The 72,089-nt window shown below is 40.4% G+C and overlaps 1 protein-coding gene across 1 annotated transcript; it reads right to left on the bottom strand.

Annotated features, from left to right (window-relative positions):
• Positions 1-4,264: 4,264 nt before the first annotated feature.
• myg1 (myg1 exonuclease) lies at positions 4,265-48,117 on the bottom strand. Its single transcript, XM_057847159.1, has 7 exons — positions 47,778-48,117; positions 37,397-37,509; positions 27,939-28,098; positions 26,839-26,988; positions 19,168-19,290; positions 18,876-19,057; positions 4,265-10,041 (listed from the first exon to the last, which is right to left on the bottom strand). Exons 1-7 carry the CDS (start codon positions 48,057-48,059, stop codon positions 9,852-9,854), a joined length of 1,200 nt encoding a protein of 399 aa, XP_057703142.1. The 5' UTR covers positions 48,060-48,117; the 3' UTR covers positions 4,265-9,851.
• Positions 48,118-72,089: the final 23,972 nt, after the last annotated feature.

The raw sequence follows: 72,089 nt of genomic DNA on the forward strand, positions 1-72,089 counted from the left end.
TAACACCAGTTACTTTGCCAAGTAACTTTTTTACTACTGTGTGTGTATTTCAGTAGTCAGTCACTAAACTAGCCAAAGAGCTAAGGGGCATTTTACTAGTCGAACATTTTTACATCTTAAGTGTTTATTTCATTTTCTTAAACCAAAATAAAGGCAGTTAAAAAAATAAATAAATACATTAAAAAAAACAAAAAAAAAACGAAACCGAATCGAAAGTGTGATCCCAAAACAGAGGTTCAAACCGAACCGCGGGCTAACTGAACCGTTGCACCCCTAGTGCTTACCCATCCCATTCCAGTTGATGCTCTGTCCTGTGTCTGTCAGTGACACTCCACCTGAGCTATTTCACCGCTAGTCACTAGTATGGAAGTACTTCGGCTACCGAAAAGAAACAGACAACCACGGCTTAGAGGAGGAAGGACATCTGGCGTGCAAGCAACACCTCCAACATGATTTCACATTTACATGATCATCATCCGTTCTTTAAACAAAATTTAAACGCTGTCATGAACGTTTTCCACCAGCTACAAGACTTCACTCAAGCTGGCTTAGTGGTTCTAGCGAGGCTAAAACAAATACTATAACGTAAGCTTGTTAACAAGGCAGATAGCGTGACTAGTTACCATGCCAAGACAGCTAACGAGTTTCCTCTCTACCATTAGCCAACTTTTGTAAAGTCTTCCACCATTGTAGACATCTGACAATTTGCAAATATGTTGCGAAAAATAAAAAAATCCTGTTCAATGGAAAACAGTATGTTTTTTTTTTTTTTTTTTTAAACCTATACATCTCAAAATAACACATTTTAGAGCTATAATTGCAATTAGGCGATACCGTGAAACTGTGGTATTTTTGCTTAAGGTTATCATACTGTCAAAATCTCATACCGGCACATGCCTAGTTTACTTAGTTTTTCTCAATTGCTTTGGTACATTCCTCAGATCAGAATTGAAATTCTCAAAACTACTTGTTCAATTCTCAAAACATGTCGCACAAGGAGCAAAACAACATTGGATTAACTGTAAAAGCCAGTTTTTTGTGCAAAATACTATCGCTCAAAATTAAATTTCTGTGTCAATGAACATGTCAGTGCTGTCAGAATAATACGTCCTTGTTTCATTGTGTACAGACAAGACAGTCAAATTTCTTAGTCATGCTCTCAATTGAACAGTTATTCTGGTGTAAGGCTCTGATGCTGAAGATTGTGTACGTACGTTTTGATAAAAACTGCAAGTTACACCTTTTTTGTGTGGGAGATTGATTGCAAGAGACTGGACAAGATTCAGTTTACACTTTTACTGTTTCTACAACTTTTACAGACCATGTCATTGCAATACAGAAAGCAAAAGAGCACTGAGTATCACAAAGAAATATAATATAAAAGCAAAATTAGAAATGTGAACATAAGACAATCGGCACAAATAAACTTCAAATGCTGTCAGGATTATTCACCCATTCTTTGTACACATCTTGAAGTTCCTCTGTTTGGCAACAAATTTTCACACACGTCAGTGACGTCACAACGGCTGTCCTCTCTTGCTATACAGCGCGGAGAGAATCTTCTTGAATGCCTTACCCAGCCTCTGCAGGCATCTGCTGTGATTTCACTGCATGCTGCATTCATGGCATCATGACAGTTGAGTCATATGATTGTTAGGCTAGCGATCAAACACTTGTCATCTCCAGGTGGACAAAAATTCTTCTACGGGATTGAGCAATGGGGCGTATTGTGGTAGGAAAAAAACTAAGTGGACAACGCAAAATGATGTGGTTGCCACTTTTTTGGCCCCTGGGCCCCCTAACTACCTAGTTGTAGGTAGCGTTACAAGCTATATATGACTACCTTTGCTCAAGGGGCACCATGTATGGAGGGGATATGTCTAATACACAAATTTTGCAAAGGATAGGAAAACGGATAACAGATCAGATAAGGGTGTGGTGAGTGTGCAAGCCAGGGGATCAGTGTTAAGACCAGTTTTATCGGTGAGCATTATTGAGTCAGCTTTCTACTTTTTACTATGAAATGCTCATCCCAGGACCTTGTTAATCAAAGGTAATACATAGTAGTGTTGTAGGCAAAAAAATTTTTTTTGAAAAAAGGCAAGTGTTATTTCAACATTAACATTGTACTTAGATTATGTGTGTGTGTGTGTGGGGGGGGGGGGGGGGGGTAATGTACTCAAAGGTAAAGACAAGACAGTATAAATGATTTTCATATGAAAGATGGTTGCTCAAAAAATCTCTAGTACATATGCAAATCATGAACCTTCTTCTGATCGCTGCTAGCATTCAAGTCAAATTAGATTAGTCGACTAATGCCATTAATCGCTCTGAAAAATGATCATTCAATGCCAGCCATTCCAGTTAAAATGTATTTGATGTCGATCACTGTCTATGACAATGAATAGGTTAAGAACCATGGTATACCTTCAAACCCATAACCGGCTCATGCCTCGTGTAATCAGTAACGCGTTAGTGTAATCTGATCTTCTTCAATCTAACGCGTTCATTTTTCCAAGTCAGTAATCTTATTAAAGTTAGTTTCCTCAGTGCCTGTGCGTTACTATTTTGTTGTTGCCTCATACTGTATGTAGAATGAAGAATACTGTAGTCGTGTACGAAGAGAATTCGAATAGAAAATACTGCTCTTGTGTTTGGGAGTGACATTACATCTCACGTTTTCTCATCGGAAAAACTCTCTCACTGGAGATACAGCCATTACTTTACATATCCGTCCAGTAAAGATGACAAAAATATCTCCGTGCGTTTCAAACTCGACCTCTAAAAAGTCGACATCCAATTAAACAAGGAAGCACTTGGAATTACAGTACAACGAGAAAAAACTTGAAACAAAGCCGGCAGGTAACGAGACAGCCAGCACTTCTACAGTTTGTAACCAGCCTTTATAATATGTGTAATTATAGACATTTTATAGTTAGAGTGTGTAATCATAGGCAGAGTTTTACATTTGTGGGACTGGGGGAAAAGCATGTTTAAGACTCTGAAACAAAAGTCAAAAGTTTGGACACACTTCATAACCGTTACCATGTGGTAACCGTTAGCCGCTAGCGCTAATCGTTAATGCTAATCGTTGGCGCCTTTGGCTACATGGTGGAGCCTGAATTTTGTTTGTTGCCAATTCACTTATCTAAATCGTTAGTTATTTTCCTGCTTAATGTGTATGCTCATTATTGTGAATGATGAGCATTGTATGCTTTATGTAAGCAGTGTATTACATTTATATTTAATGTTGTTCCTGATAATACAGATATGTTTATAGGTTTTATATATACAGTGGTACCTCTACATACGAATTTAATTCGTTCCAGGGCCTTGTTTGTAAGTCGAAATGGTCGTATGTCGAGCAGGATTTCCCCATAGGAATACATTATAATTCCATTAATTCGTTCCAAAGCCTAAAAACATACACTAAATTCTTAATAAATACTGCTGGCACTGTTACAAATGGCAATTAAACATAGAAAAACAAATAAGTTATGAATACATAATTCAGAATAATATAATAATAATAAGAATAATTAATAATTATTCCTGTAAATAATGTAACGAAGCGGATTCTAATATGGCGGACACTTTTTACTGTCCCTGAACGCACCGCGAAGCTGACGTCTCAGTGAGATAGGTCGGTGCGGTAGAGATAATACTTTCGTTTTCTTGAGAGCAGTCAACTGCTTAAGACAATGGGCGTTTTGTGTTGGATAAGTTCTTAAATAAATGATAAAAACGTGACGAAGCTGGCGATTTCCTTGGCAATGTTACCACAATGGTAACTGTCACCTTAACTTATAAATAGTGGCGAACGGTGGTCGGAAGAGTATGGAAGAGGACCACGGAGCTGTATTGTTGAGCCAGTTCAGGGACGCGCACCCCAAGCTCATATTTTTCTTTAACTTGCATCTTCGTTTCAAAGGTAAGCATCACTTTTTTCCTTGTTTCTCCAACTGTATCAACTTTTTTTGAAAACTGTGTTGATTTCTCACACAAGAAAATCCACCGTGCGTTCGTTTCCAGTGCTGTCATGTCGTCGTATTTCGAGCAACTCGTCGGATGTAGAAACAAATGGCGGCTCAAATTTTACGTCGGATGTCGAAAAGATCGTGTGTCGAAGTGATCGTATGTAGAGGTACCACTGTATATATATATATATATATATATATATATATATATATATATATATATATATATATATATATATATATATATATATATATATATATTAGGGCTGTCAAACGATTAAAATTTTTAATCGAGTTAATTACAGCTTAAAAATTAATTAATCGTAATTAATCGCAATTAATCGCAATTCAAACCATCTATAAAGTATGCCATATTTTTCTGTAAATCATATATATATTCTGTAAAATAAATTGTTGGAATGGAAAGATAAGACACAAGATGGATATATACATTCAACATACGGTACATAAGGACTGTAGTGGGCATTTCACTCTCCTGTCATTTAAATCTGTCTATGCTGTCCTCACTCCGCAGCGTCTACTTTTTCCAAAGCTAGACAGCTAGTGAACGACGCCTTAATAATCAGACTTCTTCCTTTTTCATCTGATTTATTAATAAAATGGCCTCAAACCGTTGTCCTCTTTAGACCGTCGTAAAACTACAACAACAAAAAAGTCCACAAGCATTGCATTAGCAACAACGTTAGCTTAGCACGCTATACAGGTTCACTAAACATAAACAAAAAGCGTCTCATACAAAAAAAATATAACATTTCGCTTACTAACATAATATGTACATTCTTTACAACAACCATACTTACGGACAAATCTTGTCCAAGGATCATATAAGCACATCACAGCCCGGCTGTTGGGGATCCCTGATTTAGAGGAACAGTTGACCTAAAATTGGCCCTTTCAACCTCTTGATAGTAAATGTTTTCAGATGTACTGTATTATTTACAAAGGAAAAAAAAATATTGAATGTTCAGTTTTTATTTTTGTGCAACTTGTTATATTTTTGAATTTTTGAAAATGTTTTAAGTAAAAAAATAAATAAAGAGAAAAGAAAAAAAAGCACTAAATATTCTGTTTTCCGTAGTCCCTAAATGAAAGCAGATCATCTTTGTACTGAATCAATCGTTATTTGGAAATATCTGCTTTTGCTCTGGATAATCATGATACACTTTGCATAGTTACATACATACATGCATAGTTACAGTCCAGTGCATATTTTTGTTACTCTTAGATATAAAATGATAAACCAGTGGATAACTGTAAACTACATTATTTATATATGTGGCGTAGTCAACTAGGTAATTGCCAAAATAATCGGTGACTTGTCGATTATAAAAATAATTGGCAGTCCCACTTTGGATATGAGTTTAGTTTATTCCATGACCACAAATCGAACTCATAAAACATCTTTCCTCATCACAAACAACATAAGTGTGAATATATTCACACTGAATACAGCCCATTAATTCTAAATTTGGAGTTAGACACACGGTGATACTTTCTTTGTATTGGACAGCCAGCATAAATAAAACAGATGTGATAGAATGGTAATGGTGGGCAGCTTATTAGAGCATAATTTATTAATTAAAATCTTCCTTTAATAGGAGCTGCAGCCAATCGGACTATAACTCTGCTGCGTTCTCCCAGGCGGTGATTATCCATCCATTATTCCCATATAACAATGGCACCATAATTGCTGTGAATTACACTATGACAGCCAAATGGATCCCTGTAATAATACTTGAAAACAAATGCGAGTGAGGAACAAAGTAACCAGACAAAGGAATGAGTTCGTACCAGTGAATAACAAGTAATGCACAAGTGTGAAAGGGCCAGAGGCCAGATTCAGCCGAGTAAATGATTTTGTGAGGCCCATGAAACAAACTTCGTGTTTCTTGCCAAAATTAAAGGATGTTTTTGTAGTTCTTAAAGGTGCTCAATGTATGGTTTATGGCCAAAAATGGTACTGCAACTAGATAAAGATATTGAGATATTGAGCACAAAATGCCCTCCCCTTCTGGTTGCCAGAATAGCGCTTAACATTAGAGTGGCAAGCGACAAGTTTTCTGCAGAAGGTATACATTATTTTTCATTTTAAAGCAAGTATAATGTAATAACGCCAACATTTAGTGATGATGATTAAAATAGCTGTGATACGAGGTCCAAGTTAGTTTATGTCACCATGACCGAAGTGAGGTAGGGCTACTTTTCTCAATGTATAAGCACACTGGCAAAGAAATAAATAATTTGATAATGTATTGACAGCATCCACAAAGACTAATTAATTTCTCCATCCATTTAAAATTCAATTACTGACTAAATATACACACACTTAAAGACTATCTTCACCACGGTCAATGGATCCATATGCTGAATAACCTAGTACCAGCAGGACACCGGTCAACAGGTGGAAAAAATACTTCAAAGACCTCCTCAATTCCACTGACATGCCTTCCTTTGAGGAAGCAGAGTCTGGGGACTCAGAGGCAGGCTCTCCTATCTCTGGGGCAGAAGTCACTGAGGTGGTTGGAAAGCTCCTCAGTGGCAGGGCCCCGGGGGTGGATGAGATCTGCCCGGACTTCCTAAAGGCTCTGGATGTTGTCTGGCTGTCGTGGGTGACACGCGTCTACAACTTCAAGTGTCATCGGAGACAGTGCCTCTGGATTGACAGACCGGGGTGGTGGTCCCCTTCTTTAAGAAGGGGGATCAGAAGGTGTGTTCCAACTATAGAGGGATCACATTCCTCAGCCTTTCCGGTTAAATCCATTCAGAGGTGCTGGAGAGGAGGGTCCGTCGGGAAGTCTAATCTCGGATCCGGGAGGAGCAGTGTGGTTTTCGTCCCGGCCATGGAACAGTGGACCAGCTCTACACCCTTGGCATGGTCCTCGAGGGTGCATGGGAGTTCGCCCACTTGGTCTACATGTGTTTTGTAGATTTGGAGAAAGCGTTCAACCGTGTCCCTCGGGGAGTCCAGTGGGGGTGCTCCGGGAGTACAGAGTACCAAGCCCCTTAGTAAGGGCCGTTTGTTTCCCGTATGACTGGTGTCAAGAGTTTGGTCCGCAGTGCTGGCAGTAAGTCGAATTCATTTCTAGTGAGGGTTGGACTCCGCCAAGGTTGCCCTTTGTCACCGATTGTGTTCATAACTTTTATGGACAGAATCTTTAGGCGAAGCCAAAGCGCTGAGGGGGTCCGGTTTGACACGCTGGAGAGACTGTGTCTCTCGGCTGGCCTTGGGACACTTAGGGATCCAGCCGGACGAGTTGGTGGAAGTTGCTGGGGGGAGGGAAGTCTGAGCTTGCTCCTCCCCCCCGCGAACTGACCCCGGATTAAGCGGCAGATAATGGATGGATGGAACCACGCTAAATGAATGCATATCCTTATTTTGTTCTCTTGTTGAATCCTTTTGAGATTCGTAACTTTTTTTTTTGCTTGAGCAGTAGACATAATTTAGACTTTGTCAAAGTTGGCGCTGGCGTAGCCTTAGTTTATGGGGCATACAGAGCTGTGGCAAGCCGGACTAAGACTGGAAACTGGTTTCGTGATTGGCTGATGATGAACACGGAAGAAATACAGGAACAAATTTGTAACGCGTAAATTCTCTTTCATAAGGAAAATCTCAGCTTAAACATTGAGATCCCTTCAAGTAAATCTAAATAACTATTTAAAAAACTTATTTATACTTAATACTTTTACTTCGTTTAAAAACCATGTTTTTAAACGAATCTTATGTCATTTAATCATTGATAAGTCAATAAATTGTTGATTTATCGAAATAGCCCTATTTGACCAAAGCAAACTATAACTACGATATTGCCCCTGCCAAAAGTGAATGAAACCGCCGAAAGTAATGGATTTACGTCCTTTTTCATGCTTAACTCATTGGCAGCCATTGACGGCATCAGCCATCGATTGCTGTCAAACCTCCCAGTCGAAAATGTCAGCCAATGAGTTAAAAATGGTGTACAAATTTTTAATTATTACACATTTGCAAGTGAAGGAAGTATTATCGAGAAAATGAACACGTATCTCATTGAGCCACTGTGAACCGCGCCTCTTCGTGGCCTTTGAAAATTTAATTTCTCTGAATTAATCAAGGCACGCGTTGCGGTCGCTTTGATGGCGCAGCCTGGCAGAAATAGCCTGCGCGCCTCTTTGTAGAGCGCCGCCAATGAAAAAGACCGTCGGACGGCGTGAATTGGACTTCCTTGAAAAGGGATTTCATGTCTATTCGCAGGCTTTGATGGCCCACCTTGGCAGATGGCCGACAGCGATTATATGATCTGATTTGGCAAAGCGACGACTTCACTGTTGGACAAAGAGAACAGAGCACGAAGCATTTTGTTTCATTGGAAAGGAATGATAAACGGTGTACTAGGTTTAGCTACACTAGCCAAGAGAAACCAGTACAAGACATAATAATTCTGCCTTTAGGAAGATTGTGCCATTTTGCATTACCTCCACCAAGGTTGTTTCCTTAAGTTACTACAGTTGAAAAACACAAACCGGGAAACTCCATTTGTTTAGTTAGCTGTAACGGGTTTTTTTTTTCCCCGATCAGTTTTAGCCAATCAATTTTTGGCTGCAGAATCTAAAACTGATCTCAGTTTTCTCTGTCAGTTTTTTTTTTTTTTTAACTTTTTATCCTCGTTTTCAAAAAAGGGACAATAAAATGTTATTCACATATTCATCTATCGTATATTCATAAAATGAAGTCAAATACTTATTTACAATGAAAGAAAAATGATTGCAATTTTCATTTAACATTATTAAGGATATAACTACTGTAATTATACTTGTGTGCAAGTAAAGTAAGAACATAGTACCAGTAAGTAGGCACCTATGGAAAAACTTTACTTGCTCTTAAAAAATGAATAAAATGCCATTTTTGAATCAACAAGCCAAATTCACTTCTCATCAGCATAAGAATCTAATTCAACAAAATTTCCCCCCTAATTGTTCTCCAGTGTCGTTTCAGCATGCCCCTTAAGAAAAATGCTTGAATGAGGTCATAATATTCAGAGAAATGTGGATGCAGATTGGGATTTCTCCTCCCAATTTATTGGTAACTAAATTGATTTTATTATTAAAAAGGTAAAAAAATGAAAAGTCATGTATGTTTGTAAAATTGTAAGTTGACAAGGAATTGGATGCTCATGCATTTTTTTCTTTCAATTTTTACAGTACAGTAAGAGTTACAGTACTGTTTCAGCAAAAAAAAAAAAATCACAATTGCTTTCTATTTTGATTGCTTTAATGTGCAATTATTATTGTATAAAATCGACCTGAGGCCCTTGGCAAATACCATATGGTTGTCCAAAAGAGCGATGTATTATTGTCACTAGTAATTTACATCCCTAACAAATCGATGGAAAAATGTACCGCTTTGTCAAATGTTCAGGTCACAATACATCATTTAGGAGCTGGCTGGAGCCTGACATTAATGCCAGTAATTTCCAAGAACATACAATAAAAGAGGCGGCAGTTTTGCTTTGACTCAGATTCGCTCTATTGTGCCTTGGCGCAATGTGCCTTGGCGCAGGTTTCCAACCTATTCTACCTATTGACAGGTGCATGGGGAAATAATAGACTGATCTTGTAATGTTACCAAAACAAAGGTGAATTTACTGCATTTCCCACTTATGGATAATTCACTTTCAAAAATGTTGTAATTTGCACTTTTCTTGGTTACATGAATCATACAAAATAACACCTCTGATGGTGCCACCCAAAACATAGTATAATGTTTAGAGGCAGTACTTTATTGTGCAGATGTAACTAAACCATCAGATACTAACAAGATGAACATTATAGGAACAAACATCCTTTTGATGACATAAAAAAATGGTTATTTCAAACCAGTCAGTAGTCGCCGTTGGTGGGCAACTCGGCGGCGGCTTGCAGGGTCCTTCGGGCCATCTCCATGGCCCCTTCCCGTGTCTTGTTCCCGCCGATAAAGCCAGAGGCGTGGACAAAGATGCAGCCCTCGATGCCGCTCAGCCGGGACAACTCGTCGTCGCGGATACCGCGCCACTCCTCCAGCAGCGGCAGTCTGAAGACAAAAGGCTGGAGGTCAGATGGTGTGGGGCGGCACCTGCTTGGTCTCCTGTTGTCAGACTGTACAAAAAGTGTTGTGTCTATGCGGTTCCACATTTGTAGCTAAAGGCCGTGAGCCGTAACGCGGCCTCAATCAGACGCTGCAAACAGGCCACCAGAAGCAATCAGCCCTTATTCTTCTCCCCCAATTATGTGGAAAATCACAGTCATACAGGGCCAGCACAGTCCGCTGTCAATCAGAGAGAAATTGGCTCCAAGAGGGGCTGACCTTGCCACTTGAGTCCTCTCTTGAAGCAAATGCGAGGAGTGGCATTTAAATGTTTAAAAAAAAAAAAAAAAACTAGAACAGCTCATTTTTTTACCTCACAAATTGAGCACAATGTTCAATGTAGGTACCAATCTCATCGTGAAGCGCTATTTATCTCCATTATATTGCTATTTTCTCTCCTGATACAGATTTCACTGCCTGACTCTGCATATGATGACTTAAAAGTCAAGCATATCTCCAAGTGTAAGAAATAAACGCTAGATATAAAATAGAAATGTAGGTGTATACTTAAAAGTTGATATCAACTCGGCCTGGAAAACTTTTGCGCTTTAGGGCAACTTTTTGAGTTTTTAGGTACATTGTGCATTATGATGTCAATGGTCAAATGATATATTGTGCAGCTCTAATTGCTTTTATTGTAATAACTGGGTCCGTGCCACAGTGTAGATTAAGATGTCAATTCACCAATGCCCACAGGTGCTAGTTTTAGGTTTTCTACTGCCTACCAGTTGCCCACTCACTATGCCCAATCCTGCCCAAACCTTTCCTGTCCTCCCTCATCAGTCATATGAGGGTTGGTAATGTATCCCACAGGGTCTCCTCCGCGAATAAAATGAATTAAATTGTGATTTGTAACACTACTCCTTGTCAGGTGGCATGTACTACATAAAGAATTATATTTTTCTAAATCCCTGTTCTTCATGTTTGCCCTTTTTTTCTGTCCCCTTTAACGCACTGAAAACATAGTATGATACATATACGTAGTAGTACACTACTACCACTATAGTACATATAGTTTAAACATTAAAAATTACACCACATACGAGCACATCCGTTTTGTGTTGTCAGTGATACTAACGTATGAACATACTAATAGAGTCGAGCACAACTATGATGTCACAAGGACGGGCTAAAATAGTACTTGCATTGATAAAATGTCTGCCTCCATGTCTGGTGAAGCCTAGGCTTCCCTCTCCCCAGCCACTTCAAACACCTTCTCCGGCGGAATGCCAAGGCGTTCCCAGGCCAGTCGAGAAACAGTCTCTCCAGGGTGTCCTGGGTCGTCCCTGGGGCCTCCCGCCGGTGGGACATGCCCGGGACACCTCTCCATGGAGGCGTCCAGGAGACATCTGAACCAGATGCCTGAACCACCTCAACTGCCTCCTCTCAATGTGAAGGAGTAGGGGCTCGACACAGAGTCCCTCCCGGATGACCGAGCTTCTCACCCTATCTCTAAGGGAAAGCCCGGACACCCTGCAGAGGAAACTCATTTCGGCTGCTTGTATCCGCAATCTTGTTCTTTCGGTCATGACCCACAGCTCGTGACCATAGGTGAGGGTAGGAACATAGATCGACAGGTAAATCAAGAGCTTCGCCTTTTGGCTCAGCTCCTTATTCACCACTACAGACTGGTGCAGAGTCCGCATTACTGCAGACGCTGTATTAATCTGCCTGTCGATCTCCCGCTCCCTCCTGCCCTCACTTATGAACAAGACCCCAAGATACTTGAACTCCTCCACTTGGCACTTGGGGCAAGGTCCCATCCCAAATTTGGAGATGACACGCCACCCTTTTCCGACTGAGGACCACAGTCCAGCAAAAAGCACCGGACCCCCTTAATGTTTCGGCTGTGCCTAGAAAATAAAATGTATGAATGTTAAAAGTTATGAATGGTGACAAAGGGCAACCTTGGCAGAGTCCAACTCTCACTGGGAACGAATGCGACTTACACTGGTAATGCGGACCAAACTCTGACACCGGTCGTACAGGGACTGAACAGCCCTTACCAAGGGGCTCAGTACCCCGTACTCCCGAAGCACCCCCCAAAGGACTCCCCGAGGGACGCAATCGAATGCCTTCTCTAAAACCACATAACACTTGTAGACCGGTTTGGGCGAACTCCCCCGCACCCTCGAGGACCCTGCCGAGGATGTAGAGCTGGTCCACTGTTCCACGGCTAGGACAAAAACCACACTGCTCCTCTTGAATCAGAGATTCAACTTCCTGACGGACCCTCCTCTCCAGCACCACTGAATAGACTTTACCGGGAAGGCTGAAGAATGTGATCCCTCTATTGTTGGAACACACCTTCCGATCTCCCTTCTTAAAAAGGGGGACCACCACCCCAGTCTGCCAATCCAGAGGCACAGTCTCCGATGTCCATGCAAAATTGTAGAGGTGTGTCAGCCACAACAGCCAGACAAGATCCAGAGCCTTTAAGAACTCCAAGAAGATCTCATCCACCCCAGGGGCCTTGCCACCGAGGAGCTTTCTAAACACCTCAGGGATTTCCACCCCAGAGATAGGAGAGCCCACCTTGGAGTCACCAGATTCTGCTTCCTCAAAGGAAGATGTGTCAGTAGAATTGAGGTCTTCAAAGCATTCTCCCGAATGACTCACAACGCCCTGAGTGAAGGTCAGCAGTACCCCTCCTCCACTATACACAGTGTTAATGGTGCACTGCTTTCCTAAGACGCCGGATGGTGGACCAGAATTTCCTTGAAGCCGTCCGGTAGTCGTTTTCCACGGACTCGCCAAACTCCTCTCATATCAGAGTTTTTTCCTCAGAGACCACCGAAGCATAATTCCGCTTGGCCAGTCGATATCAGTCAGCTGGCTCAGGAGGCCCACAGGCCAAAAAAGCCCGGTAGGCCTTTTTTCAGCTTGACCACCAGCGGGTTCGGCGATTGCTGCCAAGACAGGCCACCTTACGGCTACAGCTCCGATTGGCCACCTCAACGATGGAGGTGCGGAACATGTCCCCCACCTCCCTCGGGACAAGGGAGAATTTCTGCCAGAGGTGGGTGTTGAAGCTTTTTCTGACAGACCTTCCCAGCAGACCCTCACAATACGTTTGGGTCTGCTAGGTCTGGCCAGCATATTCCCCCACCATCGGAGCCAACACACCACCAGGTGGTGATCAGTTGACAGCTCTGCCCCTCTCTTCACCCCAATGTCCAAAACATGCAGCCGCAAATCCAATGACACGACTACAAATTCAATCACTGAACTGTGGACTAGGTTGTCCTGGTGTCAAGGGCACTTATGGACACCCCTGTGTTTGAACATAGTGTTCAAATGGAATGGACGGCTATCGCTGTCAATGGAAGCCAATGAGTTAGTTAGTGAGAAAACATTAAAACTTTGAGAAAAACAGAAAGGTTGTTCTTTTTTCTTTGTTTCAATGTTGAAAAAAAAGTGTGGAGAAGCAAACTGTCTGGTCAAAAAAGAAAATTCATTCAATCACTTTTAACACAACTCTGGTTCGTCTGTCTGCATCAATGGCACCTAATGAGTTAAGTAATTGATTGCCACTGACAACGATAAGCGTGGAATTCATTCTGACCGGGACGGTCTTCCAGTTCAAATGGATCTATCGCTACTAAAGATGAAGAAACATGATTATTCACCACCTGTCCAACTATAAATAAACTGTTTCCATGGCAAAAACACAAATTCATGTCAATATATGCTCATCCCCATAAAGACTGCTAGGGGAGGCGAGCGAGGCACAGCCTTAATCCCCGTTAAATGAATCAAGTGGTCGATAGTGCGAATGTATGGCTGCGTGCGAGCAAAAGGTCAACAGGCTGGGTAATGAGGGAAGAAGTGGGAGGGTTCGTGGCGGCTGTTATGACAGGTCAGGAAGCTGGGATTCCAGATGACTGCTCTAAATATAAAGTCCACAATTAGCAAATTAGCCACGCGGTAAGAAGTACAGTGCAGTACTATAATGACATGGACACTAGCGCAGTAATATTGTGTTGTACAGCCTGTATGTTTGCTTCACCAATTCCTTCCACTTTTCTCCTACCTTACCTTTCAAATTCCCGGTAAAAATAAATCTATTCCCCGCCCTCCACCACAGGTGCAGTGGCAGTAACTCAAAGTGATAACAACATCCTGATACCCCACTTGGCAAAGAAATCACAATGTGGAATTTTTGCATTTAATTTTCTACATTCATCCAAGCTACTGGTCTCTCCAAATCGTTGACGCTCCGGTTTGTATTATATTAAAGCTTTGGAGAGCTTGAGAGTTGAACAGGCGCCGCCACCTAATGAGATTCCGCAGTGGAGTGGAAAGGAGCTCGGCAAAGGGGGCTGAGGTTACGTGTTAAAGGTGAGGCGGCGAGATAGGAAGATTGGTACATGGGGAGAGCAGAAGGGAAGGAATTAGCGCAAGGATGGAAAGAGATGGACTGTGGACAAGGCTGATAGAGGGAGCTGAGATATCACGGCTACACATAAGAAGAGATGGTGAGCCGGCAGGGGGGACAATAGGAGAGCTGATGATAGGGGGATGGTGAATGTAGGCTGTGGACTGAGGTTAAAATAGTAACATGGTCACATCATCTACCCCTTTTTCTATTCCTGTACTAGTAATTGGAGGATAAGAGCAGACAGGGAGGAAGTGTTTTGCAAGTGACAATTACACCTCACCATCTCTTGCCTCTTCTCTGTAATTTCACGAGAGATGATGAAAATGTAGTGCTTCTTCATATCTAGAAAGAATAATCAGTGTTGACAACAATGGAAGGGAGGAGCGGGAAATGTCAAATGAACGGAATGAAATTGTTTTCACCAGCAAATTGTGTGAACCAGCAGGACACAGCAGGTCACTGCATTGCCATAACACAGGCTTTAAACATTTTCTTCCACACTGTCAAAAATATATAACTTGCTGCTAGTCAAGCTAACTGAAGATTTTAAGATTTTTAACTAAATTAACATACTAGTTGCCATTGACAGTGATCAATAAATGATCGCTGCAAGCCCTTACTTGTCTAAATGGGTTGGACACTGTCAATGGCACTGAAACATGATCATTTAACGGTAGCCATCATCAGTTATCAAATTCTGTGAAGGGGATCATGTTTAAAAATGGTTGCCCCTGTTAAGTAAGGTACCCAAAATGCTACCAACTCGTTAATGATTCTATTATATGTGTGTGCTCTGGTTACAAAAAGAAAGACCAAAAAAGTTTTCCCATTTTAGAATGCGAAAGCGCTTGTTTATCGAATAAATCTCTCTGTCATGGGTTGAAATGAAATTACCCATAAGACACTGAAAGGGCTGGTGGGTATGCGTGTGTACATAGAAAATAGGAGTCATAATAATAATGCCACAAAAAGGCAATTGCATGGTGGATGATTTGAGCTCAGGGCGAGGGAACCAAGATTGAGGGCAGCAAGTTGAGATGTAATTTAATAAACAATTGAAACTTCCCAACATGCTATACACACATGGGAATGTTCTTTCACAGCCATGTGATGAGTAAGTTGAGTGTGACGGGTGAGGGTGAAAATGCACTAAATTAATGTACGTGTCAGATGACTCATTACATTATCAGTACAAAATACTATCTAGTAACTTTTGACATCGATCAAAAAAAGTGAACGGACACAAGTACTTTTCCTTTCCTTAAATTTTACAACAATTTTGGACTGACTGCAAGTAGATGCCGTCTGTACAGTTACGCCTGCGTTGCGCCAATTTGCCAAGAAAGCATTGTCAAAGGGGGTAGTGTCACTTCGCTGCTTTCATATGTTGACAGGCTCCTACTTCTCATGGAGAACAAGTAGTCTGAAGTTACTTTTGAGTGTTTTGTTACAGTTGCATTAGGATGGGAATAGATTAGACAATGAGTCTCAGGCTTTGTTGTCCTTTAATAATTAATTACACTGGGGAACGACTCGGGAGGAGAGGCGGGGGCTGTTGAGTTTGATTTTTACGCTGCTAAAAATTAAATTGTCATGCTGCTTCCAAAATTGCAATCAGTTTTTTTTTAAGCAGGAAAAGTATTCTCCACAGCTTATTTTTTCACTATTTTGTTATTACTTACAACACACTTATAATCACAGTAGCCATTAGAGGTGTGCAAAATTTCCGATTCTTAGATTATTCGCGATTTGGCCGTGAACGATTCGAGAACGATTCACAAACATCCAAATTCCGATTATTGAAATATGCCAAGTAAAGCGGAAGTACAACACTCTAAGCGCGCCGCGCCGCGCGGTCAATGAGGAACGAAGCGAGAGTAGCTACAGGTCATGCTTCTCATTACCCGGCCCCTAGGGTAATGCCACTGCTCAACTCACGGCTCTAGCTCAACTCATGCCACGAGATAAAAAAACACAACAACATACCTGACTGCTGCCGAAAAGCTGCTACAAAGTACATCCACATAATGTTACGGTAGATATCATTTATATAGGACTAGATGCAATATAGATTAGGTAGCGTTAGCAGCACACCTACAAAAAGCTAGATGTGGGCGTTAGTAAACGGCCGCCATCTTAAAGCAGTACACTTCCCTGCAAGGCTGTTGTAGCGAACCTTCCAAGCAAACCTAATTAACTTTTTATCTAAAATACTCCTAAATCGGTAAAATATTGACTTGAATCTATCTTTAAAATAGTTTTAAAACTTTCACATGTCGAAAGTAGACAAAAGGGAAATTATGGAATAACGGGAGCAATTTTAACATCTTTAACAGTTGATTCACAACATTAAATTAATTGAATGTAGTTTAAGGCTGCTGATACAGAATAGGGACTGGAGTTTTTTATTTACTGTTATTTTTGTACATTTTATTTACTACTATATGTTAACTTCAAACTGAAATAGTATTTTTGAACAATTTTGGAACTAATGTACAAAACATTTATTTAAAAAAAAAAAAAAAAAAAGGAGGGGGGTGCATCAATAATCGTTTTATAATCGAATCGGAGCCTCTGAATCGTAATCGTAATCGAATCGTTAGGTGCCCAAAGATTCCCAGCTGTAGTAGCCATACCCTCTGTAAAATAATAATAGTGTTAAATAAACATTGCAGTCATGCCTGTTGCTTTCATATTTCTTTATATGTTAAAATTGGATTTTTTATTTTAGAAATAAAACAAGCACATATGTTAACACTTTCCTAAAACCATATTTATGCTAAACATAAAAGTTTGTCTGATATCAAAAAGTTCAACACTGTTTCTACCGCACCCAAAAATTAATTAAATACTGCTGTCAGACCCAACTTGACAAAAACTGTGTTCCCAACTGTTATTTGCATGGAATTAAACTTGTAGGTCATTCATTGAGACTATTTACCATACTACTACTATATGAGAATATTTTTCTCAATTAGAATTATGTCACCAAGTAGTTAAGACTAGCTAACACTCATCAATTGGTCCTCCAGCTTGTTCCCCAAGGCATTATCTATTTGTTTGTATTGAGTAATTGCTGATCCCCACACTGCTATTCATTGCCACACCTTAGTTAAACAAAAATTGAGCCCTTACACCTGCTCCAAGCTTGTCTCCAGAGTGCAACTGGCTGAATACAAATCTTGTTACCGCCATTTTTAAAGAGCCACATTCAGGCGGGTGAGAAAAAAGGCAAAGAAAGACAGCCTGCTTTCAGGCGCTCTGCTGTGCGCCCATCTGACAGCCACTTATGTTGAAGTAAACGCACGCCAAATGTGTGTCCATTCCGCGGTAACGTATCATCGGCGTCACTATGTGTTGCCACAAATGACAGCATAGTGACCACATTTCACAGGGAAACACTAGCAGGCTGGAAAATGGAAAAACAAAAGCACTTATTTTTGCAAATGGTACAAAATAAAGCGCACGGAACATGCTGGGAATTGGCACAGAGTCAATAACAGCAACTAGGGAGCTCCGGTGGGGCTGTTGATGACGTTTATGGAGCAGCATTGTAGACAGGCTTGGCGGGTAAACATTTCCCCTCTGGGGAAACAGGTGCCATTCTTAGTAGGTGCTAACCATCCAACAAGTTCACACAGAATGATTACCTCGATTGTCACTGCCATTAATCAGCAAGACTAAAAAAATAATTTATATGGCCTGACAACAAATGATGCTATTTCAGTAACATTAATGGTGATAGACGTCTAATCCAGTTCAACTGGCTGGCCAGTCCAAATGGGTTAGACATCTATCCCCATGAATGGTAGCCAGTGAGTGAATACAGTTGACTCTCACAGGTGCAGTTATGCAAATTTGGGTTGACCTGGGTGAATGCAGGTCACCTATAGTGACGGCCTAATTAAAGAGCCCGGTTAAATAGAGAATGTTGTTGGAGAGATTACACTTACTGTGCGCACATTCATTAAAAATCCACCTTTAAAAAAAGGAGTGGAGTTCATGCAGATAATTGGCTGTAAATGAAAGCATCTGTCAAGTAGCCAAGTTGCTCTGTAGTGTTTCCCACAACTACACATAATATCTACACAACTACACATTATTTCCAGGCTCAGGTGGCTCTGTTGAGATGTAGGATGTGTTTATATCCTTTTCTCTCTAGCTCTCTACAGCGCAATGACCTCTGCTTCAACTAAAGGATCCTTCTCACTCTTACAAACAGACACTGCAGTACTTCCATGAGTTGTTGTCAAACGCTCCAATGAGCAGTGAGTCAACTAAACACATCGGGGAGACTGTAAAGCCCGAGCCTGTCAGCACTCTGTATCCACTCGGGCTCCTTTGGTAACAAGTATTCAGTAGACGTTATTTAAAAAATTATGTCGCCAACTGTTATCACCTGCTCTGAAAGGTGTGGAGGCCCGCAGGGACGCATTGGATCCTCCAATGTCCATTCTGGTCGGAGTACAGCACATACTTGATGGGCGTTTCTACCTGGAGCGCCTTCTCCAGGGCGAACAGATGCTCCTTCCAAGGACACCCGCCTTGGGAGAACTCCATCACTTCTCCACTGGGATCTACCTGGAAACAAGAGCTGGTAATTATCATCTGCCTCAAGTTTTCCAAATAATTAACACTCTAGGTACACAGCGGATATGATACTACAGCTGAATAAAGCATTCTGCAGATACCTTGTGCCGCTCGTTGATGGCTTTTTCCACAACCTGGCGAGCTGGGAGCCAGGAGGACTTGTAGAAATCCAAACGGTCCAGAAACTCATCCCCAACTAATTCCAAGGCCTTCCTGAATCCCTCCTGCAGATGCAATGATAACAGTGTAGTAAAAAGGGCACTTCTCAAAGAGCAGACTTGTTTTAAAGAGTTAACACCAGTCAGCTGCCAATGAGTTAAATGAGTGCCCTATGAGGGGTAAATTCTGGACAACGAATTCCATCTGTAATTAAAGTGCTCAACAACAGTCTTGTGTAAAATCTGTCTCTCTACCTCTATATATTAATCCTTGTCATCACCACATCCCCATTTGTTCTGTCAGCCTCCAAATACAAAGCAACAACGATACAGAAAAGAAAAAAAATAAACTCATTCTCGTGGAATAATTTATTGAATCAGTCATTGCTAGCAAAGCAACTAGTGTATGTGTGTCTTCTAGGGATAGGAATCGAGAAACGGTTCCTATAGAGAACCGGTTCCGTGTGTATCAATTCCATGGAATCGTTTGGCAGATTATCTAACGATTCTCTTATAGATTCCAAATAGTGCAATCAATGTCATGGACTTTACGCATGATACACACCGCTAAGTTAGCCAGTATCACATCATGAATGCTCACAGTGTAACAATCCACCAAGCCTACCATAAGGTGTCGCCACCGAATGGTAATAAAGTAGTATTCACAGGCCAAGTCAATATTCATAAGACTACTTAAAGAAATGGCGATTTTTCTAAAAAAAAAAAAGTCTATTAATGGACTTATAAGAAAAATATAACATACATGCATCTAAAATAATCCTAAACGATTTTATGAGCAGTTTTTATACTCCTGTTAGAAAGATTTCATGTACATGCATTCGTTCCCATAGCAACCAGTCCATTTCCTGTAATTGTCCTACGCCATGCGCGCTGCGTATTCTGGGACCAAGAATAGGCGTAAGGTGCGTATTTCAAGCAGTGAACGACCACCTTTTAGGGGAAGTATTAATTTTTGTGCGTCCATGAATGAATGTATTTCCTCTTCATGCCATAAAGTTCTTATGATAAATTAGAGCCGTTATCAGCGTGACCGTTTCGTGTTTTTACTGTCGGCTGGTTGCTCCGCTCGTCCTCGCTGCGTCGAGGACAGTGTTGTTTACATTACATTCGTGTTGCACATTTTTGTTACGAGGGTAAGTGTTAGTTTAGCATCTTAGGATGATGTTGTACATCCATATGAGTGTACAGTGCTTAGTTTTCACCACTTTTATGGCCAAGATGACCGCACGTGCATGCAGCGTGCTTGCGGGTTGTGCACGCAGCGTGCTTGCGGGTTGTGCGCGCGCACTCGCACCACCACCATTATATTCGTGTTGCATATTTGTGATAAGAGGGAATGTATTAGTTTAGCATCTTAATATGATGTTGTATATCCAAATAAGTGTACAGTGCTTAGTTTTCGCCACTTGTATGGCAAAGATGACCGCACATGCACGCAGCGTGCTTCCCGGTTGTGCGCGGGCACTTACATGTGTATTATTGACTGCTTTACAGTCAATTTGCATTGTTTATTGCATCAGCACTAATTTTCTTTCCTTCACATATATCCACACATTCCACACACCATTTCACAAACATACAAATACATCAACATCTTTCCACGCTTGCTCCTACATGCTCATTGAGTAGTTGTGGCTGGTGCCAAGTTGTATTAAAAGTGCCAAAGACCTTGCCTGGTACACCAGACTCACCGCTGTTCCAGCTTTTGAGTCTGGCCACCATTCAGCGGATACAATTTCCAGGGCGGAGCAAGCCACAGCAAACAGACAGCGGAGTGGACCAATCAGCGACGGGCAGACGTGACGTTAGTAAAACCACGAGGGCAGGACGAGGGACTTGCGCGCGGAAGTAAACATACGAGGAGAGCGGAGTTTATTCAACATGGCTAGCGCGAGACAGACTGTTGTCAATGACTCGTGTGGATGTGTTTTTGGTAATTTAAAACTGATTTTACCGTGGATTGGAACATAATCTCGGCTCTCCTGTTCACCATCCGTGTTGTTGTGGAGACGACTTTCGACGCGCAAGAGTGACGTTGCTCTTTAAGAACACGTCACGCAAATAAACAAATCTGATTTGTCGATTGATTTTGTACCTGCTCGAGAGGCCGTTAATGAGCTGGGTCCCAGACTTTTCTCTCAGTGTTTGAAAAATACAGGGAGAACAGTCTGGCCGTGCCAGGCAACCAAAGACCAACTCAAGTCTCCGCTCCTTGTGTTCTAACCAACACCCCAGGCGAATGAACCATAAAACATATTGAACCCAGAACCTCATAAGGTCCATTAGTCCAAATTAGAATCGATAAGAGAATCGATAAAGAATTGACTCATTAAGCAATATCGATAATGGAATCGGAATCGTAAAAATCTTATCAATTCCCATCCCTATTTATAACTATACAGTACATGTTGTCAGAGGGGTTTTTTGTGTGTGTATTGCAATAGGAAATACAGATCCCAGGGTGACGATAGTTGATAGGTGATTAAACTCTTAGAAAGGACTTTTTAAAAAAACTCCTCTCATTGATGCCCCCAACAAACTAGCACTTCAAACAAGTCAATCACTTAAAAGTACTGTAGTCCAGCTGGAAATATAGATATCAAATATTTATTGTATTTGGGGGCGGGGGGCAGAATTACGCAAAACGTGGGCTTGAGAAAAGAGTCGACTTTAAACAGTTGGACATAAAAGACACACAATTTCGAATTAATGAATGAATACATACTTGTATCAATATAAAACATTTATAGCAAAATGTCATTTCACAGTAAGACACCTAGGTTTTGCGGATTGCTTTGAAGGAGGAAAACTAGAACCATCTGGCAGTATACAAAGACTATAAATATAGCTGTTAAAAATCAGATATTAAAACAAAAACTGTACATTTTTTAGTCAGCTTGAATGCACAATCTTGAGTAAGGAATATTTTAAGCAACTGAAATGAATTCCAAAAATGAATATCCTCTGGCAAAGTCAGCATATATTCAATCCAAAAGTGTGAAAAAAAAGTTCCAGTCCAGACTTGCACTACAGGGAACTGCGGTGATTTCGAATTTTAGGCGACTGGAAGGAAAGATGAGAAACTCTTTGAATTCTATAAAGTATCTGTTCTGTTGGGTATTTTTGGCAAGCAATTTCTCAATTAATCCTGAGTGTCTTTGTGCTCACTGCATCACAGCAGACAAAGAGCAGGGTAATTTGTGGCAATTGCATGAGAATGGAAATAGGGACAAATAAATGGGACAAGCTGGTACCTGGTACACTGATACAGCCCGGACGATGGAAAAATATGGGTTGACACAGATGATGATTATGAAGGGGCAGGTTGCAGGTGCCTCATGAGAGTCAGCACAATAACATTTGCCAATTCCCTTGCAGGCATTCCGCAACACTAATGAGAAAAAAACACATATGGTATAAACCACTCTTGTAAAAGAACAGGGGTTGAAGCCATTTTTTAAAGGCGTTTGGGGTGACGTTAGGTGCACTAAACCATCAAAACTTGTTTTGGGGCTAATGGTCTTAGTGGAGAAAAGAAAACATCAGCCAGAGATGGCAGTGTTACCTAAGGGGCCTTTTTTGAAAAATGGAGCGAGGTTCATTGTCCATTTTATCACAATTTGTTTCTGCCCTGTATGCGTATTTTGGACCGAAACCAAAAACACACTTTTGGTCACATTTTGGTCAAAAATTTAACTAAATAAATTAGGGATGTCCCCAATCTGATCACTTCAGCAGAAATCATTCTCAGATACTCAGAATTGGGTGTAAAAGGTACAGTTTTAAAAATTTATTTATTTAAAACTATTTTTAAATATTAACGCGTTGGCTGTCATTAGGGTTGGGCATCGATGGGATCCGGGACCAACACTCCGATAAAGAAATAGTCAGAGAATAAGTCTTATTATTGAATCGGGCTAATGCAGCTATCTAAGCACTTTGCCGCCTCTGTTAAAATCAACAGTATTAAAAGCATCTTTTGTTTTAGAATCTGTTTTACAAATATCCCTTATTATTTTGCCTCATCTAGATGAAATTATAATCAATAGAGGAATTTAAACTAATGCTTTGACGTAGCTCACAGCTAAGGTACTTGTATGTAAAATGTGAAGCGGCTCACAGCTACCTTACCCCTATGTAATATTTGCGCCTTTTAGTCACTTTCTCATATTTACGTATGCGTTCAAGCTTCATTTACACCCAGTGAACGTGTGTTCTCCACAGCAGGAGACACTATCTGTCCAGAACGCTCACGCTTACTGCCTGAGAAGGGAGATTGATTATTTTCCTCAACAAAAACAGTTTATGATTTCATACTTTTCCCGCTGCTAATCTGAATTGGGTTTTACAAGTTGTGTTTGTTTCATATTCTGCACCAGGTTAGCCCATTAGTGGGAGATCAATAACATGTAAAAATGCCTACAGTATAAGACACTCTTAAACATAGGCAAAAGAATGTGTTAATGTTTTCTCCGTGAGCTTTTGAAAAATAAATATCTTTGTGAAAGGGCACTCCTGTGGAAAGGAACTACATCATATTCAAGTTCAAAGACTGATATTTATATCAAGTTAAAAAATAGCCCTGTGAGAAATTCATAGTTAATTGAAAGTACATATAAATTAAACAATAATTGAGAACTTAAGAAATTAATATAAAATATGCACTTTTTTTACCCTGCCTATTAAAAGAATCGGAATAGAGAATCCTTTTGAACCGGAATCGAAACCATTCAAATTCAAACGATGCCCAACCGTAGCTGCCATTGACAGTTATACACATCCAATCAAATTTGACTGTAGGGCTGGTGGCAATCTAACGTTCCAACATCCCAGTCAAAATTGATAAAAAGTAGAGATGTCCCGATTCGATAATTGGATCGGATCGGACGCCGATATGGGTAAAAAAAAATGTGCATCGGTATCGGATCGGCCGACACGGAAAAATTCCGATCCAGACTTCCGATCCAGTTTTTTTTGAAAATCCGGTCCGTGTTTTCCAGCGCACCGATATACATAATCCATTCCAGTTTTTGCTACGGTTTCCCTAAAATCCGGTCCGCATTTTACGGCACTCCTTCAACACACTACATTACCGTCTCCCAATTTACCGAGAGACTATCGGTAAAAATGTCAGCTGTGTGGGATTATTTCACCTTAAAGGACGACAAAGACGAAGAGGCAGAGTGCAACATATGCCACAATAAAGTCAAGCGTGGTGGTAAAGCTGTAAGAGGTTTTAATACAACCAACCTAATCAAGCATTTAGCAACATACCGCCACAAACAATATAAGGAGTATGTTAAGAAAACAGAAGACAAAAAGAAGGGTCCTACGCAACTAACACTGGCAGTAACTTTTGCTATGCGTGACAAACTGGCACTCGACAGTCCCAAAGCCCAGGGAATAACAAGAGTCATTGCCGAAGAATTTATTCTGGATGACGAGCCATTATCTCTCGTGAGTAAAGACGCACCATCCCACACTTTTATGCTGCATTCCAGAGAAGTGGGAAGTCGGATTTATCCCACTCGGATGGTACCAGTTCCGACCTCAAAGCGTTCCAAGCAAATGTAAACAACAAAGATGGCTGATCGCGACGAGGTGTGTTTTATTTTGGCCATCCAAAGACATTTTGACCTCCAGCGAACCTGCCTTCCTATAACCGATCAAATAGTAGAGGAAAAACGACGGCTGCGTTATTGCCCACACTGTAAACTGCTTTTTTTTAGTTACAGCCTTTACTGATCGTCAATATAAAAACATAGCACAACAAAGATAATTCACTGTATAACAAAAAATACATGGCGTCTCAAATAAACTTGATTTACTTCATTATTGTGTTATCACTCAATACGTTTTCTTGAGCGCCATTTTGTCCAGTGACGTCAGATTGAAACAACTTGGAAGTCGGGGTAGTTATTTTTTCTCCGACTTCGCGACTTGGACCTCCCAGTTCAAGTGGCGTTCCAATGATATTTTCCTAGTCGGAGGTCGGAAAAGTCCGACATCCCACTTTTCTGGAACGCAGCATTAGAACCATGGTACAACATGCCCAGACGTCATTACATCCTTCAGCGATTCGGCCGTGGAAGATTCGAGAACAATTCACAAACATCCAAATTCCGATTATTGAAATATGTCAAGTAAAGCGGAACTAATACACAGCGTGGTCTTCGGGACGCAATGAGAAACGGACGGCATTGCGTCCCTAGAGTAAACATCATGCTTGTTTAATAGATATCATATGTATATAGAACTAGATGCAAAATGACAGGCTCAACGTTGTTAGCAACACATGCATTGAAAACTACGTGCATTAGTAAACAGCCGGCATCTTAAAGCAGGAGACTTCCCTTGTAGGCTGTTGTAGTGAACCTTCCAAGCGAACCTAATTAACTTTTTACCTAAAATACTCCTAAATCGGCAAAATCTTGACTTGAATCGATCTTCAAAACAGTTTTAAAACTTTCACATGTCAAAAGTAGACAGAAGGGAAATTATGGAATAACGGGAGCAATTTTAACAACTTTAACAGTTGATTCGCAAAATTAAATTAATTGAATGTAGTTTAAAGCTGCTGATACAGAATGGGGACTTGAGTATTTTATTTACTGTTTTAAAATGTTAACTTGATACTGAAATAGTCGTTTATTTAAACCTGAGAGGCTTTTTATACCATTTTTGTAACTAATGCACGAAACATTAAAAGCATCTAATAGCTTGGGAAGTTTGTGGGATTTTCCACTGACAGTTTACAATATTATTTGCACGTTTTACTGACTGACTATGCCATTTCTGTTTGTTATTTATAATGTTTTGTGTTTGTCACTGAATAAACAGGTGAGTTTCTTGTTACCAACCATTGTGTGTTATTCAAACTCACCTAATTCAGCTGGCTAGTTGTTATCAAGAGTACTAAAACCCTTTTCAACATGAGTCTGACAACTAAGTAAGGAGGCTAAATAACTTTAAACTTTAATCCATGCTCAGATAGGCCGGTATCGGTATCGGCCAGTATCGGTATCAGATCAGAAGTGCAAAACAATATCGGTATCGGATCGGAAGTGCAAAAACCTGGATCAGGACATCCCTAATTGAAAGTCTTTCGCAATCAACGGCAGAGAGACATGATCCTGTAAAACATTTCAACGAAAATACAACACCTTTATAATGTGCGTTCAACAGAAATAAGCCTGTTTAACGAAAAAATATATAATTTTCTCCATTATCACGTCTAAGATATTTATGGTTTACATAAATTCTCTGTGCAGTCTTTAACATCAGGCACACAGGTACCTAAATTATAAGCGGGGACCACCTGCCTTTATTACTCATAAATATAAAAATATATACAATATAAAAATATATAGAAATACATTACAAGAAATGCATATTTGTTGTCTAGAGCTATAAATGTCGTTTATGCTGCATAGAGGCTGACAGTAGGTATAATGGACCATGGAATCCCTTTATCTTCAATAGCAATTCCAGAGTTTGAGGTGTGACTGCCTTTTATGCTGAGCTTCAGCTTCATGTCGTGTTTCTATCAGCAGACGCAGTGATTTACACTACAAAGTGAAGGCACATACTAACCTCGGTGTCCTGACTCTTGCTGTTCCAGCGCGGATTCAGGTGGCCAACACGTGCGCTCAGCGTGGTGGAAATGGCGTAGCGGGCCTCGCCATCACACTGTGAAATGCCATTGTCTACTGCGTCCACCTCCTCCACAAAGTTCTCATACAGCTGCCGGGAGTGAAAAGAGGATGCGGGACGAAAGCTTAATGAATGCGTAATGACATGGAAATAAGCGGTTTTATATGAATGCATGGATGTCAAGTATCTTTTTTCAAGACAAGGGAGGAAACAAAAACAGGACATTGTACCCATTAGATCCAAATGTATTGCTAGTAAATGAGGGCTAAAGTGCACTGGAAGCTCATTAAACCAGGGAGGACTGCTGCTGTTTTACAGTTAACTGAAAATGGTTGGCCAGGACGTAATAGAACAAGAGCACAGATGAAGATGTATTTCCAAATGGGTGTCCTTGCCTTCCAGGACATCCAAGGTAATATGCCGATCACTTGACATTATTAGAGGATAGCAAAAAAGAAAAACAGAAACGGCCTCAGGACAATGAAAAAAAAATAATAATAATAAACTCTTCAGTTTTTTCAAAGAAGCTCATGAGAATGCACAAAACATTATGCTTTAGACTTAACACGATGCAAGTTAATAGTGATCATATTTATGGCGAGCAAAAATTTGGCGAACCTAATGTGCCATGCAAAAATGCTTGTACATTGGCCTCCTGCTGGCGGGTCCAAAATCCGACAAATAGAACTGCGCTACACTCGGCTGGGAGTCTGGCACAATGGAATTGTCACATTTCCGACTAGCTTCTTTTATTTTTGCTTCTTCTCTCCTGCCAACCGTTGGATAGAGGCAGAATGCCATGAAGTAAACATTTAAACAATTTCCTTATTTAAACTGTGGGTTTTTTCTAAAGGGAGGCATTTTTCATAACACAAAACAGTTCTCATGTCTCCTTTTGGTGTGTGATAGGCTCTCAGCATTGTTTTCCGCTCTCATCTCGAAGCAGCCGACATTTGGTCCAATGGAAAACAGCAGCTGACGGAACACAACACGCACTAATCCCCGGCAAGCGTCAAATATGGTTATTCTGTCGCTCTTACTTTGTCATAGAGGATCTCCAGCTGCTTGTTGTCCTCCTTCAGCTCCGTCAGCTGGGTAAGCAACTGACGGCCAAAGTGGAGATAGACCAGGCCGGCAGAACTGAGCTTTGTCACCCACGGCTTGTTGGGGCACAGGCTATGGAAGGTATCGGAGAAAGTCCTAGAAGAGACAACAGATGACATGAATGAAAGCTGGGCCGCTGAAAAGTACCATAATTTTATTGAAAAAAATGCACTGCTTGTACTGTATCTGGGGAACATGATATGCCTTTAGTTTGCTATGTCACATTAGATGACAGGAATGAAGGCCAAAAAGGCTGCAGCCAAGGTATTAAAGGTGAAAGTTTTCTTTAGAAATGGTATCTATGCATGTGAAAAGATGACGTATTTCTGGAAAAATCACAGGATTGTTGGTAGTTTCCGGTCAGCGCTGATTGTAATGTGATGCTAGCAACAATGGCGTGTAAATGCACCAAGGTTTGTTTTCAAAAAACGGGGAGACAGCACAGCCAGCCACCACTGCTGCTGTGTGTCCCAATGTACCACTTCGACTCCTTCTAATTCAGTCCTAAGCTTCCATGTTTTCTCAAATCATTGAATTATCGGAACGGTGGGTCATCAATATTAGAAGAGCCAATTTTACTGTTAAAAAAATAGCTCTCGGGTGGGTAGCTGACATTTTCAAAGCTCAGATAACTAGTTCTGCTTGCAACACTTTGCTGGCTGGGGCGATATGGACAGGTACTGTGGTTCCTCGACATACGATCCTTTCAACATAAAAAATTCACTCGTCATTTGTCTCGACATAAGACGACATGCTCTAAATACCACGATTCATGACAGTGTCACAATTTCATTGTTTTCCCGCAAAACGGCCGCACGGCGGATTTTCTTGTGAGGGAAATCAACATAGGTCCCTAGAAGGTTAGTGCAGGTGGACAAAAAAGGAAAAAGGTGACACTTGCTATTGAAAATAAGAAGGCAATGATAGAAAAATATGAGCGTGGTGTGCACGTCAGAGAACTGGCTTGACAATATGTCTGGAATATGTTTACGATCTCGAGGACGACATTATTAATATTATTATTGTAACATCGGCAAGAAAGTTGCCACCTTTGTCAGGTTTTTAATCATTTTCATAACTTGCGCAACACAACACGGCTACTGTCCACCGTAACTGACGCCAACAACAACAGAACATGAAAAAAAAAGTAAAAACCTCACACTTCTCCTCACCTGTCACTCTCTCGTCAGTCATGGTACATTCAGGAACGACTTATAAACCAAGTCCTGGAACGAATTAAATCCGTATGTAGAGGTACTACTATACTTGACTCCAAATTACTTACCTACAACATGCTTTGATTTTGAGTTTTGTGTTATGTTTTTTGCTTTCTTAAAATTAGATGAGCTAGTAAGCAGGAACAAAAGTAATTATTAGCACCGCAAATTCCATGTCACAAATGCCCATTGCAGCTTTTTTTTTTTTTTTTACATTAAAAAAGTGTTCAAATTTGTTCCATGTCACTTATTTGCAGTGTTGTCACAGATTACTTAAAAAAGTAATTTAATTTCTGATTACTGATTACACCTCAAAAAAGTAATTTAGTTACTTTACCGATTACTTTTATATCAAAGTAACTAAGTTACTTTAAAAGTAACTTATCAGTTACTTTTTACCAATTTTTCTCCTTTTGCTGCCTCGACATAAAAATGACAACAAAAAATGTCATCGCATGTAATTGAATTTTTCACATAAGGCTTAATCTTTGAGTTAGCGGGGGTTTAATTAGTCGATGGAGTTGATTTCAACCACCATTGACTCGCGCTAGCTTAGCCACCCCGGAGCCCTGAAACTAACAAATAACTGACAAACTGCACGGAATTTGTTCAAATCAACTCCAACGACTAAATAAACCCCCACTAACTCCAAGATAAAGCCTAATGTCAAAAATTCTGAACTTCCTCTTTAAAATAAAGACCTAGTTGTTAAAATATTGCCTATAAAAGTTGTAAAGTCATAAAACAACAAAAATTAATGACATGAACAAGAATCTTACAACTTATTTCATAATGGGTCAGAATCATTTTTCGATCAGATCATGTGACTAGCACCTAAGACACTAGCTTTTTCTTTGCTAAGCCAAACTACACCTGTGGAGGCAAGATGGGTATTTAGAATTTCTGGAAACCTAAGCTTTCAAACGCAACCAACAACAACTGAGCTTGAACAGTTTTATATATATGTATATATACAGTATTGGCCAAAAGTTTGGCGACACCTCAAAGGTGGATACTTTGAAGAATGTAGAAAATAAAACCTGTTTTCAGTTATTTCACTTTTTTTTTTGCCATTCCACTTGTTCGTTCATAGTTTTGATAGTAGTGAAAATATATAAAATGTAAAAATGTTTAGGTGTGTCCAAACTTTGGACTTTTGTTTCAGTCATCAACATGCTTTGTCCCCAGCCCCACAAAAGTAAAACTCCGCCTATGGTTACAAACACTGACAATAAAATGTGCATAAAGGCTCGTTACAAACTGTAGAAGTGCTGGCTGTCTTATTGCCTGTAGGCTTTGTTTCGAGTTTTGTCACGTTGTCCTGTAATTCCAAGTGCTTCCATGTTGAATTGGATGTAGAGTTTTTAGCGGCCGACAGTCTATTTCAGCCAGCGTAAAGTTTGCAACGCACGGAGATATTTTTGTCATCTTTACTGGACAGAAATGTGAAGTAATGGCTGTATTTCCAGTGAGCAAAGGCATCCATTTGCGGTATATATGCTGCCTTTCACTGTTAGCCTCGCTACCTCGTCAGAATGCTACGTCTCGTCCTATCTGTTTAATTTTGAGGTAAGAAGCCAAGCTCAAAGCTCAGCTGGCAATCACGACTCAATTGTCTTATAAAACATGATCTCATAAGCTTGAAGAAATCATTTAACAAGAAATGAGTCATGTCCCGCTTACTTCGTAGTGTTTACAGCAGAATATGAAAACCTATCAAGAACCATTTCTGTTTTTTTGATGAAAATTTCAATCAATTTATACTAGATTTGAAGTCCTCAAATCTTGAATTGAGAAAATAGAAATTTATTATTTGCACATCTCCACTCATAATACTTCAATGTCGGTTTGCATGGCGCAAAGATGGCAAACTAGCAGGTTGCGTGGAGCGTGAGCGCACGTAAACAACCACGTGCACAGATGGAGTGGCGGGTGGGGGGTGGGTGGAGGCTTTTCACCCGGAGGCATTGAGGCACTGCTGGTCATTTGATTTGGGGCTAATTGGAAGGCACGCGCTAGCAACAGCCCAGCTGATAAGTGACCGTCAAGTCAAGTGAATGAGTGACATGTGAAGGAAGCGGGAGGTAATCAGGGTCATTACAGAGACTAATTGGCCAAGCTGGAGCATCCCCGTGCTCATTATAGTTGGCGGAAAAGTGTATGGAAAAGTGGAGGATATCTTGTTTTAGTGCTATTGACAGCGACAGACGCGTTAATCCATTTAAACTGGGAGAGATCTTCTCCCTTTTCGTTCAAATGGATTTGGGTTTTGGACGTCTATTGTCGTCAATAGCAGTGAATCAGTTGCAGTTATCTCAATCTGTGAACTATTACTGAACATACATCTAACTCCACCCATGTGCGCAATATGAGCGACACCCACGTTCTCCTGCGGGCCCCTGGCAGCGTGGTGGCAGCCAGTGTGCCTCGTGAGCACGCAGTAGGGAGGGCGATCAATAGAAGAGCACTAATTATCAACAGCCACCTGCTGGGAAAAGGGACCTGCTACGTCTTTATCATATGGTTGGGGGGAAAAAAGAAAAATCTATGACTGTCAACATCAGGGCAACGGGGTGACCGGTTTCTATGGGAGAGTGAATGCCATCTGCAATTAAAGAGCTCGCGCCTTTCATTGTGTGAAATATTTTTCCCATGATGACTTGAGGCACAATGAGGGCGTTCAATACACTGAGGTCTGATGGGGTTCGAGTACCAAACAAAATCTGCGTGATGTGAATACAACATGTGGTCCTTATACAAACTGAGTTGGGAAGAACATGCTTTACAGGAGAGATATAATGGAAAACTGATGTTTATATGGCTTGCAGACATCTTTGGCTAGCGATACCATTCAGAATAAACTAGGAAAGTACTAAGTCTAAAATGATGAACCGTGGCCAATCGATGGTTGCAGTGAGAAACACACAAAAAGGGTGGACCATTGAGATTGAGAAAATGGCGCCCCGCTGTAAATCCGACAGTTAAAAATCTTCTACTGTCTGATGTATATGTTTTTTCTTCTAATGGCTAAAAACAGAACATGGTGGAAAGAAACATTTTTCTGAATAAATCTTTCATTTGGTTGATTCCTTGTTGAGGAAACTTTGTGAGCATTGGAAAAAAAGATCAAAATGTTGTAAATCAGTGTAAATCGCATAATTTCATGATGATGCATATCGATTCTTTGAAAAATTGCCAATATTTACCGTATTCTGCCATGATCTGAGTCAATTCCAAGGCATTCGATCAATATAACACAACAATAATTGCATACCCATTTAACACAATCAGTTAAATTTCACCTAAAGCTATTAAAAAAAATGCAAAGTTGCAGAAATATTTTAGACATTTGAATGGAATCTTTTCGTTTTAAACTGATATCTAAAAGGATTTGGAACAATGTTTTGTGTTTTGATCGATTGCGCCTAATCAGTTAATATATCAATTAGTGCTGCAACTGACGATTTCTTTTTAATTGATTATTCAGAAAGTTAATTAAATGATTAATCGGATAAATGTCACTTCTTTCAATTACCTTCACAATTTACTTTGAAGTTGTTTTCAGCATGTTATAAGCAGCAATAAAGACAAAATGGATGACTATTTCCTTCAACTGTATCGATTAGCAAATTCATTGGCAACAAATGTATTAATCGATTTCATTGATTAGTTGTTGCAGCCTTATTATGAACTAGTTTAGACAGTAAGATGGCTGAAAATTGGCAAAATTGTGAAATGTTGTTTTCCAAAGTAAAAACAGATTTTTGTTCATGTCCTACTTTGACTTAACAAAAACAGTGGTACCTCGACATAAGATCGCTTCGACATACGATCTTTTCAATATCCAACGTAAAATTTGACTCGCCATTTGTTTCTACATCCGACGATATGCTCAAAATACGACGACATGACAGCACCGCAGACGAACGCATGGCGGATTTTCTTGTGTGAAAAATCAATACAGGTTTCAAAAAGGTTGGCACAGGTGGTGAAACAAGGAAAAAGGTGACCCTTACCTTCTAAATGAAGATGCAAATTATAGAAAAATATGAGCGTGGGGTGCACATCCGTGAACTGGCTCAACAATACATCTCCACGGTCCTCCTCCAACCACCATTCGCCAGTTTTCATAAGTTAAGCTGACAATTATTATTGTGGTAACACCTCCAAAGAAATCGCCAGGTTCGTCACGTTTTTATCATTTATTTCTAGGGCTGTCAAACGATTAAAAATTTTAATCGAGTTAATTACAGCTTAAAAATTAATTAATCATAATTAATCGCAATTAATCGCAATTCAAACCATCTATAAAATATGCCATATTTTTCTTTAAATTATTTTTTGGAATGGAAAGACAAGACAAGATGGATATATACATTCAACATACGGTACATAAGGACTGTATTTGTTTATTATAACAATAAATCAACAAGATGGCATTAACATTATTAACATTCTGTTAAAGCGATCCATGGATAGAAAGACTTGTGGTTCTTAAAAGAAAATTTTTAGTACAATTTATAGAAATTTAATATTAAAACCCCTCTTAATGTTTTCGTTTTAATGAAATGTGTAAAATTTATAATAATAGTAGCCCGCCATTGTTGATGTCAATAATTACTTACACAATGCTCATGGATGGCTGAAGCCTATAAAATCAGTTGCACCCAAGCGGCAGCAGAGGGCGGCAAAACTCCATAAAACACAATTAACAAGTGGTGTTTCACTGTACCGTCATTTAAATCTGTCTGAGCAGGTAATCTGCGTTAATTACGTCGAATATTTTAATGTGATTAATTAAAAAAATTAATTAACGCCCGTTAACACGATAATTTTGACAGCCATATTTATTTTACAACTTAATTTACACAAAACGCCTCCTGACCGCCAAAGTTGACGGTGTTCTCAAGAAAACATTGAAATTGAAAGTGAAACTCTCAAGCTCACCGCTCTCGGCTGCGGTGCGTTCAGGTACAGCAAAAAACGTCCGCCACATTAGAACCCGATTCGTTACATTATTACAGGAATAATAATAATTATTATTATTATTATATTATTCCGATTTTTATTTAAATTTGTTTGTTTCGCTATGTGTAATTGCTATTTCTAATAGTACCAGCAGTATTTATTAAGGATTTAGTGTAGGTTTTTGGGCTGTAGAACGAATTAATGTATTCCTATGGGAAAATCCAGCTTGATATACGACCATTTCGACTTACAAACACGGTCCTGGAACGAATTAACTTCGTATTTAGAGGTACCACTGTATTTACAACTGAGAGGTTATATAGTGTATGTTATCATTTAAATGATTGAACGTATACTCTATACTATCATCCCTCCACTGGCTTCTAGTTCATTTTAGAATTGATTTCAAACTGTTTCTGGTTGTTTTTAATTCTACTGTATTAATGGCCAGGCTCCTTCTTATTTATCGGAGATAACCCTCCGTAACTCTGGCAGGGCTTTTCGTTCTACCGGCCAGCTAGTTTTGCAAGTTCAAAGGTCGAGACTTAAACAGTGGGTGGACGGATCTTTTGCATGTGCTGCCCGCAGGTTGTGGAATAGCCTGCCCCCTGAAATCCGCACCATTACGAATCTAAGCCTTTTTAAATCACGGTTAAAGACCCACATTTTTCGACTCGCTTTTTCCCCAGACAAGGGTAGCCTGGTGTTATTTCTTATGGGTTTTAATGTTTTCGGATTTTATCTGTTCCATTGTTTTATTTGCTGTTTTGAATTTTATCGCGATGCGTTGCTTTTGTTTTCGGGGTTTGTTTTCTTAATGTCATTAAATAGTAGTTTCCAGCCTGTTTATCATGAACTATGTTTGTCGTTGTTGTAAAGCACTTTGAGGACCTTTCTGGTTTTTGTAAAGGGCTCTAGAAATTTGATTGATTTGATTGATTGAATTTAGACAAGTTGAAGAAAGTCCTAAACAATTAATCGGTTATCTATACAGTTGTTATTCAATTAGTTTGCTAATGGTCTAGTTGTCATCGATTAATTGTTGCGCCTCTAATATGAATCCAGATCCATGTTTTGTTACTGCCTTATACTAGTCATTCTAAAAAAAAATTGCATTTTGTGATAAAGTTCATTATTTTCTGTAATGTACTGATAAACACTAGACTTTCACATATTTTAGATTCATTACACACAACTGAAGTAGTTCAAGCCTTTTATTGCTTTAATATTGATGATTTTGGCAAAAAAGTCAAGACAAACCAAAAATCCCTATCTCAAAATATTAGCATATCATGAAAAGGTACTCTAAAGAAGCTACTAACCTTATCATCTGAATCAACGAATTACTCAAAACCCCTGCGAAAGATTCCTGAGGCTTATAAAAACTCCCAGCCTGGTTCATTACTCAAAACTGCAATCACGGCCAAGACTGCGGACCTGACTGCTGTCCAGAAGGCCATCACTGACACCCTAAAGCAAGAGGTTAAGACACAGAAAGAAATTTCTGAGCGAATAGGCTGTTCCCAGAGTGCTGTATCAAGGCACCTCAGTGGGAAGTCTGTGGGAAGGAAAAAGTGGCAGGAAACGCTGCACAACCAGAAGAGGTGACCGCACCCTGAGAAAGATTGTGGAGAGGGGCCGATTCCAGACCTTGGGGGACCTGCAGGAACAGTGGACTGAGTCTGGAGTAGAAACATCCAGAGCCACCGTGCACATGCGTGTGTTGGAAATGGGCTACAGGTGCCGCATTCCCCAGGTCAAGCCACTTTTAAACCTGATACAGCGGCAGAAGCGCCTGACCCGGGCTACAGAGAAGCAGCACTGGACTGTTGCTCAGTGGTCAGAAGTACTTTTTTCAGATGAAAGCAAATTTTGCATGTCATTCGGAAATCAAGGTGCCAGAGTTTGGAGGAAGACTGGGGAGAAGGAAATGCCAAAATGCCTGAAGTCCAGTGTCAAGTACCCACAGTCAGTGATGGTCTGAGGTGCAATGTCAGCTGCTGGTGTTGGTCTACTGTGTTTTATCAAGGGCAGGGTCAATGCAGCTCGCTATCAGGAGATTTTGGAGCACGATCTGGCACCTGGTCACAGTGCCAAAACCACTGGTAAATGGTTAACTGTCCATGGCATTACTGTGCTCAACTGACCTGCCAACTCGCCTGACCTGAACCCCATAGAGAATCTCTATGCTATTGTGAAGAGGAAGTTGAGAGACACCAGACTCAACACTGTGGATGAGCTTCAGGCCGCTATCGAAGCATCCTGGGCCTCCACCTCAGCAGTCAGTGCCACAGGCAGATTGCTTCTATGCCACGCCGCATTGAAGCAGTCATTTCTGCAAAAGGATTCTCGACCAAGCATTGAGTGAATAGCTGATATAATTAATTGAAGGTTGTCTTTTTTTGTATTAAAAAACACTTTTTTGTATTGGTCGGATGAAATATGCTATTTTTTTGAGATAGGGATTTTTGTTTTTTCTTGACTTTTTTGCCAAATCTTCAATATTAAAACAAGGCTTGAACTACTTCAGTTGAGTGTAATGAATCTAAAATATACGAAAGTCTAATGTTTATCAGTACATTACAGAAAATAATGAACTTCATCACAATATGCTAATTTTTTGAGAAGGACTAGTAAATAAGCTGGTACTCTAGGGGTTGTCTTTTCGAAACACGCAGTACTGAAAGAGTCATGAGATGGCCACAAAAAAAAAAACATACTGGGCACTTTGAACTCAAATTATGTTGCAAGTCTGAGAAAATTACAGCAAAAACTATTTAATAAAAAAAAAAAAAAATCAAAAACTGCTGGACGGGGACCTTTAAGCCAGCGGTATTTGTTATAGTAATGTCAGTGTATTAACATAGGACTCGTTTCATTTCAACTGTCTTCCAGTTGAAATGTTAATTGAGGCATGTAGAGTAAATAAAAGTTTTACGATGAATTCAACTCGAGAACATATTACTCCAATATAATAAATCTCAAAGGGAAATGTGGTTTTAAAAGTCTTAACACCATTACAGGACAGCCCTACAGGCTTCATCTCAGCACCATGTTCCACTTTGATAGTGCACCCATCACAAAAGATTCATCCGATCCCCAATATGTTGTATATCAAGCTCACTGACATGAATTCTCCCGCCAGACTAATAACCTTCAGTCGGGGCTGCTGTGTCATCCTCCAGATAACTGTAAATCAGCTAATGTACCTCTGATGATGATCGTAGCGGTGCCTCTGCGGGTCAAACTCTCCTCCCACGTCGACAACGATGTCACATCCAGCCAGCAGAGCGGGGTCCCTAGTCCGTACAATCTCAGCATCCTGTGCAATAAACGGAACGGATGTGCAATTAGCCAGTGTGTGACGGTGAAGTGGGACAGCAAGTGTTTAGGAAATGACATATAATTCATCCAAATGTCTTATTTTGGTGCTTGAAACCAACTAGTTGTATTTGAAAGGGAAATTTAATGAATCCCACGCAGCGCTGGGTGTTGAACGCGGCGGCCTAATTGGACCCGAAGGAGGGATCGAGATTGACCTTTCAACAAGCCAATCAGTCATTAGGTAACTTAGAATGCTTAGTATACAGTTCATTAGGCATATATAAAAAAACAAATCTTACAAGCTCTACAAAGATTCATTTTCTGTATTCAGTTTTTACAAAAGTTTATGAATCTTTATTTTGTTTGAGTCCTGACATCAAGTGAAAGTAGGGTCAGGAGTTCAAATCCCAACTATTCACTGCGGAAACGCTTTGGTATTGTTGCAATTTGCAAGACTGGACTCAAGAGCAAGACCGGTCTAGAGACCACATTTTGAAGGTTTTAGGCTATGTTACCACTGCAGGGAGTGATCCTCAATTCAGAATTTTTAGTTATTCTGATATTTTCGAGTAGGCATGTGCCGGTTACCGGTTTCACGATTTACCGTGGTGTGAAAACGTTGCGGTTTCAAAACCACTAAAATTTTCCGTCAGACCGTAGTACAGTATTCGCCATTTTTCATGTGTCAAAAATGCAGCCAGAAGTGGCGTGGCGTGGCAGCGCTCACCCCCTCCCATTTGTTTCTGTGTGTGAAAGTGACGCTATCGGCTAGACAGCCAGCGAACCCAAAAACAAATACTCCAAACATAAGGTGTTCTTTTCTTCAATTTATTGAGCTCTCAAATCGTGGTAAGTGTAATATACAAAATGAATACATTTAAAACGTTGTACAATTGTATTTTTCCAAGTGTGAGTAGCTTCAACAGATTAGCACCATGAAAAAGTTCGCCAAAAACAAAACACACATTTTCCTTTCAGATTCGATATACACACTAACTAAAAGCTTACAAAGATGAATGTTAGCCTAGGCTTAGCTGGGAGAGCAACTTCGTCAAATGTTACAGCCGCAGAGTGAGAAAACAAGCTTGATTCGCTTGAATGATGGGGAAAAAGGATAGCATCAAAGATCGTTAATTGTGAAAGATGATCTTGCCCTAAGCATAAATACACGTTCGTTCGCTCAAGGAGAGGTCTCACTCCTAATGTTTTTTGTTGTTTTTTTTTTAGATGAAACCTTTCCATAACAATATTTACATTATAACTAACTTTTACATTTTTAACTTATACTAACTTGTACATTTTTAACTAACTTATTAACTTATGAATTCTTTATGATCTCAAACACAAAGGCATGACATCATGTAGACTAGTTTTGACACCGTGGCTGAAATTGGCAAAACTTCACTTGAGCTTTTCCACCCTAAAAAAAAGAAAGTGATGCAGTATAAATTTTTTAAAATTTTATTCAGAAGTGTTTTTACTTTTTTATAGAAATTATTTTGTTCTTGCTCTAATCTTGAGCAACTTGAGTTGTGGCTGTGGGTATAGTCTATAAGTTATATTTTAATTTTATTTAAAGTATTTTTTTAATTTATTGATAATTTATTTATTTTAACAATATATTCATGTTCCAATTTGCAACTATGTTCTGAAAAAAAAAATCCTGTTCAATGAAAAAAAGTTATTTTTTTAAACCCATACATCTCAAAATAACACATTTTGTAGCTATAATTGAAATACCGTGATACCGTGAAACCGCAGGTATTTTTGCTCGCGGTTATCGTACCGTCAAAATCTCATACCGGCACATGCCTATTTTCGAGTAGCCGTTCGTATATTATAGCACAAATATAAGCGACTCATTGTGAAGGAAGGGAACACTTGCATAACATCACACACATGCGCACTATGACTCCTCGTCACTTGTCGCAGTGTTTAATGATGTAAATATGGTCCTTTCGGGAGGTCTTGGCCGTCAGGCTTTTGTGGCAGTTTTTGATGATTTTATGCTACCGAGGCCAACATTTTTCAGCCTGATAACTTCACATGCGGTATCAAGAAGCAAAGAATATTTTTTGTGCCGTTAACCAGCATTGCTTGTTTGCGTGTGTTGTTCATTTGGTTGAAGAGTGGAGACATATTTCACATGCTGATGACATATAGTTGATGTTTAAGGATGCGCGTTCATAGTGCAAAGAAATCGGATACATACAGTGCCTTGCAAAAGTACTCATCCCCCGTGAACCTTGCAACCTTTCGCCACATTTCAGGCTTCAAACATAAAGATATAAAATTTTAATTTTTTGTCAAGAATCAACAACAAGTGGGACACAATCGTGAAGTGGAACAAAATTTATTGGATAATTTAAACTTTTTTAACAAATAAAAAACTGAAAAGTGGAGCGTGCAATATTATTCGGCCCCCTTGCGTTCATACTTTGTAGCGCCACCTTTTGCTCCAATTACAGCTGCAAGTCGCTTGGGGTATGTTTCTATCAGTTTTGCACATCGAGAGACTGACATTCTTGCCCATTCTTCCTTGTAAAACAGCTCGAGCTCAGTGAGGTTGGATGGAGAGTGTTTGTGAACAGCAGTCTTCAGCTCTTTCCACAGATTCTCGATTGGATTCAGGTCTGGACTTTGACTTGGCCATTCTAACACCTGGATACGTTTATTTTTGAACCATTCCATTGTAGATTTGGCTTTATGTTTTGGATTTTACGTTTTTACGCCAAACATATCGTTTTGCATTGTGGCCAAAAAGTAAAAATTTGGTTTCATCTGACCAGAGCAACTTCTTCCACATGTTTGGTGTGTCTCCCAGGTGGCTTGTGGCAAACTTTAAACGAGACTTTTTATGGATATCTTTGAGAAATGGCTTTCTTCTTCCCACTCTTCCATAAAGGCCAGATTTGTGCAGTGTACGACTGATTGTTGTCCTATGGACAGACTCTCCCACCTCAGCTGTAGATCTCTGCAGTTCATCCAGAGTGATCATGGGCCTCTTGGCTGCATCTCTGATCAGTTTTCTCCTTGTTTGAGAAGAAAGTTTGGAAGGACGGCCGGGTCTTGGTAGATTTGCAGTGGTCTGATGCTCCTTCCATTTCAATATGATGGCTTGCACAGTGCTCCTTGAGATGTTTAAAGCTTGGGAAATCTTTTTGTATCCAAATCCGGCTTTAAACTTCTCCACAACAGTATCTCGGACCTGCCTGGTGTGTTCCTTGGTTTTCATAATGCTCTCTGCACTTTAAACAGAACCCTGAGACTATCACAAAGCAGGTGCATTTATACGGAGACTTGATTACACACATTTGGATTCTATTTATCATCATCGGTCATTTAGGACAACACTGGATCATTCAGAGATCCTCACTGACCTTCTGGAGTGAGTTTGCTGCACTGAAAGTAAAGGGGCCGAATAATATTGCACGCCCCACTTTTCAGTTTTTTATTTGTTAAAAAAGTTTAAATTATCCAATAAATGTTGTTCCACTTAACGATTGTGTCCCACTTGTTGTTGATTCTTGACAAAAAAATTAAATTTCATATCTTTATGTTTGAAGCCTGAAATGTGGCGAAAGGTTGCAAGATTCAAGGGGGCCGAATACTTTTGCAAGGCACTGTATTGGAATTAGGCCTGCACAATATATCGTTTGAACATCGCCATCGCAGTGTGTTTTTGCTTCATAAAAGCAGCAAGAGTGCAGAGACATGGCCTCCTGGATCCCTTTTATGAGGTGGGTAGAGTAGCCAAAAATTGTACTGGAGTAGCGTTACTTCAAAATAATATGACTCAAGTAAAAGCAAAAGTAGTCATCCAAAAACTGTGCTCAAGTAGAAGTATAAAAGTATTAGGTGAAAAGAATACTCAAGTATTGAGTAACATTGTGACTAACTGCTTACAATGTTTGATTTTTTTATTTTTATTTCCCATTCAAAATACGGTATTTTTTTCTCAGCACATACAGCAAATACTTAATTTTTAAGGACGACATGTGATGGAACAGCCTGGCGAGATAGAAGAAATGTAAGCTTGAGCCTGATTTGTATAATGGAGTCATGTGATTATCGTTGCTACGTCTCATTGGTGAAACTGGTGGGGCTACTGTTGGCAAAAATAAAGTCAATATGTAGAATAAAGAGGAAAAATGTAACGGCTCTAGTGTAGACCAAAGTCGCAAAGTAAGGCTACACTAGGACAGATAATTTTCTCCAGGGTATTTTGCCGACTATTTTTATGCCTGTCCACACTTTGTTTAAGGTGTGTTTAAGCCCCCCCACGCTTCTGCAAGGTACGCCTGCATTTGCAGGTGGTGTGGCGCTGCATATATTTCCTGGAAGCCGCAACCAGGACTGCTTGTGCATAAAAGTGGTGATCCTGGAAGTGGCTACAGTTTTGACAGGCAGAAATGTCTTGGGGAAAAAAAACTGATCGCGCGCCTCTTTGACTGGTGGTACCACTCAGGTCACATTTCAGGGTTTAATTTTCCTCTACACATTTTTATATACAGTATTCATGTTCTGTCAGCATTGAGTTGGGAGGGGCCAGCCCCGCAGCTGGCTGATCGGAGGCAACTCGGGAGACGAGCTCTGTAAAAAAACACTGATCTCAACTTCATCCGCGATGGGAGGACCCCAAATGGGCAAGCATATTGTTGAGACGTAGTTTGAACGTTTAAGAAAAATGTGTGGAAAAGAGGAGCAGGAATGCCACGTCGTGATCGTCCACCTCCATTGTTTACGATGCTGTCACGCCGCACTAAAAACAGCGACGGCATGACGTCCCTTCCTGAGTATCCGAATGTTGTACGGAGACAGCAGTCCATATTAGGCAGCGCGTAGGCGGCGGGTAACATTACTTGCCTACATTATCCATCTAACAACTAATCCGGATAATAGGCATACCAGTGCAGCTGACATGCCGTATAGTTAAACTAATTACACGTTTAAGCCATTATCCGTGTAGCCGTAGCCTAAGAGTAGTGTTTCTTCTTCACGAATCTACTCAAGTAAAAGGAAAAAGTATGGCTTAGTAAAATTCTTAGAAGTATATTTTTTTCAAAAAGTTACTCAAGTAAATGTAACGGAGTAAATGTAATGCCTAACTACACACATCTGCCTTTTATAAACAGCAATCATCATCATTCACAAATGAACCTTCAGCCTGGAATAAACTGTATTATATGAATACAATATGGTCATGGTGAGTCAACCAAAGCCTTCACAAATAGATCTATTCAAATTCTTCTAGTTTTAATATCGCAATATATATCGTAAACTCCCAAAAAGTCACAATGTCACAGTTTTCCAATATTGTTTAGCCCTAATTGGAATTATATCAACATAAGAAAATATCTCAATTGAACTGTTCTTATGAAAATTTTAGCAAATGGGCATAAAAAATCAGAATTGATCGGCGATACGAACAAAACCTCTTTCTTGTCTGAGTCAATTCCTATAAGTCTCGGTCTTGCACTGGCTTGTGGGGTGGACTCGGTGAGTCGGTATTTTCAGCCAAGTACTGATCTGCTTTTCTTCAACTTCATATATATGATATTAATGAATAGCTTTACCAATGCAGATTTTTTTATGCTGGTACCTCCTCAAGAATATTACACGATGCTCTGTAGACATGTGCCGACTACCGGTTTCAAGGTATACCGTGGTTTCAAAACCACAAAAGAAAGAAAACGAAAAGAAGAAGAAAATCGAAATCGCTGCTATTAGAATACTTTGGCTACAGAAAAGTTACAGATGGCACGGCTTAGAGGAGGAAGGCCAACCGACATGTAAAACATGTTTGCGGAGGGTGGCTGCCGAGGAGTCAATAGATTTCGCATTTATACAAAATTAAAGGTTAGTAAACACTGTCATGAACGTTTCCCACCAACTAAGAGAGTTAACTTCAGCGTGTTTAGTGTGTTCAGAGGTGGTAAAACATGTTTTTTTTCTCTCTGGCAACTCTTTGTTGAGAAATGGTAAAAGGACAGTACTTATAGAGCGCATTTATCTGCATGGTTACCATGCCCAAAGCGCTTTACATTAGCACACATTTACCCGTTCACGCACACATTCACACACCAATGGGGTTGCTGCCATGCAAGGCGCTGTCAACCCTTCGGAGGCAAATCAGGATTCAGTGCCTTGCCCAAGGGCACTTCGCCAGTGGGCAGTCTTAGCCGGGAATCGAACCACTGACCCTTCGGTCCAAGGACAACTCCAGCTACCAACTGCGCCACTCCCAGCCGAAAGAGAGTGTGTGTGTGTGGGGGTGGGGGGTGGGGGGGTGTATGTAAACATGATACGAGCCATACACACGTGCTTATAATGAGAAATAATTCAATTATTTTTGTTCTGATGGTAATAATGCGTAATGTTGAGCTGTGGCTGTGGCTTTAGGCTCACCTAAATGACTGCATTTATTTTAATTTTATTTAGAATATTTCAGTTTTTTTTTTTTTTTTTTTAATTAAAAAATATATATATATATATATATCCTGTTCAATGGAGAATTTTTTTTTTTTTTAAACCCAGATATCTCAAAGTAACACATTTTGGAGCTGTAATTGCAGTACCGTAAAACTGTGATAATTTGAATTTGAAAAATGCCTAATGCTCAGTTACTATCATTAGTTTGTAAAGAGCAGTTATCTCACTCAGCGGACATATTTGCATAATGGTTTCATTTACAGTAGCCAAAAAGCACGATGGTACTAAGAAAACACGACTACTGAGTCGGATTCAATCTTGATACCAAATCCGATACTCCAAAAATAGCCATATCGGGTGCCGATACCAACAAAGAGTATGGGATCGGGACATCCCAACTGGGTAATCAACAAATACCTTCAATTACTGTGTTACTAACATTTTCAACCACCTCTGTAAATGACTGTAACCTTAACCTTTCTTGTTTTTACAGTAAATTGTCTTGGTTGTTAGGTCTTGTTTTTTTGGGGGGGTTTTTTAAGTGCATGTGACACGAAAAAGCATGTTTATTTCATAATACACGCGGTATTTTATGCTCCTGAATGATATGGACCGCTTGGATGTGTGTGGAAGCGATCGCTATATTTATTTAGTTTTTTTAATCCCGTGCCATGAAAATGAGTGACTTCCGGCTTCGGTCTTGCATTGAGGAGGAGGGCGCTGTGACGTGTACGGTAGAAGGCGTCCTCTTCACTATACAGCGTACTGTTGTGTATGAGGACGAAGGATTCAGCTGATTTTGCAGATTAATACACATCACGCCAGCCAAACGGCTGCAGAAAAATCATTCTGTATGAGGGAGCGGCGTATGCGCCTTCTTGGAGTTTCAAAAGGTTCCCATTCACCGTGGATATTGGCCAAAACAAGCCCGACTACAATGGGGGCATTGGATTTACGAGGAAGTGAGTAAACATCTTGTTTAGTATTATGTCAAATATTAATACAGCTATTACAAAATAAACACTACAAACTTTCTTTAAATAAAGGACTACTTACGTTTGATCATTGATAGGCATGTAAAAATGTATTTATTTATTTAGCAATTGGGAAAAATACTTGGATAAAAAGAATATCCTGTAAAAATATTGATGTAAAGAGACAGAAACAATGACATTTTGCAGCTCTCTTCGTCGCGTTTCCTCGTTGTGAATAGTTTCCCCTCGACGGGCTTACTGGTCCTTCTCAAGTCATTTATATAGCTATTGGGGGAAAATACTTGGATAAAAAGAATATCCTGTAAAAATATTGGAGTAGAGAGACTGAAACAATGACATTTTGCTCGTTTTCCTCGTTCTGAATAATTCCCCCTCAATGGGCTGAATAGTAAAACCAATGAGCCCAGTCTACCGCTGACGTCATCCACCTGTTGGGGACGCTAAAGCCCTATAATGGTAGGCGTGGCTAACCAGCAGATTAAAAGACTAATTTCTCGTCATCTGCGCTTTGCTAAATTTTTGTATATAGTCGAATCGTCTCAAAATGATTCTAATTCACATAATAATGCCATTTAAGACTTTTTTTCTCATGTCGTATGCTCTTTAAATGATAAAGTTGTTTAACAATTTGTTAAATACAGTTAATTTGTATGGAACTGTACATCACATTGGCATTCAAACTTTACAATGTTTTGATTTAAAGCACTTTGCCATTTTTATTGTTGATATTCTATTAAGGTGATACTTGGAGAGCTAGTGGGAGAGCAAGTGCAGGGATTCCCCTATATTCAACAGATTGTGGCGCACCGCCACACTAAAATGAAAGCCGCCACGCCTGGCAAATGAGATGTATTTTATTTATTTATTTAAATAAAAAAAATTTTTTAAGGCCGCTTCAAACTAGCGGCAGCCGAGTGGGAGGAGTTCAGCGGACACCTATTCATTGTGTATTGTAGCCTAATGTTCGTAACTATGCAGGCCCCCCCTTAAGAGACGCAAGGGGAACGAGTAGGAAGAATGGGAGAACGAGCGAGATAGCGAGAGATAGCGGTCGCATGTTGTAGCAGCCCGCTGTTATTTTGTTATTGTTTTTCTTTATTATTGTTACCACAATAAAGTGGGTAAGCAAATACAGACTTCTCTCCTTCTTGCCCATATCCGGGGCATTACAATAATTTGGATCGGACTTTTCGGCGAAAGTGAGCGGTGGACGGCCGTCTTGGACGGAAAGCAAACTTTGACTAACTTGCGCTGAGAGACTGCGGAGAGGCGGGGCCCAAAATAAAGCCTTGCTCTATTTTCAGAGCGTTGGTCACAGTAAACGATTTATCAGTTCAAGCAGAGTAAAATGATACATATTCACGGTACAAGAACGTCGTTTCTGTGTCCATCGATTGGTAAGAAAAGGCTGTTTGTACGAGTGACGTGTGGGCGCTCCCGTCAGGGGGGGACATTTCACGTGGAGTGGCTATTTTTCGGCACAACACCGGCGCGCCAACTTCAGACAATTACGGCTGACGAAACTTTGATAAATGCGCCCCCCCACCCAAATTTCGCGAGCTCTGGGACACTCGAAAAATGACTCTCATACCTCTCCTTGCTAAGTTAATGGTACCTCGACGTGCCTTTGTGTGGAAATTTATTTTCCGACCAACGGGGAAAAAACTATTCACCTTCTCACCGAATCAAGTAAAACTCTTTACACGGCTATTAGAATTCCCCCAGTGCTCTAAATGGGTCAGTTGACAGAAGGACTGTTATTGTTGTGGTAATCAGGTACTTATGAGGGTCAAATAAAAGGAAAAAGGAGGACTACGACGGTGGTCTGCAACCCGCGGCTCTCGGGCCGCATGCGGCTCTTTAGCGATGCTTCGGAGCTTTTTTTTTTTTTTTTAAATGGAAAAAGATGGGGGAGGGAAATATATTTTTTTTGTTTTAATAGGATTTCTAGGAGGACAAACATGACACATTCTTTCAATTCATTAATATTGTAATGAAGTTAAACTTGTGGTGGCATAGTACAACAGAGTAGTCACGTGGTGCGTCATTCTAGGATCCACTGCAGGGAAAACAAACATTTAATCATGAAGGCTAATTACGTATTTCTATAGTAGGCTAATATAGCTAGTATCGATAATTATAAGGCTTGTAAAAGGCTTTTAATTTTTTGTGGCTCCAGACATACTGTATCAGTTTTTTTTGTGTTTTTTGGGGGGTCAAATATGGCTCTTTCAACAGTTTGGGTTGCCAACCCTGAGTCACTACGAGATGTAAGTCGTACTATTGCCACGAGAAAAAAAGTCGCATTAGTACATCGGGTAACGTAGCTGTAATCAGCTACGCATTTTACATACATGTACTGTAGCTGAGAGGTACAACATTAGCCTGGCTAATGAAATATTTCAAATATATCTTTGTTATGGTTCTTCTTGGGGGAAAAAATGAAGAAAAAAAAATTCGCTGTGGCACGACATGGTGAGGCTGTCCGACTCCGATGCAGCCCACCACCACAGCTTCAAAAAATCCTAGGGGAAACACTGAAGTGGCAGACCAATGCCATTTTTACAAGGTTGTACCTGAGTGTACATAATGCTTCGATTCACACACGATCTCTGACCTATCTTTCCTTTCATTAAAGTCGCGACACAGTAATTACGATCAATACGATACGACATTGTGCGAACTCCACCATTAAATTTCCAAAGAGACTGTCTTTATAACAGCGACCCCATGAGGCATGTAACAATGACACAAGGCCAAATATTTTCGCCTACACTGACTTTTAGACTTGAAAACATTGACACCATACTAATATTACAAATAAAAAAAAAATGCCCACCTTGTATTCTGGTAATTGCCGGAGGAAAAAACAGGCCAGAACCTCGTCGCAGTGAAAAGTTCCATTGTGGGTTCCTATCTTTTTGGCGGTCATTCTGTCAGCGCAATGCCTCTTGGCTTCAGTTGACATGTGTCCTCTCTCCGCGGTGTTGACAAAAAATGGGACACAAGGAGGACGTAACTGTTCAAACAGCGACTTTTGTAAACTAACGACACAAGTGTTTGTATCCGCAAGATATTTTGTTCGTCCTAAATTAGTCGCAAAAACACACGCGCGCCTCATCAATGCAACAAACGGTAGGGGGACGTATTAAAGGGGAGGACTGGATTTTGTACGTCTGTTTTAGGGACCGGCGGAAACCAGTATCCGCTTCCTCTATTTCCGCTAAAAACGAAAGTCGTTTTTTAAAATCTGCTACCTGCTAAAATATATATGTACTGAGAAAAGCAAATAAAACTTAAATGGGTTAAACGTTCTCAATGAATATTCAAAATCAAATATCTAAATGATCATTCTCTTATATAAATGAGGCACGGCTGCTGTTACTGCTTAAATCCGACAGATGGCGATGTAGATAAATTCTGTAAAACCAATGCGTGTCCACTTTTGAATAGCTATCCACTGTCCCTGAAAGGGTTAAAACAACAGAAACAGCAACAATTTATTCCTACATTTTTTGCTCGAATTAAATGCAAAATAAACTGCTTCATCATACATACATGTTTTGTCTTTGTGGGTGCAGTATAATACAGCCATATGGCAAGGGCGTAGGTCTGGTCTCAACATTGGTAGGGACAGCACAACCTGCATGAATACTTTTAACTGGGGACGGGACACTAATAAGACCAAACAGATTGGGTGAACGGGGGTCAAGGTTTATTTCTCACGAATATGAACCTAATTAATTGATAGGCTAAATGATCAATGCAAAATAAATCTGTAGTGACTCATACTAACTTTCATATGTATTAGTTCAGGTCACGTGATACAACATTCAATTCAAACCTTTGTTATCAAAAACTTTAAAAGAAACATTTTGAAAACTTCCGGAATAAATGTCTGGATTTATAAGGAAATTTAAATTGCAATATTTGAATATAGATTATATTAACAGACACACTTGTTAATAATCTATTAACTTTCCAGGAATCCAAAAAAAATAAAAATTTCTCTTAAGACTACTCAACATTTGTCAAAATAAATCAATTAATTAAATACAACAGAAGAAAATTCTTAGGGTATAACAAAAAAATAAATAAAAATGGAGCCTTCCTTCAGGTATAAAACTATTGCTTTTGTCCACGAGCACCGCCAAACTCAACAGAAAAATGAAAATCCGATTATGATGAATGTATGATGATCTGAAAAATGTCTGTATAGGCTGCAAATAAAAGTATTTTTATTAAATAATGTAGGAAATACATTTTTGAGGGGGGGAAAAATGGACCGGCACATTCAGCAAGTGAAAAGAGGTAAATCTAAGTCTGAACATCAGGAAAATAATTCACTTCATAATGGTAGGGTCAATTCTATCCTTACAACATATTGTTAGGTTTTGAGTTGGTTCCCTCCTAGTGTGTCCCTGTGATTGCCCATTGATTTCACCTGTTGTAACTGCTCCTAGTGTATCCTCCAATCTGCGTCCTCCTGTGTCACCCTTCTGTTCCTCGTTGTCTGGTTACCCCTTGTCTGCGTGTGTGTATATAAGCTCCCAGTTTCTTTTCACTCCTTGTTGCGTCATTGCCAATGTGCACGTCAGCGTCTGTTCCCAACAGTTTTCACCGTCCAAACCCTTGTGTTCCTCAGTAAGTTTTTGATACCCAGTCTTTTGTTAATAGCAGTTTTGTTTGCCTCTGTACTTTCTTTGGACCATCACAGCCTTTGTTTTGCACTTTGTTTTTTTGTTGGCTTTCATTAAATCAATTTTTTGCACTGCCAGTCTGCATCACCTCTTTTCCCGCAATTGGGACCATACAACACCTGCCCGCCCACGCTACCTGACACATATGGCAAGAAAATCTAAATAAACTATATATTTAATGCAAATAAGGTTGCTTTAAAGTTGGTGGGGACAATTTGAGCATTCTGACAAATTGCTAGTATTATATCCCTACCGTCCCTATGCAAACCGATGCACTTGCCATATGGACATCTCGAGAATGTCTCGGCTCTTTCCTCAGCCACTGTATTATAACTCATTTTTCACAGACGGTAAAGAATATAATAGCGTCTGACCAGAGCCAATCCCCTCGACTCAGTGCCATTGACAGCAATCAACATGCAAACCATTTGAATTGGGAAAATTGGCAGTGATTATTTATTGTCACCCACTTACCAGTTCAAATGGATTGGACATCAATTGCCGTCATTGGCGGTTAATGAGTAAAGTAAAGCATGCAGAGTAAATGCGGTATTCTATATTTAATCAGCACTATTTGCCATCAGGCTTACGGGTGTTGAATCAGCACCACGGACAGCACCCGAGCATTCACTCTCCAAATAAACGTTCCTCCTCCTGTTGATGGGATTACACTGGCTAATCGCCTTGGATGCTACAAGAAAAAAAAAACACACAACATGTCGCCTTTTTTCCTCACAACTAAATCCAAACCAGCTGAATAAATGACCCTTCATGTCCCTAATGCCTCAAGTGGCTGGCTCATTAGCATATCTTTGTGTGACAGGCGACAAGAATACAAATTTAGAGGAGACAATTAATGCTGAATATATTAAGATAATTGAAAGGATTATCATGTCATAAGCAATTTATGTCCTGACTTTTGCTCGGACCAGCTCTGATTTCTGTTCTTGCTTGACATTGACAGAGAGATCATCAAAGCAGATGTTTTACTTCAGCGATTGCACCAAAAATAACATGAGTCACCCTCACCCATAAACATAAATAAAAAAGCCCTGGACATAATGTTTATTGCCCCGCCTCCATCCATACACGCAGTCCATTGGTCCCCACCCCCTCCGCTCTCACAACCCCAAAATCTTGCGATGCTGAAACGTCACACGCTGTCTGAGAATTATTCCCCCTCCTCTTGGTGCTCGCCGCTTCCAGTTTTACACGCAGCAATGATAGGAAATGATGCGGTCTTTGCATGCCTTATAAGGAAGAGCGCTGTCCTCGGACCCTCAGTCAAAACATCAATTAGGAGCTTCGGGGAAATGTTTTTTGTCGCATTCCTCGAGGCTATCAAAGCCACGGTGGTAAAGACTATTTAGTATTTAATCTATCCATCTGTGAAATACTGTACCTACCAATGTACCTGTCTACTATCTCACTACCTATTCAACTATCAATCAATCTACGTATCCATCTATGAAAATACCAGAATGGTTATTTATCTATTCAAGTATCAATCTTTGGACCTCCATACATTAAGAATTATGTAAATAATCAATCTTTCTGGGGGTTTTTTTGTCTTTTTGGTCTGCTGCCAACATTTTTAGCCACAGAAAAGACACACCGTTCTTTTCGCGAATCTCACCATAGTCGCAGAGAAGATAAGCACAGTGGCGTTGGAAGTGGAGTGCTGAGGGTTCTGCAGCACCCCCTGGTGTTGGCGGGAAAAAAGTTAAATACTGAAACAATAGCGTATTTAACTTTGGGAATAAAATATAAATGTTGAAAAAGTTTTTGTTCTGTTAACAACATGGTTATCACCTGACACCTTGCTTGCTACCAGGCCACGTTGAATAAGGCGTTATTGAAACGGGAAAGTTAACTGTTGACAGAGGAGGTGTTAACATGGCGCAAAAACGAATTAGCGAGTTTTTCTCTACAAAAACAGCAGAATTTTTCTACAATTCAATTTGAGGTAGAAAATGAAGATTATGATAGTTCATAATAGTGCCCAGCGAGGAAGAGTTAGCTGCAGATTTAGACCGTGGAGAACTTCAAATAGCCTGCATTGTAGCCATGTTATTGTTCATTGTTGCTGTTAAGCTGCTGCCGTGCAGAGCACTGTTCATGTACAATTTTTTTGAGTGTTGTTAAAAGTGGTGTTAAATCGAGGTTTACTGGACTTTTTAGTTTTCAAATGTGTTTGTGTGTCATTGTGCCGTCTAGCTGCGGGAATTTGCATTATAATACATGGGTGCTTTTATTTCCAATACAAAAACTCCAGAACGCACACTGTAGGTGAAATAGAATGCTGTCTTTGTAGTAGCCTAGGAGTAGCACGTAAACTATACAGCATGCGTGTGTAGTGCCATTGTGCACACCTTGTATGGAGAAAAAACAAATTTGGACCAAAATGGCTGTTTTTGGCTGGGAAAAACAAAATAAGATCCTCAGCACCCCCTGCTGTGAGTGACCTCCAGCGCCCTTGGCTAAGCACCACATACACTTTGTTGTATTTCTTGTTTTAGCTTTTGGAAAACTCTCCTTTTTATCATTTATCTCTGATCATTCACTATTGGGCTCCCTAGTTCAAAAGAATTGGACGTCTATTGCAGTCAAATATATAATAGTATATTTAAAGTAGAAAAGATGACAAAATATGTGCATCTGATGTAAATAATGTGTTTTAGGGCTGCAACAATGCCAGATGATATAATAAAGAACATGCATAATTCAGAGGATTGAATATTTATTCCATGCAAAGTAATAACATTGCCACCACTGGGATTTAAGCTCTGATAAGCAGTATGAAGACAATATGCAGTGCTGTCACATTCATTTAGTTGGTGTGTCACTGTTTATTTCTCAAACCTGCATGTTTGCCAACTTGAACTGTGTTGGCGTGCCCACAACATGTCTATTTAGTTACAAGCAACGCTTTTCAAGTCAAAACAACAACTTAATAATAATAATAATGGTCGGCATAATTATTAGCCCCCCCAATACACCTCTTTGCAGCTGGTGCTCCACTCCAGGGTATTTGGGAAGTGTAGTTAATCCAATGTTAATCTTGAGCATGGTTCACACATATAAACAGCTTAAATTGGAATAGGCAGGCATGCGCAATTATACTGTCAGCAATTAGTCAGCTGTAGTTTATGCGCCTATCCCTTTTAGGAGATTGCCTATCCTGAAAATGTTCACTCACTAATGCATTTACCATTTAATTTGGAGAATTAAGTAGATGCTTTTTATATGGTTTTGCTGGGTGAAATTGTGCATGTAATTAATGTGATTTATTTAAGTTTTATGGCGAGTCATCAAACAAACGGCCTTAATTATTGAATTTTTCGCATTCTATCAGTGTTGGATAAAATCTCAAGGACAGTGAATGATTGTGTTTCAGTACCATTGACAGCGATAGGCGTCCAATCTATTTGGACTGGGAGAAGCGAATGAACAGTTAACACACTTCCTGTTTGTTTTATGGCCTGAGCTGAGATTTGAACATCTGATTGCAGATCTGTGAGGCATATTTGCTGCAGCATGTGTTCTACAAAGCCTCATAACACGAATTTCACAAAAGGTTTCCCCGCCTGTGCTATGATGATGCTGCCAATTATTTGTGTGTGTCTCCATTAAAATTCCAAGAGCATCCTCTGTTGTGTCCCCCACCTCCCAGCAAGTGCAGTCACCACCTCAAATTTCGCCGCTGACTTCACACGGGCCGACTGAGGATTCTGTTTCTACGGCAACATGCTCCCGAACCCCGCCCCCCTCCCTCCATTTCCCAGCACAGAGCACGTGACTTTCAGGAAGGCTTCTCCAAGCTCCCCCTCTATGGTAATTAACCCTCTCCTCACCGCCTTCAAAGGGAGGCATCTCTAATCTCCCTTCAGATCAAGGCGACTCTTGATCTAAATGTTGCATTTGCATATTTCTAAATCACACCAGAGTGAGTCATATACCGAGGGACCCTCGTGTGAGGGGAAAATCACAATGAGTTATGTGCGATAGTATTGGTGTCAAGGTTAAAAATGGAAGCATCACATTTTAATTGAAGAGAGACCTTCTCGCTGTGGGCAAAGTAAAGCACCTGGGCCACGCACAGACTGCTCTGTTCTTTAATTCGGCCCACTGAGATAGTGACCATATTAGAGGCAGGCAAACTTTTTGTGCACAGGTGCATTTCATTTTCAAATGGACAGGTTGAAAAATAAGGGCATGTAAATTGATTTATTTTGATTATTTATTTTACAATTTGTCAAATTGAGTTATTTATAAATAGTTAAATCATTCAGTCATTCATTCATTTTCCATGCCGCTTTTCCTCACGAGGGTCGCGGAGGTGTATATATTTTTTTAAATGCTGTAAATGTCAGATTTGCAAATGTTAAATATAGATTTAAAAATGTAGTCATTGCATAGATTTGATTTTTTTTTTACTTTGCATTTATTATAATCAAATAAATTACAAAAGAATTTTATTAAAGCTTGAAATGAATACGTAGATAGAAATATATACACAAACTCAGTAAATACACACTGAAATGTATACATTTCAAGCAAGGGCGTACGTAGGTTTGCATAGGGACGGTAGGGACATAACACGAGCAACTTGCTCAATTTGTCCCCACCAATTTTTAAGCAACCTTATTTGCATTAAATAATGAGTTCAGTTATATAGGCCAATTAACTTGTCTTCCCGTATGTTATAACGATAGAATTGACCATACCATTTTTGAGTGATCTATTTTCATGAAGTTCGGACTTAAATTTAACCCTTTTCACTTGCTGAATGTGCCGGTCCATTTTTCCCTCTTCAAACACACATGTATGTGATTGGCTGATGATTTGCCAGTTATTTAAAATGTATTGATTAATTTTCTACATAGTTTTATTTAAAAATATTTTTATTCTCAGCCTGTACAGACATTTTTCAGATAATCATACATTCATCATAATTGAGATAAAAAGTTTTCATTTTTTGTTGTGTTTGGCTGTGCTTGTGGACAAAAGCAGTTGCGTTTTACCTAGAAGGAAGGCTCCATTTTTATTTATTTTTGTTATACCCTGACCAAGACGTTTTTTCAGTTCCATCAAATTTATCTAATTATTTCGACATACAGCATGTTGAGTGGTCTTAAGAAAAATGTTTATTTTTTGCATTCCTGGGGAGTTAAGCAATTACAAACTAGTTTGTATTTGTTGTGTTTGTTAATACAATTGAAGTTATGTTCAAATATTGCAATTTAAAGTGCGCACGACAGGATAAAAAAAGTCTTAAATTGCATTATTATGTGAATTAGAATTATATTTTGAGACGATTCGAATATACAAAAATTTGGGAAAGCGCAGATGATGACAAATTAGTCTTTTAATTTGCTGTTTAGCCACGCCTACCATTATAGGGCTGTAGCGTCTCCAACAGGAAGATGACGTCGGCAGGGTCACGGTTTGATCTGATTTAGAATTCAGCCCATTGAGGGGGACTTATTCAGAACGAGGAAAATGCGACGAAGAGAGCCGCAAAATGTCATTGTTTCATTCTCTCCAATATTTTTACAGGATATTCTTTTTATTTTGTCCCCAATTGCTAAATAAATTGTATGGTCATGACAAATAACAGTCTTGTGCTAAATGGAATGCCATCAGAGTTTTTTGTCATTTCCCTGCCCCGGCTTCGGAGAGCATAAACAAACCAGGAGGCGTGACAGCTAGCCCACATGCTAACCCGAACAGAGTGCTGTTTTAGTCTTATTCTCGGCTTTTGAAGCAAAAAAAATCACACAAAACTACCCAGAACCATGTCACACGATTGTCTTCGCCGATCGGCAACCCGCCTGGCGGCAAGCAAGTTAGAGCTCGTCGGACTCGTTCCCCTGCTGCGGGCAAGAGAGCTCATTTGCCGGGGAAGCAGCTGCAGAATGACCGCCGGACAAACCGGCCGACGTAGGAGCAGCGTGTAGCTGCCACAAGGTCAACACGAATATGGAGTAAAATAATGCTTTACTACATGGCGGAGGACGTAAACAGTGTGAGAGCGGCGTGCAGTTGTTGTGCAGCTAACATGGCAGGATGTGTCTGAGGAGAGCTTTTCTACATGTCCGTCCATGATGAAATGTAAGTAAATATTCCTTTATTTTTAAAGAAAGTTTGTACTGTTTACTTTGTAATTGTTGTATTTGTGGCCATTTTTAATGATGGGGTGGAAATTTTGACAGAACACCGGGCACACGAAGGGGCAATAAGCTGAGTATAGCACTCTCTCGGCAGTGGGAGGGTGCACCAAGCCGGTCGTCGGCCCAGTGTCATTCTTGGTGGACAAAGAGCATGTCGTATTAAAACGTGTGCCATGAACCCAGTATTTGACATACAAAACCCGATGTTTACTCACTTCCTCGTAAGTCCAATGGACCCACAGTTGTCGCACACTTGTTTTGGCCGATCTCGGTGTGAAAGGGAACTTTCTAAACCCAAAAAGGTTCACACACCTCTCCCTGGGGTAGCTACAAAAGCCTGCAGCCGTTTGACTGGCATGATGCGAAAAATAAACACATTAATCAGCAAAATCAGCTGAATCCGCAGTCAAACTGCATGCTATAAAGCAATGCTGTATTGTGAGATTCTGACCTGGGTGACGTCACATTTGCATTCGTCCTAAACCCGAGGCTGGACTCTGAAGTAACTCATTTTCATGGCGGGGAATTTAAAAATTTAATAATGAAACGATCGCTTCCACACACATCCAAGCGGTCCATTTCATTCAGGAGCATAAAACACCATGTGAAATATGAAATAAACATGCTTTTTGGTGTCATACGCACTTTAAATTTGCTAATAAAATCCAGACATTTAATCTGGAAATGTTAAAAATGTTTCCTCAGTGGTTTTTGAAAACAAAGGCAGAGACTTCATAATGTATTGATGGGACACGGGACGCGGGGCCGATTCATAGGGGGCCTATCTCCATCAAAGCTGACCGAGTGGAAACACACACAAAGAGCTTTTTCCATTGAAAATTCTTGTGAATAAATGCTTAAATCCCTGAATTCTTTATAGATATGGACGTAAAACAGTAACGATTCTTGGTTAAAAGCAAAAAAAACAGGCAGGTAGCATTTATTTTACGTAAATATTGCGAACTATGAGGCTAGTCAGTAATAAATTTAGCAACCACATTATGTAAACAAAGAGATTTTTCCTTTGAAAATTATTGTGAATAAATGCTTAAATCCCTGAATTCTTTATAGATATGGACATAAAACAGTCTCGATTCTTGGTTAAAAGCAAAAAAAATAACGTGCAATTAGCAAATATATTACATAAATAAATTCCAATTGATGTTTTTTTCACAACGTTTTAAAATGCATGCATGGTACGAAAAATATAATAATCCTCGGACAAATCACTCCTGAGACAATCCTTCCTGTTTTTATGCGGTACAGCTTTCGTACTTTTTTAACCTAAATCCGGCATTAGATCGCTGCATGTGATCGACTGCTAATAAATGAAGCGGAGTGTTGGACGCCCCCCTTCGAGAAGGCGTGACACAGTGAATGGGGAATGTGTCATGTCAATACATTATAAAGTCTATGACAAAGGTTTAAATCAAACGGTGTATCACCTAAACTAATACACCTGAAAGGTAGTATAATTCATTACAGATTTATTTTACATTGATCATTTAGCCTATCAATTAATTACCGGTAGGTTCATATTCGTGACAAATGAAGCCCTGTCCCCATTCACCCAATCTGTTTGGTCGTATTAATGTCCCGTCTCCAGCAAAAAGTATACATGCAGGTTATGCGGTTATGTCGTCCCAACCAATGCTCAGACCAAACCTACGCCCTTGACTTTAAGAGTAAAAAAAAAAAAGATTTTATTAAACAAAGACAAAAAGAAACATGTCAAATTGTTAATTTAAAAACATATTACTTGATCTGTGTCAATTTACCAATTGTTTTATCAGAGTCTTGATTGCTTAATCGAAAAATAACTGATTTGTGAATGATGTCAGTAATACCTATCTTCCTACCTTCCCAAGCAATTGTGTTCGACTCGATCAGTGTTTAGGCGTGTGAATAAAACTGTCGTCAAAAAAATGCCTTTTTTGTGTTCAAACATCATATTCTCTATTATCAGAGGTCTAAGAAATTTGCATGCTTAAATACTTTGAGCGACCGTCTTTCACATGATGTCCATTTGTACTAGTTGCGTCTTTCTTTTTAATGCATCATATATTACATTATATTATCTCATTAAATGACTGGTGTATTTCCACAGTTACTAACTACATGTATTATTAAAATAAACATTTTATATTGCCCATATACTGTATGCATTCAACATTGTATTGTATTGAATAATTGTAAAACAATTTTAATTAAATATATTACAAATTATAACAAAAAATGTGTTATGCTTTATTTTGTCAATAAAATGAAATACTTTTCTTTAAAAAAAAAAAAAATTAAAAAAAAAACATCTTTTATATACAAATTAAACTCTCAGCATAATTTTTTTACTGCTACAGAGTCCGGCAGTGATCTCACCTGCTTTATTGACCGCATCCTCAGCTTCCTGTCGGTAGTGCTGGTACAGTAGGCATATGCCTACATGAGCGCATCGAGTTTATGAATGAAAACTCTTCTTCCTGGGTGGCAGACAGGAGATGAGATCATCTCGTTTAAAAGGAGAATCCCCTTCCTCACAACACACTATATATCCGCTTCGCGCCAAATCGTATGGGATGGCGCCACTCTTAATGAGTCCGGGTTGGTGATGGATTCCATTGTCTCCCCAAGGTCAGCGTCCTCTGACATGAATGCTCGCAGTTACATCCTACCTGACCATTTTGTGATTTGGACTGGTAATTTTATTGTTGAAGCCTTCTTTCAGAAGACAATTTGTAGATATTAGACCCCGAGAAAACAATAATTAACAAGTGTTTGCCTTCGTAACACTGAAACATATAGACAGTTTTGTTTTATTGCAAAATGTAGAGGTTCTGTAAATTCGTATAAAAGTGTTGTGTTCATTTTTTGTGAGAATAATTTTTAAAAATGAATAAATAAAATTAAAATATCTAACATAAATTTAAAGTAGCGCTGTCAAAGTCAAAGCCCCAAAAAAGAATTAAAAAAAAAAAAAAAAACTCCTGAGTTAAAGCTTTAACTTTACAGCATTCATGCATGTAGGCATTAGGACTTCCACAACTAATCGATCATTAATCGACAATCATTTACAAAATAATTATAATGCTCTCTAAATATTTTTTTTTAGCCACAAATAATATATCTTCTCTCTTTTTTTTCTAAATCTTGATCAATGTGTATGTTTTGTTTTTTTAAAGAAAGACAAGACATACTTTTTTTTCATTTTTTTTTTTTTTTCAACATTGTGAATTAAAATATGAGACGGTTAGTGCAAAAATAATTTGTGAGTAACTGACTAAAATAATCCTTTGTGGCAGCCCTAGTATTGTATATGAATATATATTTGCACGTATATACATGTATGCATGCATTACTGATGTCAAAATTTAAGATTTAACTTATATACTAAAAAAATGAAGCTTTGCCGTGTTAACATTAACTCTTTCAGTGCCACTGACAATGTGTATCTTTTTATCCTTCTGCTGTGAATTTAAATGTGTTTATCACTATTATCTCACTCATGGATGTCCAGTCCATTTGAAGTGGGAGGGTGGCAGCAAGCCTCGCACCGTGAATACGTTCAATCTTTGACAGCTCAATCTAAACAAATATTTTACTTACACTTTGCGTCATTATGACATCAAAGCCATACACTACACCTTTTTTTGTCACGTTTCTATAGGAACCGAGCCAAAGAGTGGATTTGAATGATTGGTCGTCTATTCAGCGAAGAGGGAAAGTGACAATCGCTGACGAACATGAGGGCCCTCAGTGAGGATCCATAAATAGCTTTCACAACCGGCCCTCCCCCCCTCTTCATCACCACTCTGGACCCTTTCACCCTACCACCAGCACCATGAAAGCCAACCAAAGGCAATTTGCATTGGATTGGCACGAAGCTGGCACTGTCCACTCGCCTGCCTGCAGAGGCATTTCCACTCCAGTATGCGCATATAGACATCACAGCATCCTTCACTAGAGGCTTTATGTTAATCCCCTCCTACAGAATTGGAGGCACCATACCATACAATGCAGCTATGTTCTACCAGCAGCTCGGCAAACAAGCTGCTTCCAATATGATTTCGATGATGAAAATTTGAGTTTTCCTCTAAAAGAAACAATGTAGGGCATGTTTGCTCCATGTGGATTTACCACAATAGCAACCGTAATCTCCAAGCACCCATAAATAAATCATGAGGAAAGTTTTGAGGGAAGAATAACACAAAAGACAGTGTAGCTCCATTGCCTTAAGATACAGAACTGAAGGGATCATTGAAAAGCGCAACAGGAATAATTTAAGTCGCTATTTTCCTTTGTTTGATATTAAAACAACAAACATGATGTTTTTGGTTGGGGTTTAGCTAAAATATTAATTGAAATTAGATAGGATTTCAATTGTATTTTTACACATGAGCCATATTTCTTCTGTTTGTATCCCTGCCTGTCTTTCTGACGAAATATCAATAGTGTCAAATCACTGTGATGTGATACCTCCTGTGATATGTGGATATTAAATATCAAAACATCATTACAATTTGGTTCCCACGTCATCCTCTTGTTTGGATTTACCAGAATGATTGACATCATTTTCATGCATGGTGATGCTTATCACGACCGACTGACACACGCGATTCGGGAATTGATAAATGTTTACTGTTTTCTTTATTTATTAGCAGTAGTGCAACCTTGAATTGGACCAAAATCAACAGGATAATACTCCAAATGAATAGGAAATGACCCAGAAATGCCCCAAAATCACCTGGAAGTGACCCGTAAATAGCACAAAATTAACAAGCGGTGACCCATAAATACCCCAAAATGAGTGTGACCCAGAAACGCTGCAAAATACACATGAAGTGACACAAAAAAATAACAGGAAGTGACCAGAAACTTCCACAGAATTAACAGGAGTTACAAAAAAGTGACACGGTAGTAACAACTGTATGCCCTGAAACCAGGGGTGAAAGTGCGCCAAAACAGTCAGGAACACAGTTCTGGTATAAGATTCAGGGCCGGAATGCAGTTCCGGTATAAGATTCAGGGCCGGAATGCTGTTCCGGTACATGGTGCTTTGATTCCGACAATATGACAGCAACTGTCAAAACGCTATGAAAAAAAGAAAAGAAAAAAAGCTAAGCTGCTACACATGCATTTCAGCTCCAAAAAGTAAACAATCTCCCAACATCAGATTTACATACACAAGTGTTAACAACAAGCATAATAAAGGGCTTGTGTAGCGTAATCCGTTTCCACCAACATTTATTATTGATTTTATTCCACGGACGGCATGGAGGTTTCCCCAGATGCTGCAGTTATCAGAGTCTGACGATGATGAGTCACATCAATGTGGGAATGCACTCAGCAAAGCGAAACGCCTGGACTCATTTATCCGTTCAATTGGCTGACATACTGACATTTGATCAGCAGAAATGGTTAGCTCTGATTGGGTCAAATGTGTATGTTTTCTGGAGCAGCAAAAACAAAAAAAAAGCTTGTTGAATTGATGCGACACAAAAAAGGGCAATGCAACATAAAATGGATCAAATCTCTAAGAGCAACGAAAGAGTTGAGGAGGCTTATTTATCATATTTAGTTGTATTTGCTTTGATGTGGAGGTTCAGAACATCTTAGCTGTCAAGGTGCACTTTGGACATACTGTATATTTGTTCAATTATATTAGGCTACTTATTCATTTCCTCATGATTTAAAAAAGTCAATGTTTGCACACTCTTCAAAATATATTCCATTTCACTCTGCATTGTATTGGTCATTTGTACTTATTTTTCTGAATGTATTTTACTTATATCTTTCTCATTAAAAAAAAAAAGCAAATGTTTACATTAACTTCAATTTTAATATATACAGTGCCTTGCAAAAGTATTCGGCCCCCTTGAATCTTGCAACCTTTCGCCACATTTCAGGCTTCAAACATAAAGATATGAAATTTAATTTTTTTTGTCAAGAATCAACAACAAGTGGGACACAATCGTGAAGTGGAACAACATTTATTGGATAATTTAAACTTTTTTAACAAATAAAAAACTGAAAAGTGGGGCGTGCAATATCATTCGGCCCCTTTACTTTCAGTGCAGCAAACTCACTCCAGAAGTTCAGTGAGGATCTCTGAATGATCCAATGTTGTCCTAAATGACCGATAATGATAAATAGAATCCAAATGTGTGTAATCAAGTCTCCGTATAAATGCACCTGCTCTGTGATAGTCTCAGGGTTCTGTTTAAAGTGCAGAGAGCATTATGAAAACCAAGCAACACACCAGGCAGGTCCGAGATACTGTTGTGGATAAGTTTAAAGCCGGATTTGGATACAAAAAGATTTCCCAAGCTTTAAACATCTCAAGGAGCACTGTGCAAGCCATCATATTGAAATGGAAGGAGCATCAGACCACTGCAAATCTACCAAGACCCGGCCGTCCTTCCAAACTTTCTTCTCAAACAAGGAGAAAACTGATCAGAGATGCAGCCAAGAGGCCCATGATCACTCCGGATGAACTGCAGAGATCTACAGCTGAGGTGGGAGAGTCTGTCCATAGGACAACAATCAGTCGTACACTGCACAAATCTGGCCTTTATGGAAGAGTGGCAAGAAGAAAGCCATTTCTCAAAGATATCCATAAAAAGTCTCATTTAAGGTTTGCCACAAGCCACCTGGGAGACACACCAAACATGTGGAAGAAGGTGCTCTGGTCAGATGAAACCAAAATTGAACTTTTTGGCCACAATGCAAAACGATATGTTAGGCGTAAAACCAACACAGCTCATCACCCTGAACACACCATCCCCACTGTCAAACATGGTGGTGGCAGCATCATGGTTTGGGCCTGCTTTTCTTCAGCAGGGACAGGGAAGATGGTTAAAATTGACGGGGAGATGGATGCAGCCAAATACAGGAACATTCTGGAAGAAAACCTGTTGGTATCTGCACAAGACCTAAGACTGGGACGGAGATTTATCTTCCAACAGGACAATGATCCAAAACATAAAGCCAAATCTACAATGGAATGGTTCAAAAATAAACGTATCCAGGTGTTGGAATGGCCAAGTCAAAGTCCAGACCTGAATCCAATCGAGAATCTGTGGAAAGAGCTGAAGACTGCTGTTCACAAACACTCTCCATCCAACCTCACTGAGCTCGAGCTGTTTTGCAAGGATGAATGGGCAAGAATGTCAGTCTCTCGATGTGCAAAACTGATAGAAACATACCCCAAGCGACTTGCAGCTGTAATTGTAGGTGGTGCTACAAAGTATTAACGCAAGGGGGCCGAATAATATTGCACGCCCCACTTTTCAGTTTTTTATTTGTTAAAAAAGTTTAAATTATCCAATAAATTTTGTTCCACTTCACGATTGTGTCCCACTTGTTGTTGATTCTTGACAAAAAATTAAAATTTTATATCTTTATGTTTGACTGAAAGTAAAGGGGCCGAATAATATTGCACGCCCCACTTTTCAGTTTTTTATTTGTTAAAAAAGTTTAAATTATCCAATAAATGTTGTTCCACTTCACGATTGTGTCCCACTTGTTGTTGATTCTTGACAAAAAAATTAAATTTCATATCTTTATGTTTGAAGCCTGAAATGTGGCGAAAGGTTGCAAGATTCAAGGGGGCCGAATACTTTTGCAAGGCACTGTATATCAGTCTGTATCCAGAAGTCACACAAGATCTTAGCCCTCTCATTTTCTACCAGCTTGCATGTGTTTCCCATTGCGATCTAGGGGTCTCCAGTCCATACTCTGTGGCCAACCAACTGGACATCGTGATAATGGATAAGCAGCAGAGGACAGCCGTTGTGATCGATGTAGCCATCCCCAACGATGGCAAAATCAGGAAAAAGGAACACAAGAAACTAGAGAAATATCAAGGGCTCAAGGAAGAGCTGGAGAGAGCCTTGAAGGTGAAAGCAACAGTGGTGCCTGTGGTCATAGGAGCACTGGAGGCCGTGTCCCTCACACTGGAGAAGTGGCTACAGCAGATAACCTGGAGAAACATCAGACATCTCCGTCCAGAAGAGCGCAGCAGGAAAAGCAAAGATACTGCGAAGGACCCTCAAGCTCTGGTAGAGGACTCGAGCTTGAGATGAACAGCCAGCTACTCGACTGAGGGGAGGGTATAGGAAGATTTTTATTTTTTTTTTAAACCTGTCCTGTTCAGCTGTTTGACACGGAGAATGGAAGTGTAGGTGCCCGGTTGGTCTGAACAGTTTTAATGTTTCACATTGAGAGTATGACTTACTCCCATTGTGATCATTCAACATATCTCGTTTATTGTGAATAAGCAGCAAACCATAAGGGGTTTTGGGGGGAGAGGAGAAATGACACACAAGAAAAGAAAGACAAGAAACACAAACAACAACAAGAAATACATTGAACGCCTACACTAACTATTAATAAGTTGGTGCTGTCGTTAGCTAGATGTATTTCTGGTTGAAACCATGTGGGGGGCCTGTTGACCGGGGAAAGAAGAGGAGGGTGGTGGAGAAGTCTATAAGCTAAGTGATTGGGAGGGGTAGATTGTACACAAATCAGCTCTGTGTTCTAAAACCCAGTAATCGTGTGAATCTGAGTGTAAGCCCGTTGGCAACCGACCCTATGCCGCCCTACCGTCAGTTCTGGCACCAGGACCCCCCCACCCGAGCGCGTCCAATCACATCCAGCCAGATTCGAGCCCCACTAAGCATGCGAAAGCCTCGCAGATAAGCAGAGACACTGCGCAGGCGCCAACCCAGGGCCACGGCCCCCACCCAGCCAGCGCAGGGAGGGATGTCTGGCGGAGAAGGGGGCGGGCGAAGCGCAGCCTATCCCTCCTCCCGCAGTCCAGAAAAGGAGCCATCATTACCCCCCGGGATCCAGGAGGGTCCCCCGGGCCACCCGCGCTCCCATCTACCAGCCCTCAGGGATGGGAAGAGGGGACGCACCACCAACCCCACGCCCGTCCCACCCCGTCCGCCCACCCGGCCCACGAGCCACAGCCCCAGCCCCCCAACCGGCACAGCACACCGCGGGACCCCCAGCGGCCCACCAAGCCTAAGGCAGAGCAGGGTCCCCCGCCGGAGCAGGCGACATGCAGCCGATACGGCGTCCAGCCAGTGACCCGCAGCGGAGCGCAGGGTGGATACTCAGGCAGAGAAGAAAGAGGAAGGCGGAAGCAGAGCCGCCGTGGAGCGACGTGAGATCGGAGCCCCGACCTCCCCCCACTCCCGCGGCCACCAGCCCAGGCAGAGGGGAGGCCACACCCCGGGAGCCACGCCATGGAGAAAAAGTGTGGGACCCACCTAACACCCTATAACTGTGGCTGCCAGGTTCCCGGCTGGCAGCCATTACCTAGCACGATGATGGGATTCTGTGGGGAGGCTCGTGCAATGTATGCATTAAAATAGGAGAGCTCGGCTACCCAGCCGCCTGTCCCACCGCCCTTTGCCGGAGCTCTCCCGTGGAGTATGATGTGTGTGGTGTGTTAAAAAAGGTGCATGCATTAAAATCAGGGGGGAGCCGAGCCGGGATGCTATGGCCTTGTCCCATCTCTCCCCGGAGAAATGAATGAGTATGTAGGTGCCAGGGTGAAACATATTTACAGTGCTAAGCGAGGAGTGTGTGAATTAAGAGGCAGGCTCCCGTAGGCGTAGTACCATCCACCAGAACCACTAGCCGCAGGGCGGGAGAAGCGCCAGGGCCGGATCAACCCCTGCCCCAGACCACCCCCGGCGCACCCACAACCACCCACCCCTTCCCCCGCCGCCCGAGAACCCAGACCACACCCCGAATAGGCGCTACACCAAGCAGCGGAGACCAGGGGATGTCCAGCCCACTGGCAACTTGGCAAGGGACAGAAAACCCAACCCAAGACCCCACGGGCCCCAAGAGGCCCCGCCGACAACCCCGCCGGCAGGAGAGCAGCGGCAGCCGCCGCGGTCCGGAGAGGTGGTCAGGGTCGGAGACAGACCAAGCGGACGGAGGCGCGACCTGGGTCAGGAGGGATGCGCGGTTTGACACCAGGGGGCACCTACCCTGTACAAGGAGATGCGGCTCCAGCCGGGCCGACCCGGGAGGGAACTATGGCCGCCGCATAGAACACCCAACCCCCACCCCACCCCGGCTCCCAAGGAAGGGCCGCTGCCCAGCGATGGCACCCGCACGGCAGCGGCACCGGCGGGGCACTCCCACCCGCCCGCGACAACACGACGCACCCGACGGGACCCACGCACGACCAGACGCAACCTGCCAGCCCTAGCTGAAAACCCCGGGGCCAGGATCGGCGACGGGATGGCATAGGGCAGGTCGCCAACAAACTCCACCTGTGAAGCTGACAGCAGAAAAGGTTTATCAAACACCCTTAGATGTATGCCAAGGACCAGTGACATGTATTATTTAAACATAGTTCCTTAATTGTTCTGAGTCTGGTAACTTATATATAGGGTCTCCCAGAAAAATTGCATACATTCCCTAGCAGCTGGCAACAGAATTGTCTATAGGTTTCTTTGTAGATTAAACCCACTGACCTACTTAACTTTGAAGGAAGAAAACTATTTATCAAATGCTACTGGGAGTGTGAAAATGCAATTCAGGTGTAAACATGTCCAGTTATCAGCTGTAAAAGGATGCATACAACTTATATCGCATATATCAATTTAAGTATACATTTTTATTATTGTAGCATTCCTTCGCAGGCGAGAGAGAATCCTTATTCTATGTTCATCATTCTTGCAACTGTTTCCCAGTGTTGTTCGTATTTGTCCATTTTATTTGTCTGTTTGATGTTTTCTCTAATGTTATATATTCAATGATTAGATTTAGCCAATGGTTCATGTTAATATTTTGGCTGTTTTTCCAATTCAACAATATTGTTTTTTTGGCTATCGTTAAACTTGCTAGTAGTGGACGGGCTTGATGTTTTCAGATATTCACTGTATTCAGATCGCCAAGCAGACAAAGAATTGGAGACAATGGAATCCTGCAGTTCAATAGGAAAAAAGAGTTTCTTCGTTACCTGTGACCAGAACTCTTGCACTGGTTTACATTGCCAAAGAGCATGAAAGTACAGTATGTATCTGAAGTATCTTCGTTGCAGCGTGTACATTTATCGGATTGGGAGAACCCCATTTTGTGCATTTAAAATTTAGTAATATGTCATCTGTGCAGTATTTTGAACTGTATAAGTCTAAGGTTCTTATTCTTTGTCATTGTGAATGTATTTTTTACAGATGCTGGACCAATAGTTATTATATAATGTTACCGAAAGTCCGTGACTCAGTTTTTCGATTGGTAGACAAGTAGAGTTGCTACATGAGAAAGCTTTATATACTTTTGCAAGCATTTTTTTTGTTTAGGATGGATGTTTACAATTCAATTTACGAAAGGTGGTGGGTCTAACGTGCCCGTTAGTGATGGGAATTTGCTTTTGATGGCTGTCCTGATTTTATTGTTCATTCATTCATTCATTTTCCATGCCGCTTTTCCTCACAAGGGTCGCGGAGGTGCTGGAGCCTATCCCAGCTAACTATGGGCAGGAGGCGGGGTACACCCTGAACCGGTCGCAGGGCACAATTAGACATACAACCATTCACGCACACAATCATACCTACGGACAATTTAGAGTGTTCACTCAGCCTACCACGCATGTTTTTGGGATGTGGAAGAAAACCGGAGGTCCCGGAGAAAACCCACGCAGGCACGGGGAGAACATGCAAACTCCCCACAGGAAGGCCGGAGCCCGGGATTGAACCCTTGATCTGAGGCGTGCTAACCACTCAGCCACCGTGCCGCCTGATTTTATTGTATTGAAGGAAATCGACCCCTTTGATTTGGAAATCTTGTAGTATTTTTATTCATATGACATGAATGTATTATCTTCAAACAAATGCTGAAAGTGGTTTATTCCCGTATCATCCCATGTGCTAAAATAAATAGGAATTTTATTAACTCCAAAGTCTGGGTTGTGCCAGATTGGTGAAAATTTACACGCCGCTAATTGTGATTGCATAATTTCCATTCCTCTCCGCCAGGCTTTCAAGGTACATGCTATCATTGGGTTTTTGAAGCACCTATGGTGCTTGATATTAGAACTAATAAAGGGGAGGTTTGCCAGTTGTATACGCTTGCAGTCTGTTTGCTCTAATTCTAGCCATGACTGTTGTTCAGTGTTAAGATGTAACCACTTAATAAGATATTGTATTTGATTTGCTATATAATACTGTGGAAATTGGGAGCCTCTAAACCCGCCTCTGGTTTATTTCTTTTTTGCAAGTTGGCAAGGCTAATTCTGTTTTTCTTGTTCTTATTGTAGAATTTTGTGAAGGCTGAGTCTAGGTCTTGAAACCATTTTTGAGGGGGTTTAAAGGGGATCATTGAGAACAAATGATTTATATTACCCCTTTCCCACTTGCCAAAAAACCCATGTCAACCCACTAACAATCGGCTTTTGGTGGCAGTGGGTAGGTGCAGCGACCCACCTCGACCCGTGTCAATCAACCCGCCAAGCGACCCGCATTAAAATCCCCTCGGCTCTGATCGTCATGCAGTGTGACAGCAAAACCCCGGGTCAACAGTCAACACCCTAATCTACGTGGTGACGTAGGCTCTTACGTGATGCGTCATAACAACGTGCCAGTCGCCTCTCATTTAACACGCCCCACAACCGTAGTTACGTCGATGCTCATAACAAAGCTAGTAGAAGAAGAATTCATGTCGCCTATGTTGCCTCAGTACAAGCAGAGTCTTGATCCTTTGCTGCATTTCGATCATTTTGAGGGGAGTAAAAAGCATGAAAACAGACAACACAAACGGAAAGGAGGCATCCATGTTGCTCTGCATTGTTTACTTCCTTGAACTGAATGAATTCGGTCGCACTTGTCGACGCGCATTTTAGCGTGGTGATGGCTGAGGAGGGGTGGGTGGTTAGAAGGGTGGGGGGGAAAAAAGACGGCTTTTTTTTTTTGTCAATGGGACTAGTGGGTTGCATCGGCTTGGAAAAAACGCGCGTTGACCCACTAGTTTCTGTGGGAAACGGGCATATGTTGTAATATTTTCATTTTGACTGTTGCTATCCGGCCCAAAAGTGAGATGGGTTTGAGATTTCTTTTTTTTTTTTTTTTGCAAAGAAATCTGCAAAGAAACCCGCAGCATTTCACCAACCAGCAGAACAAAGCATATCCACACAGTTTCTTCAGATATTGCATTTTCTTGTTCATCATGCTTATTGTTGGGTTTGCAGATGAGTGTTTTTGTCTTTATTCAATACTGTTTCATATGTATACAGCTTAGCGTTAATCATGTAACAGTCATGTAAAGTAGAACAAAGAATAGACTATTGCACCATAACCTGCCATTGAAGATGACAGATGTCAAATCCATTTTGACTGGGAGGGATGGCAGTGATCATTCGCCCTTCAAGTTCAAACGAATTTAACTTTCTGTTGCCATAAATGTTAGTGAATGTGTTACTTTATGATGGTGTATTACAGAATACAGTATAATGGGATTGTATTGTATAGTATAATGTGTGTGTACTAATAATCTTGTAGAGAATTTTAAACCACAAAAAAATGATTAGTTATCATCAGTATTTATTTGTTTGATACATTAAAAATGAAAGATGATTAAGACATTATACTTTTTTTTTTCATGTGTGCACATGTGTGTGTATAGTGAGGGTTCCCCCTCTGTCTCAAAGCGGCACGATGAGGTCATCGCTGGGGTTTAAACCCACATAATCCAGGAGATAAGAGCTGGATTTGGATTTAGCTACCAGACACACTCAAACCACAATCTCAAACTGTTACACAAACAAAAGTAGGTCTCTATGTCAGTTTGATTTTTGGAAGAGTGTCTCTTGTTTACTGTAATTCCATGATCTCTTCAAAGTGGCAGCGATTCCCTGCACAGAATTCCCAGAGTCCCAAATGCATTTCAAGTACATGTTCTAAATATTCAAAAACAATAGGAGAATATTCCCGTTTTAAGCACAATTACAACTTCTTCTCATTTTTCTTGTAAAGTTACATTTTCCTTTAAAAACGTGTTCAAAGAGAGGATGATCATTATAACTTTTTTTACACAATATACAACAATTCTAGATTTTTTTTGCACAGTGAAGAATTTGCCTCAATTTGATTTTAGTCTTTTAAAATGTACTCCCCCATTAAATACTAATATTTTAGGGCAGCCACGATTAATCATTTAATCTTGATAACGCTGCCCCTGTTGTCTCCATCTAAACAGTTGACGCAAAAGTGAGTTTTGGCAGAACAGTGGGTGGCGATCAGTGTTGTTAATAACGGCGTTAGAGTATAACAGTGTAATTTTTTTCAGTAGTGAGTAACTTAATTATTTACTTTTCTCATCTTTGCAACGCCGTTACCGTTACTGAGGATGTAAAGGCGTGTGTTGTGATGCGTTACTACGTTGGTTGAATGACGCTAGAAAAGTCGGAGAGACATGGACTCACGGAGAGAGGAGATCTGGAGTGGGGAGGAGGGAATGGAGTTGTGAGGCCGTTGCAAACGCAATGCTAGTTGGCTCCAATAATACCTGACTGTAGCCGATAGCCTACAAACTACGGCAACATGTTGCTACGGTAGATATTTCATGTATATAGAACGAGATGCGAAATGACAGACACGGCAGTGCACATGTATAGAAAACTAGATGCGAAATGACAGACTCGCCAGCGTTAGTAAACAGCCGCCATCTTAAAGCAGCAGACTTTTCAATAAGATTCTGTTGTAGAGAACCTTCTTAGCGAACCTAGGTATCTTTTTATCTAAAATACTCCTAAATCGGCAAAATCTTGACTTGGATCTATCTTTAAATGATGAAACAGTTTTAAAACTTTCACATGTCGAAAGTAGACAGAAGGGAATTTATGCAATAACGGGAGCAATTTTAACAACTTCAACGTTGATTCACAACATTAAATGACTTCCAAACATAGCAAAGGTTATTACACTTTGGGAATGCATAATACATCAGCAAATTGGAGGTATCACGCACTTTTGCACTTCCGTGTCCACAGTTTTTCCCAAAATGGCCGTGTGAACGTAGGATTAAATCATGGCAAAACACCACTTTTGCGTTATTGCGAAAGATCGTTGTTGTGTAAATGTGGCCTGAGTCTCAGATGGAGAAAGGAGAAAGACCATGACATACTGAACATGACATACTGAACATGTACAATCATTTATTAATTAACTACTTAGTACCACCCCAACAGCAGGTGACTGCGTGCCGAATCCGGCCTCATCATGCCAGATTCACATAGCAATCACTTTCGCTGAATGTCAGTGCGCCAGATGCGGCCGGGATAATCAATATGGCAGTCCAGAAGATAGGTAACGCCTTTTCCGGGGTGGACTGTGCAGACCGGACGCGCTCAAAATCTTGATATAACGGTCGACTTGTGACGCCACAGCAGCGTGCACCATGAAAGCGGGCATCCGCGCTGCGACACTAAGCAGGAGAACACGTCGCAGTCAGGACACAACATCTTGGCGGACGGCAAATTTTAATGGTAAGTGCTTTACTCAAAGTCATCATCATGTTATAGAGTCTGCTTGACTGTTACACAAGTTATTCAATCGAGCGTTAGTGTTACCCAGGTAGCTAAATATAACTGAAGCAGACATGGGAAAGATGAAATTGGGCCGGATTTTGCATTACTTCAGGACCATGTCCACTCCAGTTATATTTTGCGATTTGGGAATCTGGACTACATCTGGCCCAATGCTGGCCCAGACTGGGTAACATGTACACTGCTGGGCAAAAGTATTGACACCCCTGCAATTCTGTCAGATAATGCTCAATTTCTCCCAGAAAATGATTGTAATTACAAATGCTATGGTAAGAATATCGTCACTTATTTTGCTTGCAATGAAAAAACACAAAAGAGAATGGGGGGGGTTATTATCATTTTACACAAAACTCCAAAAATGGGCCGGGAAAGGAATTGGCAGCCTTTGAAAAATCATGTGATGCTTCCCTAATTTGTGTAAATAACAGCAACTGTTACCTACACATAACAGGTAGTGTCACTAACTAAATCATACTTGCAGCCAGTTAAAATGGATTAAAGTCGACTCAACCTCTGTCCTGTGTCCTTGTGTGTACCACATTGAGCATGGAGAAAAGAAAGAAGACCAAAGAACTGTCTGAGGACTTGAGAAGCAAAATTGTGAGGAAGCGTGGGCAATCTCAAGGCTACAAGTCCATCTCCAAAGACCTGAATGTTCCTGTGACTACAGTGCACACTGTCATCAATACGTGTAAAGCCCATGGCACTGTGGCTAACCT

The sequence above is a fragment of the Corythoichthys intestinalis genome, chromosome 9 (assembly GCF_030265065.1).
Source record: "Corythoichthys intestinalis isolate RoL2023-P3 chromosome 9, ASM3026506v1, whole genome shotgun sequence".
In the NCBI taxonomy this organism is placed as follows: Eukaryota; Metazoa; Chordata; class Actinopteri; order Syngnathiformes; family Syngnathidae; genus Corythoichthys; species Corythoichthys intestinalis.

What these genes read in the sequence shown, in the direction of transcription:
- myg1 (XM_057847159.1), bottom strand. Translation starts at nt 48,059, where the DNA reads ATGAGGCGCGCGTGTGTTTTTGCGACTAATTTAGGACGAACAAAATAT. An exon ending in GCAAGAGTCAGGACACCGAG is followed by an intron (nt 19,291 to 26,838) that starts GTTAGTATGTGC and finishes TTGCATCTGCAG; the next exon opens with GAGGGATTCAGGAAGGCCTT. An exon ending in CTCCACACCTTTCAGAGCAG is followed by an intron (nt 10,042 to 18,875) that starts GTGATAACAGTT and finishes TTTTGTCTTCAG; the next exon opens with ACTGCCGCTGCTGGAGGAGT.